Raw genomic sequence first — 72089 nt, 5'->3', positions numbered from 1 at the left:
CTGCGGGTGATCTTCTGTCCGAGCTGTCACATCTGCACGAACAAGTTCGGCAGGTGATGCAGGGTGTTGCCCAGGCTTGGTGGCCGTCCGTCTCCCTTCTAGAGGGTGTTGCGGAGCTTGCGGAGAAGCTCAAAGGAGCGCGGCGGCACTTCCGGTTATGGAAGATATCCGCCTGCTGACAAGGTGCCAGAGAAGCCTGGGCCATGGTGAAGACGCGGTATACCAAAGCAGACCCAAATCACATGGCCGAGGTCGGACCTGTGGGGCCCGACGGAAAAGAAATTCCCGTTAGCTTAGTTTGATGGGCAAGTAGAATTAGCCGCAAAGTATTCCCAACAGGATTGTAAGCTAGACCGCCTATTGGATGGTATAGAAGAAGAATTTAGTCAGTCTGCATGACTATGTAATTGAAGTGACATGTATAATCCTTCTAGCCGGATTGTAGATCATTGGTCGTTGCGGACCTTTTCGCTTCAGCCTCTGGGCCCAATAGTCCGGAGTGTATCCGAATACCCGCTCAGTTATATAAGAACCGGGGTATGCGTGGAGAATAAGCGTAGGGGTCATTAGTGCTTTATCATACAAGTGCCCAACTAGTTATGTTATATTACATGGGTAGTAAGAAACATCTTCCAGGGAGAATAGTTTCGTTAAGGGTTCTTTTCCCTGGGCAAGCATGCCCTAAAGTGCATGTCCGGACTGCGATAGGAAATGCAGGAAAAATATCTGGGGGCAGATATGAAAAATAAAAATCATCTTTTGTTCACCGACCGAATATTCCCTTAAGAACGCTAGCTTTCGGCTTCACCCAGTCTGAGGTACACATCCGGCTGACCCGACAATAACAATCGCAGAGGTGCTCCCCTTATGCCCTAGCCGAATTAACGGGAACGTAGGGCATAAATACAAGAGCCATGCAACCCAGCTTGGCCAATACTTAAGTCATATCGATGCATATAATGGTGAAAAAAGGTGCATGCGAAAGTATAACACATGTGTTGGGCATGAATCCCGGATAAATAATTTAAGCTTCTGTGAAAGAAGCCCCCAGGTATGAAGAGTGCGGCTAGCGCATCTGTAATGTGCAAACAAGGCACAAGGTGACCCTTGAAGGCCTAGGGAAATAAGAAAAGAAAGAAAGAAAGGAAAACAGGACAGATAATGTATTTGTGAAAAAATGGACAAAGGGAGGGGACTAACATAGAGTCCGGTGCTAGGCGTAGAATCTTCGGAGCCTGGCCGCGTTCCATGGGGTCGGCTCGAGTCGACTAGTCGATGCATCCCGCAGTCGGTACGCTCCACCGGTCAGAACTTGGTCGATAATGAAGGGACCTTCCCATTTGGGCTCGAGCTTGTTCTTTTTCTTATCCGGCAGCGTAGAACTAGTTCGCCAATGTTATAAGTTTGGGCCCGTACTTCTCTGCTTTGGTATCTGCGAGCCTGTTGCTGATAAAATGCGGAAGGGGCTTTGGCTATTTCGCGCTCCTCCTCCAAGGTGTCCAGACTGTCCTGCCGATCAAGATCGGCTTCTCTTTCTTCGTACATGCGCACTCTAGGTGAGTCATGAATTATGTCACAGGGCAATACTGCCTCTGCGCCGTACACCATAAAGAAGGGTGTATATCCGGTACTACGATTCGGCGTGGTCCGCAGCCCCCAGAGTATGGAGTTGAGCTCCTCTACCCAGTGCGTGTTAGACTCCGTTAAGGAACGCACTAATCTAGGTTTAATGCCGCTCATTATAAGACCGTTTGCACGCTCGACTTGACCGTTGGTTTGTGGGTGATAGACTGAGGCATAATCGAGCTTGGTGCCCATTTTGGTGCACCAGAGTTTTAACTCATCGGCCGTGAAGTTCGTGACATTATCAGTGATGATGTTGTGGGGGACGCCATAACGGTGTACAACCCCGGATATGAAATCTATCACCGGTCCGGATTCGGTTGTTTTAACTGGTTTGGCCTCTTTCCATTTGGTGAATTTATCCACCATGACCAATAAGTATTTTTTCTTGTGGGTTCCCCCTTTAAGGGGTCCAACCATGTCAAGCCCCCAGACCGCAAAGGGCCATGTAATGGGGATTGTTTGGAGGGCGGTGGGTGGCATGTGGCTTTGATTTGCAAAGAGCTGGCAACCGGCACAACGTTGGACCAAGTCCTGTGCGTCTGCTCGGGCCATTGGCCAATAGAATCCTATACGGAAGGCCTTGCTTACAAGAGCCCGGGCTGCAGCGTGATGACCGCCGAGTCGGGCGTGAATTTCTGCCAAAAGATTCCGCCCATCCTCTTCGGAGATGCACCTTTGAAGGACTCCGGTAGTGCTTTTCTTGTACAATTCTCCCTCATGGACCCTGTAGGCCTTGGATCGCCGCACTATGCAATGTGCCTCATTTTGGTCCTCCGGAAGTTCCTGTCTAGTTAGGTAGGCCAGGAATGGTTCTGTCCACGGGGCAATAATGGCCATTATTTCGTGGGCTGACTGTGTTATTTCGGTGGCGGAGCCTCCGATTGTGTCAGAGAGTTCGGTATCGGGTATTTTGGCCGGGTCCGGACTACCGTTACCGGTGTCCCCTTCCCATACTACGGATGGCTTGAAAAGCCTTTCCAAAAATATGTTGGGGGGGACCGCGTCGTGTTTTGCACTGATGTGGGCGAGGATATCCGCCTCCTGATTGTTTTCCCGAGCCACATGGTGAAATTCGAGTCCCTCGAACCGAGATGACATTTTTAGGATGGCGTTTCGATAGGCCGCCATTTCTGGATCCTTGGTGTCAAAATCTTCGTTTATTTGGGATATTGTGAGGTTTGAATCCCCACGCACCTCCAGGCATTGAATGCCCATGGAGACTGCCGTCCGAAGACCATGCAACAAAGCTTCGTATTCAGCTGCATTGTTGGAGTCTGTATACAATATTTGCATTATGTACTGAACGGTATCTCCGGTTGGGGACATCAGGACGACGCCAGCCCCTAGACCGGCCAGCATTTTAGAACCGTCGAAGTGCATGATCCAATTGGAGTATGTGCCGTACTCTTTAGGGAGTTCGGCCTCTGTCCATTTGGTGATGAAGTCGGCAAGTACTTGCAATTTAATGGCTCAGCGAGGTTTGTATGTTATATCGAATGGGAGGAGCTCAATGGCCCATTTGGAAATCCGGCCCGTAGCGTCGCAGTTTTTGATGATATCATTAAGTGGCACTTCCGAGGCTACTGTAATCGAACACTCTTGAAAGTAGTGTCGCAGTTTCCGTGATGCCATGAATACCGCATATGCTATCTTTTGGTAATGTGGGTACCGTGATTTGCATGGAGTGAGGATGGTGGATACATAGTATACCAGCTTTTGAAGAGGGAATTTGTGTCCGGCCGCTTCTCGTTCAACAACGAGCACCGCGCTTACAACTTGATGAGTTGCCGCAATGTACAACAACATTGGTTCACCGATGTTTGGCGCGGCTAGGATTGGGTTGGTTGCCAGAATGGCCTTTATTTCTTCCAATCCGGCTGTGGCCGCGTCCGTCCACTCGAAGTGTTCAGTGCACCGAAGGAGGCGATAAAGGGGTAAAGCCTTTTCTCCTAAGTGGGAGATAAAGCGGCTTAGAGCCGCCACGCATCCGGTTAACTTCTGGATTTGTTTGAGGTCTGTTGGGGTAGCCAACTATGACAAAGCTCGGATTTTGGCCGGATTAGCTTCAATACCTCTACTGGAGACGATGAATCCCAGGAGCTTTCCGGCTGGTACACCGAAAACGCATTTTTCCGGGTTGAGCTTGATGTCATATGTTCGGAGGTTGTCGAACGTGAGCCTCAAGTCATCTATCAAAGAGTCGATGTGTTTGGTTTTGACGACCACATCGTCTACGTATGCCTCTACTGTTTTGCCAATTTGTTTCTCCAGACATGTCTGAATCATGCGCTGATATGTTGCGCCGGCGTTTTTGAGTCCAAAAGGCATTGTGTTAAAGCAGAAGGGGCCGTATGGTGTGATGAATGCCGTTGCAGCTTGGTTGGACTCCGCCATCTTGATTTGGTGGTAACCGGAGTAAGCGTCGAGGAAACACAATGACTCATCGGTAGCGTCAATAATTTGATCGATGCGTGGGACGGGGAAGGGATCCTTTGGGCAAGCTTTATTGAGGTCTTTGAAATCGACGCAAAGGCGCCAGGATTTGTCCTTCTTTGGTACCATCACCAGGTTTGCTAGCCAGTCCGGATGTTTTATTTCTCTGATGAATCCGGCCTCCAATAACTTGGCTAGTTCTTCTCCCATGGCCTGTCTCTTAGGTTCAGAGAAACGCCGAAGATCTTGCTTGACCGGCTTGAATCCCTTTAGGATATTGAGGCTATGCTCGGCCAACCTGCGTGGGATTCCTGGCATGTCTGAGGGATGCCAGGCGAATATGTCCCAATTCTCACGCAGGAAGTCACGTAGTGCGGCATCCACACGGGGTTTAACTGTGCCCCAAGGGAGGCTGTTTTGGTAGGGTCCGTTGGGTGGACTTGGAATTTGACTATTTCATCCGCTGGTTTAAAAGAGGTGGACTTGGATCTCTTGTCGAGTATCACATCGTCCCTGTCCACTATGGAGCGTAGCGTGGTTAACTCCTCGGCCGAGAGGGCTTCGGATAATGCCTCGAGGGCCAATGCCGCTGTTTTGTTTTCGGCGCGGAGTGCTGTGTCCGGATCACTAGCGAGAGTGATGATTCCGTTGGGCCCGGGCATTTTAAGCTTCATGTACCCATAATGGGGTATGGCTTGGAAGATTGTGAACGCCTCCCATCCTAAAAGGGCGTGATAGCCACTGCTGAACGGGGCCACTTGGAATGTAATTTCTTCGGACCTGTAATTGTCCGACGTGCTGAATACCACATCTAGTGTGATTTTCCCAGCATAGCGTGCTTCGCGACTGGGGATCATTCCTCTAAAGGTTGTGCTACTTTGCTCGATGCGGTTCCAGTCTATCTCCATCTTTTGAAGGGTTTCCTCATAGATGAGGTTTAGTCCGTTGCTGCCATCCATGAGTACTTTGGTGAGTCGAAAGCCATCCACGATTGGACTGAGGACCAGTGCGGCTGGTGCTCGGGCTGTTCGGAATTTGGGTTCATCACAGGCATTGAAGGTAATAGCCGTGTCACTCCATGGATTTGTTGCTGCTACATGGCAGATTTCGGCCATGCCGCGGAGTGTTCGCTTGCGTCTATTATTTGACGCAAAGGTCTCGAACACTGTTAACACCGTATTGTTATCCACTGGATGGTGCTCTGTGGTATGTGGGATAAGAAGATCCTCTCCACTTTTGGCTTCCTGCCGGAGTATCCAACATGCTCTAAGGCTGTGCATTGGTATTATATCTGCCGTGCTATGAATTTTGCGGGGTCCGTTGAGCCATCCCTCCAGTACGGTTCCTTGCTCTGTAGAGGGTTTTTGCTTTTTGGTAGTTAACCCGGGTGTATTGTGATAATGCACCCTTTTATTCCGGACTGGGTTTGTGTTCAAGGCCAGATTATCCAAAAAGTTTCTTTCGATTTTCCAGGCACTTTCCATCGCACAGTACTTTCGTACTTTGGACGCCAAGTTAGCAAAGCGTGTTATGTCACGGCGATTTATGGCGTTAAGGATTCCCTTGTCCGTGCAATTATTGCAGAAAAATAAGATTGCGTCTTCCTCACGACAGTCCTTAACCTTGTTCATCGCAAGGAGGAATCTGGCCCAGTAATGATGTACTGTTTCCTGGGGCTCTTGCCTGATATGGGAAAGGTCACTTGTGTTTGGGTGGGTGGGTGGAATTGAATCCAAACCCCTACCCGATCTGGGATCCAGGGGCCAAGGAGTTTCCAATTTTTGAAGTTCCGGTTCCGGGATGTTACCCGCTAATCCTGGTCCGTTGTCTGACTCTAAGTTCAGGGATTGGATGTTGTCCTCCCGCGAACGGGCGTCCGGCTCGGGGAGCTCGGAAATCCGGACATAGTTGGTCCTTAGGATAGAGGAAAGGTCGCCGCATTGTTCCTCCACCACTGCAATATGATGGGTGACCGGTGGAGAGTTAATCTCCCTTTGATCGGGTTTAAGCCCAATCCGATCGTAGTCCGTAGCGACTCCCAAGGTGGCGATGTGATCCAAGAGCTCGTTTAAGGAGGAGAGCTCCATTGGATCCATTTGTTCGGTGAGTGCCGATTTGACGTGGAGGCTGCTTTCGATGACCCGAGAATTCATCATCGGCGCGGCGACCGTACAGGCGGTCATGATGAACCCGCATAGCCGGAGAGTTTGGCCGACAGCCAAAGCTCCCCCAATAGTAGTACCGTCTTTAAAGAAGATACGAGACATCCTTCCTTCTGGCGACGGCACAGAGGAACTCTCAATGAAAGCACCAATGTCAGTGTCAAAACCGGCGGATCTCGGGTAGGGGGTCCCGAACTGTGTGTCTAAGGCGGATGGTAACAGGAGGCAGGGACACAATGTTTTACGCAGGTTCGGGCCCTCTTGATGGAGGTAAAACCCTACGTCCTGCTTGATTAATATTGATGATATGGGTAGTACAAGAGTAGATCTACCACGAGATCGGAGAGGCTAAACCCTAGAAGCTAGCCTATGGTATGATTGTATGTTGTCCTACGGACTAAAACCCCCCGGTTTATATAGACACCAGAGTGGCTAGGGTTGCACAAGGTCAGTTACAAAGGAGGAGATATACATATCCGTATTGCCTAGCTTGCCTTCCACGCCAAGTAGAGTCCCATCCGGGCACGAGATGTAGTCTTCAATCCTGTATCTTCATAGTCTAATAGTCCGGCCAATGGATATAGTCCGGTTGTTCGGAGACCCCATAATCCAGGACTCCCTCAACCAATGTAAGAGTTCACACGACTTAGTCAACTATGGCAGAGCCCATAATAGCTTGTGGCTGCACACAAAAGTTTCTAGTATGAATAATCTCATGCTCCCTTTGAGCCTAGGTGGCGGACCAAAAGAAAATCAGGCAATCGCTGGAATACTTAGGTGCCTCAATCCACCCAGATGTGTATTTATGTTGCCACCTTAGATAAACCATTAATTTAACAAACTCACATCTGTCATGGATTCCACTCACCCAACCCACGTCTACTGGCATAGCATGGCATAATAAGCAAACGTAGAAGTAACTCCCAAAGGTTTGATAATAACAAGTAATAGGTACTACCTCATCTACTTCCCAAACCCATAATTTAATTAGATCCTAGTCAATGCAATGTGTGAGGATTGATCGAATGCAATAAAACTGGGTAGTAGGAAGGTATGATCAAAGTGTTACTTGACTTACTGATGATCTGCAAAACCTAGCGATTCGAAGTAGCAAGCGGCGCACTCTGGGTACTCTATCGCAAACAAACAAGCATACAATAAGTACTCATCTAATGCACAGGTAAAACTCGAATAAGAGATCTAACCAGAAAGTTCAACTTAAGAACTCTGGTTGGCAAAAAGAATCAAATCGAACGAAGCAACGGAAGAGAAACGGCAAAAGAAATAAGCTTCGTTTACTAATGTGAAACTAGGGAAAATTTTACTGAGGCAAAAACTTGTTTGGGTTGGTTAAACGGAAAGATGGTTTCGAGACGAAACTCCAGGTGCTTGAATCGCCTGATTCCGACAAACGAGCGAAAAGTTAAACTAAAACGAACATCGGATCAGAAATCGCGATCAGAATAATCACGGATTTAATCCGAGAAAAAGAAAAACGACGAACGATTAACGAACGAACGTTCGTTAACAGGAACTAAACGAAAAACGCGTTCATTAAAACGAATGGACGAGCGAACGCTCGCTAAATAAATAAACCGGAGAAAACCGATCTATTTAACGAAAACTAGGGATTTAAAAAAATTAAATGGCTTTTTCTCAAAAACCGGGCGGCGGCGCTCCTGCGAGACTCCGGTAGGGCGGCGGGTGGCGCGAGGCGGCGGGGCGGCGGCTCCAGGCGGCGTGCGGCGGCGGCAAGCGGCGTGCGGCGGCGGCAAGCGGCGTGGGGCGACGGCAGGTGGCGCGAGCGGTGTGCGGCGGCGGCGCTGGGGGCGTGCGGTAGTGGCGGTGTGGGCTGCAGGGGGCGGTGGCGGTTATAAAGGGGCGGGGAGAGGCGACTTGGGGGAGGGGTCGGCCTCGGGAGGTGGAGTCCTCCCCAGACTCGGGCTGTGGCGGCGCTGGTCGGGACTCTGTCCCGACCCGGCGAGAGGCGACGGCGGCTTGCTGGGCCGGCCCGCTCGGCTGGGCCCTTGGCCCAGTCGGGCGCGGGGTCTCTTTTTTTAAACAATTTCGCTACGACTAAAAAAATTCTAGAAAAATAAATAAAATTCTAAAAATGCCCAAACAAATTTTCTCCATCTAAATAAAATATTTAGAACAGGATGAACATTTTTTTGGCTCTAAAGGCATTTTTGAAAACATGCAATTTTTCCTAAATTCAAATAAAATAGCAAATAAAACCAAAATTAAATCTTATTTGATTTTTTTATTAAACCCTCAATATTTCTTTATTTTGGGAAAGTCATTTTATTCCCTCTCTCGGTCTCCGACTTCATAAACTGTCTCCTTGCATTTAATATCTGAGTAGCTCTTCTGCCTGGACTGGGCTACCTTGAGCCTATCGCGAATCAATTTTACTTTCTGTTCAGACTCCTTAATCAGATCCGGTCCAAACAACCGACGGTCTCCAACTTCATCCCACGACAATGGGGTTCTGCACCTCCTTCCGTACAAGGCTTTGAAAGGGGCCATCTTCAAACTGGATTGATAACTATTGTTGTAATAGAACTCTGCATACGGCAAATTCTCGTCCCAACTAGATCCGTAATCTAGCGCACAAGCTCTCAACATATCCTCCAAAATCTGATTGACTCTCTCGGTCTGTCCATCTGTCTATGGATGAAAAGCTGTACTAAACTCCAGCCTGGTACCCAAAGTTTCGTGCAACTGATTCCAGAACTTTGAGGTAAACTGGGTTCCTCTATCTGGCACAATGCTCCTTGGAACTCCATGCAGACATACGATCCTGGTCATGTATATCTTTGCCAACTTTGCACTGGTATATGTAGTCTTTACTGGAATGAAATGTGCTACCTTTGTCAAACGATCGACTACAACCCAAATAGAGTCATAGCCTGAACGAGTTCTGGGTAAACCCGTAATAAAATCCATGCCTAACTTATCCACTTCCATTCGGGTATCGACAATGGCTGTAGCAGTCCTGTTGGCTTCTGATGCTCTGCCTTTACTCTCTGACATACATCACAAACTGCTACATACTCCGCAATATCCTTCTTCATTCTGGTCCACCAGAAAATATCCTTCAAATCCATATACATCTTGGTATTTCCTGGGTGAATCAAATAGGATGAATCATGGGCCTCTTGCAGAATTAACGTCCTGATCTCCGAATCATTAGGCACATAAATGCGGTCTTCAAACCATAAGGTATCGTGCTCATCCTCACGAAATCCTTTAGCTTTTCCTTTGCTCATTTTCTCCTTAATAGAGGCAATCTCCTTGTCAGTCTTCTGAGCTTCTATGATCTTATCCATCAAAGTAGACTGAATCTCCATTGCGGCTACATAGCCTCTCGAAACTATTTCCAAGCATAGCTCACGAAGATTTTCGGCTAACTCCCTTGGTAAATCTCTCGTCATTAACGTGCTGACATGACTTTTACGGCTCAACGCGTCAGCTACTACGTTAGCCTTTCCGGGGTGATAATGCAATCTCACGTCATAATCCTTGATGAGCTCCAACCATCTCCTTTGTCTCAGATTCAACTACTTCTGCGTGAAAATATACTTCAAACTCGTGTGATCTGTGTACACCTCACAATGATTTCCAATGAGAAAATGTCTCCAAGTCTTCAATGCATGCACTACTGCTGCTAACTCCAAATCATGCGTAGCATAATTCAACTCATGAGGTTTGAGCTGTCGTGATGCATATGAAACAACTCTTCCTTCCTGCATAAGCACTGCTCCAAGTCCTCGACGTGAAGCGTCGCAATACACCTCATAATCCTTGGTCTGATCTGGCAAAATCAACACTGGTGATGTAACCAAACGTTTCTTCAACTCCTAGAAACTGGCCTCACATTTCTCGGTCCATATGAACTTTGTATCCATCTTCAACAACTTCGTCATAGGTTTTGCAATTTTCGAGCAATTTTCAATAAATCTCTGGTAGTATCCTGCAAGTCCAAGAAAACTCTGGATGTCTCCAACTGTTGTTGGCGCTTCCCAATTTGTCACAGTGTCAACCTTGGTGGGATCTACTGCTATACCTTCTCCAGATATAACATGTACGAGAAATCCAACTTCCTTCAACCAAAACTCACATTTGCTAAACTTGGCATATAACTGATGTTCTCTGAGCTTACCAAGTACCAAACGCAAATGCTCCTTATGCTCCTCTTCATTCTTCGAGTAAACCAGGATATCATCAATGAACACTACGACGAACTTATCCAAAAACTCCATAAACACTTTGTTCATCATGTTCATAAAATAAGCGGGTGCGTTAGTCAGACCAAATGACATAACGGTATACTCATACAGCCCATACCTGGTGGTAAAAGCTGTCTTGGGTATATCCTGCTCTCGAATCTTCAACTGGTGGTACCCTGATCGCAGATCGATCTTGGAAAATACCTTAGCTCCTTGCAATCGATCAAACAGATCATTGATCATCGGTAGTGGGTACTTGTTCTTGATGGTTACTTCTTCAATCCTCGATAATAAACAACCATCCTTAATGATCCATCCTTATTCTCCACTAGGAGTACTGGCGATCCCCAAGGTGAAGAACTTGGGCGAATATAACCTTTATCCAATAACTCCTTGATCTGCTTCTTAATCTCTTCCAAATCCTTTGCGGGCATCCTATATGGTCTCTTAGATATTGGCCCTGTGCCTGGCAAAAGCTCAATCAAAACCTCAATATCTCTATCCGGTGGCATGCCTGGCAATTCTTCTGGAAATACATCAGGGAAATCTTTCACCACTGGTACTTCCTCCTGCACAACTCATGTTAAGCAATTTACTTGAGTCCTTTTCGGCACATGCCGGGATACATACTTAATCCTTATCCCTTCTGGCGTGGTAAGAAAAATTGACTTACTGGCACATTCAATGTTCCCTTCATAGTTCGACAAACAATCCATGCCTAATATCACATCCAATCCTTGAGATTCCAATACTATTAGGTCCGAGGGAAATACATAGTTACCAATCCTTAATGGTAACCGATCACACCATAGACTAGCCATATACTCTGCTCCAGGCGAGGTTACTGACATGGGTGACCTAAGGGCTTGGGTTGGCAGTTTATACTTATCCACAAATCCCCTTGATATGTATGAAAGCGATGCACCAGTATTAAAAACAACGAGTACAGTAAATGACTTAACCAAAAACTTACCTATTACTGCATCGGGCTAGGCTTCAACTTCCTCCATATTTACGTGGTTCACCTGTCCCCTGTTGAAAGGGTTCGGCTTCTTCCCAGAGCTTCCATTGCCATTTCCATTCTGGGATTTAGGACATTCATTGGCATAATGTCCGGTCTTCTGACACTTAAAGAAAGTGACTTGGCTCAGGTCTCTCTTGGCTAGGATTGATGGGTTGGTGCGGTTCTGGCCGTTCCTTCCTCCATTCCCATTACCAGTCTTGGTGCCATTATGATTGTGCGAGCTACCTCCTCCATGGGTATGCTGAAAATGTCCTCCCGATCTAGGGGTAAAACGTGGCTTCTGCTGAGCTCCAGAATTGTACTTCGCTTGTCCATACTTCCTCTTGTGGTTCTCAATCTGTTGATGCTTCCCTTCAATCATAAGAGCACGATCTACCAACTCTTGGTAGTTGTTGAAGGTTGCTACCATCAACTGCATGCTCAAATCATCATTCAGTCCTTCCAAAAACTTCTCCTTCTTAGCTGCATCTGTAGCAACGTCATTTGGGGCATAACGTGCTAGCATACTAAAATCCTCCACATACTGGCCAACTGTCCTTCCTCCTTGGCGCAAATTGTGAAACTCTTGCTTCTTCATGGTCATAGCTCCTGCTGAAACATGGCCAGTACGGAAAGCCTGCTGGAACTGGTCCCATGTGATAGTGTCGATAGGGAATGTGCCTGTGAAATTCTCCCACCATGATGCTGCGGGTCCTTTAAGCTGATGTGCGGCAAATTTCACCTTTTCCGCATCTGTGCATCCTACCGTGGTCAACTCCCTTGCTGTCTTGTGGAGCCAATCATCTGCTACTATCGGCTCGGTGCTACTGGAAAACACCGGCGGATTCAGCCTAAGGAAACGGGCTAAGTGATCAACAGGTGGTGGTGGTGGTGGTGGTGGTGGGTTGTTGTTGTTGTTCCCCTGATTCTGATTCTGCACTAGCAACTGCATCAATGTGTTCTGCTGCTGGATCAACTGGGTGAGCTCCGGTGGGAAGGTAAAACCAGGGTCACGTCTTGGAGGCATCTGAGGGTTTTAGAAAAGATGAGATTTAAGAATAGAGAGGGGTCTAAAGAGAAAACACTACCCATATGCACATGAGGCAAAAGCAAACAATTCACTTCATTCAATCAAACATGGGCATACAATCGATCTAACTATCGCAAAGGTACTCGGACTACTATATTTACATGGTGGACTACTACTAGTGTTGGGGTGGTCTACTAGAAATATTCTTCAGTTGCAGACTCCATGATATCTGCTCCAGCTTCATCAACATAGTCATCATCGCTATCATCTGGATCCGAGCCGGTGTCGTCGATGATGATGTAGTCTTCCGGGCGAATCTCCTTGGGTTCTTCGTCTTCTTCTACTGGTGTAGGGTCTCCCATAAATATTCTGATCTTCATTGTTAGGTCAGCATTCTTATCCACTAGTACTTCGATTTCTTCTTCATAATCTTCACGTGTAGCCTTGAGTTCTTCCTCCAATTCCTTGATCCTTGTCCTTGCCTTCTTCAGATCTATCATGTCGGCGCACATCTGGTTCTCCTGACGTCGAATGTGCTGGTTTAACTCCTGGATAAAAGCTGCAATTGATCTATCCTTCTTGGTGTTGATTATCTCCCAGTGTTCATCTCGGCACCCACAAATCTGGTAGATTGTATCCTTGAGATCATTGTGGTAAACTTCTCCAATGCGTCCCATGGCGATATGAGCTGCCATGCTCTTTCCAAGACTCCAGGTTGGTGCATCAAAGGAAAACTCTATGGGCTCAGTGACTGGCATGAACGTTCTTCCTGGAAATTGAACTTGAATCATCCAGCGCTCTTCTTCAGGTAATGTGGCGTTGTACGTTCTGGTGAAGCTTGGTACTCCTATGTTCAGGTATCTTGTGACTTCCTTCAAATGACGTCCAAAGGGTGTATCTTCATCTGGTTGCATGAACTTGTTCCTTGCATCCGCCATCCTAAAAGAGTAGAAAAGATGAGAGGTCAGAAAGAGAAGAGTGAGTAGTGATCTAAGGCTTTATCTTAGAGGTCGTGTCCTACAGTCAGCGTGTGCTCTGATACCATCTTGTAGCGACCAGACCTCAAACGGTCCAATCTCTGTGCTCAGGTGTCATCCCTGGATCAGTAATGATGAGACCACACAGTACTTGAAGGATTTATAATAGAGTAGCAATCACACACTTATTACATCGAAAGTCTCAAAAGAGAACTTATTACAATAAATATGGCTTAAGGCCATCTAATAACGATAACAGCGGAAGGCTTGGAAGATAAGTGAGTCCATCAACTCCAACGGCATCACTGAGTATAGAACCACGACCTAAAAGCACCTTAGTTGTCGTCTGAAAAGTCTGCAACATTAACGTTGCAGCCCGAAACGGGTCAGCACATGGAATATGCTGGCAATGTAACACATAGAGAGTAATGAACAAATAAGGCTATAATACATGCATATTTGGCTGGTGGAAAGTTCTATGGTTACAGTTTTTGCGTAAAGCCAATTTTTCCCTGCTGCAAAGGAATAAAATATATTTAACTATCATGGTAGTTGTTAAACATTCAGAATGGTTGACAACATTCTCAATCCCAATTAAGCATCAGCATTAAGACAAAACCCCACAATATTAATTTAGAGTAACATGATGAGATTCACATGATAATCCAAGTACTAGATACTCAAGATGTCCATAACGGGGGACACAGCTAACCGTGATTAGTTTATACACTCTGCAGAGGTCTGCGCACTTTTACCCACAAGACTCGATCTCCTCCGTTGGATTTCTCGCACTACATGGTGTTTGAGAAATAGATGACGGAGACATAGTCTTTGAGATGTGCTAGCACCTTACGAACGGGTAGACCATACCAACCTACATCCCCTACATCTGCTAGTCTACCACGCTAAGAGTTCGCATGACTTAGTCAACTATGCTAGAGCCCATAATAGCTTGTGGCTGCACACGGAAGTTTCTAGTATGAATAATCTCATGATCCCTTTGAGCCTGGGTGGCAGACCAAAAGAAAATCAGGCAATCGCTGGAATACCCAGGTGCCTCAATCCACCCAGATGTGTATTTATGTTGCCACCTTAGATAAACCATTAATTTAACAAACTCACATCTTTCATGGATTTCACTCACCCAATCCACCTCTACTGGCATAGCATGGCATAATAAGAAAACGTAGAAGTAACTCCCAAAGGTTTGATAGTACCAGGTAGTAGGTACTACCTCATCTACTTCCCAAACCCACAATTTAATTAGATCCTAGTCAATGCAACGTGTGAGGATTGATCTAATGCAATAAACTAGGTAGTAGGAAGGTATGATCAAAGTGTTACTTGCCTTGCTGATGATCCGCAAAACCTAGCGATTCGAAGTAGCAAGCGGCGCACTTCGGGTACTCTATCGCAAATAAACAAGCATACAATAAATACTCATCTAATGCACAGGTAAAACTCGAATAAGAGATCTAACCAGAAAGTTCAACTTAAGAACTCTGGTTGGCAAAAAGAATCAAATCGAACGAAGCAACAAAAGACAAACGGCAAAAGAAATAAGCCTCGTTTACTAATCTGAAACTAGGGCAAATTTTACTGAGGAAAAAACTTGTTTGGGTTGGTTAAGAGGAAAGAGGGTTTCGAGACGAAACTCCAGGCACTTGAATCGCCTGATTTCGACAAACGAGTGAAAAGTTAAACTAAAACGAACATCGGATCAGAAATCGCGATCAGAATAATCGCGGATTTAATCCGAGAAAAAGAAAAATGACGAACGATTAACGAACGAACGTTCGTTAACAGGAACTAAACGAAAAACGCGTTCGTTAAAACGAACGGATGAGTGAACGCTCGCTAAATAAATAAACCGGAGAAAACCGATCTATTTAACGAAAACTAGAGATTTTTTTTAAAAAAACCGAAACAGCTTTTTCTCAAAAACTGGGCGGCGGCTACCTCGGCGGCGGCGCTCCGGCGAGACTCCGGTAGGGCGGTGGGGCGGCGGCTTCGGGCGGCGGGCGGCGGCGGCAAGCAGCGCGGGGCGGCGGTAGGCAGCGCGGGCGGCGTGCGGCGGCGGCGCTGGGGGCGGGCGGCGGCGGCGGCGGTGTGGGCTGCAGGGGGGCGGTGGCGGTTATAAAGGGGCGGGGAGAGGCGACTTGGGGGAGGGGTCGGCCTCGGGAGGCGGAGTCCTCCCCGGACTCGGGCGGCGGAGGCACTGGTCGGGACTCTGTCCCGACCCGGCGAGAGGCGGCGGCGGCTGGCTGGGCCGGCCCACACGGCTGGGCCCTTGGCCCAGTCGGGCGCGGGGTCTCTTTTTTTAAAACAACTTCGCTGCGACTAAAAAAATTCGAGAAAAATAAATAAAATTCTAAAAATGCCAAAACAAATTTTCTCCGTCTAAATAAAATATTTAGAACAGGATGAACATTTTTTGGCTCTAAATGTAATTTTGAAAACGTGCAATTTTACCTAAATTCAAATAAAATAGCAAATAAAACCAAAATAAAATCTTATTTGATTTTTTATTAAACCCTCAATATTTCTTTATTTTGGGAAAGTCATTTTATTCCCTCTCTCATAATTTTCATAATAGAAATAATTGAAGATGAAATAAATAAAATCAAATGATCCTATGTTCAAAATTTGAGAAAACTCAAATATGAAAATAATGAAATCCCCAACTCTCTCTGAGGGTCCTTGAGTTGCATAGAATTTCTAGTATCAACCAAAATGCAATGAAATATGATATGCCCGAAAGCTTTCACTACTTCCAGGAGTGCTCGATCACGGTGGCCTCCGAAGTACCACTCAATGGCATTATAAACAACCGCGATGCCATGGGCCGGATTGCCAAATGGGCCATCGAGCTCCTCCCATTTGACATTACATATAAGCCACGTTGATCTATCAAATCCCAAGTATTGGCCGACTTTGTCGCCGAATGGAAAGAGGCCGAACTCCCTAAAGAGTACGACACGTACTCCAATTGGGTCATGTATTTCGACGGCTCCAAAATGCTGGCAGGGTTAGGAGCGGGCGTCGTTTTAACATCCCCTACTGGAGACGTCGTCTAGTACGTTCTCCAAATACTATACACAGACTCCAATAACGCAGCCGAATACGAGGCCTTATTGCATGGTCTCCGGATGGCTGTCTCCATGGGCATACAATGCCTAGAAGTACGCGGGGACTCAACCCTTGCAATATCTCAGATAAATGGAGATTTCGACGCCAAAGATCCGAAGATGGCAGCATACCGTAACGCAGTCATAAAAATGTCGGCCCGATTCGAAGGGCTCGAGTTCCATCATGTGGCTCGAGAAAGTAATCAAGCGGCGGATGTTCTTGCTTGTATCGGCGCTAAGAGCGACCCCGTCCCACCTAATATTTTCCTGGAAAGGCTCTTTTAGCCATCCGTGGTGTGGCAGGGGGAAAACGGCAATACTAGTCCGGATCCAAACATAACCCCAGATCCCAGAAACACCAACGTCATCGGGGGCTCAGCCACTAAAATAACACCGTCGGCGCATCTCATCATGGCAGTCATTTCCCCATGGGCTGAACCCTTTCTGGCCTACCTTAACAGGAAAGAGCTTCCTGAGGACCAGAATGAGGCCCACTGCATTGTCCGGCATTCAAAGGCATACACGGTTCATGATGGAGAGCTCTATAAGAAAAGCGCCACCGGAGTCCTTCAACGATGTATACCCGAGGAAGAGGGGCAGCAGCTCTTGACTGAAATTCATGCCGGACTCGGCGGTCATCACGCCGCAGCTCGGGCCCTTGTTCGCAAGGCCTTCCGTACATGGTTTTATTTGCCGACGGCCCGAGCAGATGCACAAGACCTTGTCCAACGTTGCGTCGGATGCCAACTCTTTGCCAATCAAAGCCATATGCCCCCCACTGCCTTACAGACAATCCCCATCACTTGGCCTTTTGCGGTCTCGGGACTCGATATGGTTGGACCCCTTAAAGGAGGAAGCCATAAGAGAACGTATCTGCTGGTCATGGTCGATAAATTCACTAAGTGGATAGAGGCCAAACCAGTTAAAACGGCCGAAGCGAGGCCAGTAATAGATTTCATATCTGGCGTGGTACACTGTTACAGTGTCCCACACGGTATAATCATCGATAATGGCTCTAATTTTATAGCCGATGAGGTGAAAACCTGGTGCGCTAATCTAGGCATTAAGCTCGATTACGCCTCTGTCTATCACCCGTAGACAAACAGTCAAGTCGAATGAGCTGATGGTCTTATTATGAGCGGCATCAAACCCAGACTAGTGAGGTCTTTGAAGGAATCAGATAAGCACTGGGTGGAGGAACTTGACTCCGTACTCTAGGGGCTGCGGACCACGCCCAACCGCTCTACTGGATATACACCCTTCTTCATGGTGTATGGTGCGGAAGCAGTGTTACCCTGCGATATTATTCATGAATCACCTCAAGTGCATATGTACGAAGAGAGAGAAGCCGAGCTTGATCGTTAGGACAGCTTAGATGCCTTGGAGGAGGAGCGCGACGTCGCCAATGCCCGTTCTGCATTTTATCAACAGCAGGCTCACAGGTATCAAAGCAGAGAAGTGCGGGCCAAGACGTATAACGTTGGCGAACTCGTTCTACGCTTGCCGGAGAAGAAAAAGGACAAACTCAAGCCCAAGTGGGAGGGTCCCTTCATCATTGACGAAGTTCTCACCAGAGGAGCGTACCGCCTACGTGATGCGTCTGATAATCACCTAGAGTCGAACCCCTGGAGTGCGGCCAGACTACAACGATTTTATGCCTAACGCTGAACTCTGTGTTCGTTTCCTTCCTCCTGTTATTACCATTATTTATTTTTTTCTCTCTTTTCGTCTTTTACCTTTTTTCATTTTCTCTTTAGCCTTACGGCTTTAGTGTGGCTAGACCATCCCTACCTAACGCGTACATCTCTAAATATGTACGTTCATTATACCTGGGGGCTTGTCATACAGAAGCTTGCGACTATTCTTCGAGCATCAAGCTCAGCACATATGCGTTCCTTTTTTCCATACGTACCTTTTCTTCGCCACCATATGCATCGATATGACTTAAGTTTTGGACAAGATGGGTTGCCTGGCTCCTATGCTTATTCCCTACGTTCCCGTTAGTTCGGCTAGGGCATAAAGGGAGCACCTCTGCGATTGTTACTGCCGCGTCATCCGGATGTGTACCTCAGACTGGGTGAAGCCAAAAGCTAGCGTTCTTAAGGGAATATTCGGTCGGCGAATTAAAGGTGTTTCCGCATTCACTCCATTGTGAACCCCAGATGTTACTTACTCTACGATTTTATCAATCACAGTTCGGACATGCACATTAACATGCATGCACTCCCAAGGAAAGGAACCCTTAATGGAACTATTCTCTCTGGAAGATGTTTCTTACATAATGTAATATAACATAACTAGCCGGATACACATTGTCTGTTTGAGCAATTATGACCCCTACGCCTGGTTTCCACGCATACCCCGGTATATTCTACTGCTACGGTATTCAGAAACACTCTGAATCTTCGGGTCAAGAGGTTGAAGCGAAAAGGTCGGCGATGACAATTGTCTTTATTATCCAGCTAGAAGGAAAGTACATAGTCGCTTACGACTCAAACACTTCCTCCTCTATACCGTCCAAAAGGCGGTCTAATTTACAATCCTGTTGGGAATATTTGGCGGACACCTCTACTTGGTCATATACTAAACTAACGGGAATTTCTTCCCCATTCGGCCCTAGCGGTCTGACACGAGCCATGTGATCAGGATCCAGCTTGGTATATCGTGTCTTCACCATGGCCTAGGCCTCTCGCGCACCCTCTCGGCAAGCCGATATCTTCCACAGCCGGACACACCGTCATGCTCCCTTGAATAGCTCTACCAGCTTCTCCATACTTGTTGGAGGGGAGTCGGATGGCCATAAGGCCTTGGCTACACTCCGCATCGCCTGTTGAGCTTGCTCGTGCAACTGCGACAGCCCTTGTAGAAGATCACTTAATGATCCGGACACCTCCTCTGCGGGGCGGTTCGTCAATACACCTGCAATTACAACTATATCAGCTACCGTAACCTCCAAACTGTTATAAGATAAAAGCGGCCACGCATTGAATATGTCGCCTCGGAGCTTCTTGTTCTCCTTCACAGAATCCGTTAGCTGAGCTCGCACATCTTTCAGTTCTTCGCCCAGTTTGGCGTTCGAATCCTGGAGTTTCTTTTTCTCCTCAACAACTTTTGTCAATACATGCTCGCCCCTTGCTAGTAGCTTTTTGGCTCCATGTTCTTTGCTTCGAGCAGCGTCCAGCTGCTCCCATACTTGGTCTAATGACCCAACACACAGATAAGTACCCAGATTCACACTATCGGTGTATCATTATGAATTTTCGATAGAGGGAGATATTACCGGGAGATGCCTTGTATTTCTCCAGTTCGGCATTGGCAGCAAGCAGCTGGCGCTGACACTTTTCTAGTTCCTGAGATAGCTAGGTGTTCTTCTCCGTAAGCACCTAGTTGTACATTGATCCTTAAATCAGTTGTTTCAACTCCTTTACGTCTCGGGGGCTACTGGCATATGGTTATGATAGTCAAACAAAACAAATTTACCTGCACATCTTTAAAATGTTGCTTTGTGGCCTTGTTAATTCCATCTCGAGCAGCTCGGATGTATGCATCGGCCGAGTTGAATGCGTTAAACGACTCTTCTGAAAAGCCAGGGTCTTGTAAAATGGCCCGGCGGCGCCGATGATTCATGGCACTCTCCACTTCTGAGTTGGTGACGGATACATCGTCCGAGTCCTCGGTTGAAGGACAGTCCGGCGTCGCCCCCGCATCAGCCCCCGTCTTCACGGCAGGATTTTAATCCTGGCTGCGGGAAGTACGACCGCTCGAACCTTCGGATATAGTCCGGCGCACCTTTCTCCTAACACATGGAAAACGGGAAGGTCACGGTTGGACGTGACTGCTCAGGTGCATGTTGGAGAATTCATACCTCTTCGATGAAGGTACGGCCGTGTCTTTGTTTTCTTTCCTCTTCGAAGACTCGCCCGGAGTAGGGGACGCCCTCTTCGGAGGTACCCTTGGAGCAGTACGTCGCACCGAACCCTTCCCCTTTTGAGCATAGGATAGTGTGGTGGGTAAGAAGGAAGGAGAGATTTCTTTTGAATAAGGTGTCTTCTGATCACTTATGTGTTTAAGATGGAAGGAGGCCAGGGTAATCATCGATAATAGGTACATATGTACCGTCATAGCTCATCTGATAGAACGTTCCCTCCTCAAGGTCCACGAATATGTCCGGGTCTTCTTCATATCCGGGGGCAAGATCCCGGTTGCGATTCTCCGGCTGAGGGGCAGGGTCATGGATCCCCTCGATAGCCTTTCGCCATTCTTATTATGAGCAAATAAGATGCTGCTTGTCAACGAATGATCCATGGACAAGATAAATTAAGTAAAGCCGAACCTTACCCAGCTGGGAGGTTTGTACATGGAAAGTATGTCTCGATGTTGGAGACGGCTGAACTCCTCCTTCTCCCCTTTATACAGCTTGACCAGGATCTTGGCTAGAGTGGCGGGGGTCTTCGGGCCTTTTTGGCCATAACGTGAGGCGTCGTCTTCTCCGTTATAGTGCCACATGGGCAGTCCTCGGTATTGGAGTGGCTGGACCCCCTGCGTTAGGGAAATTGCCATCACTTCGACTAGTGACAATCCGTACAGGGCAAGCATTTTAATCTTGCCCAGTAGCAAGCTGATTTCCGCGCTATCCTCTTCCTTGAGGCTGCGAGGATGCCAGCTGTGGCGCTTCTTCAGCGGAGCATTTGAAAACTCGGGGAGGCCTATGCGGACGGGGTTGGGTAGAGCGACGTCGTCAATGTAGAACCATTTGGAAGACCACTCTTCGGGAGTTTCTTCGGCGTGCTAAACAGATATCCGGTCCCAGCAATGCGCCACACTTCGGCTCCTCCCACTTCAAAGATTGATCCACCTTGATTGCGAGGGACGAGGCAGAATAGTCTTCTCCATAAATCAAAATGGGCCTCGCAACCCAGGAATAGTTCGCATAGGGCGACATAACCCGCAATGTGGTGGATGGAGCCAGGGGTAAAATTGTGCAGCTGGAGGCCGTAGTACTCCAGCAGCCCTCGGAGGAATGGGTGAATTGGAAACCCCACCCCCCTCAGCAGATAGGAGACGAAGCATACCTGTTCTCCCGCAGATGGATTGGGAGAATCCTCTGCCTAGGTTTTCCTGTTGAAGGAGGCCAACCCTGCTCGAACAGGAACCAGATCTGCTTGAGGGAGAAATCCCTGTGTTTGCAGCTTTGCCAATTGACTATGGGGCACAGAGCACCTCTCCCACTCGCTTCTCTCTAGGTTGGAACGGGAAGAGGAGCTTGGGTTGTTGGCCATGTTGGAATGGTCCTGCCTGGCGGTCTCTGAGGATTTTCTCTGCTTGGTGCCAAAGGGATCTGAGATCAGTCTCTTTAAATAGATACTCTTCCTTACAGGGCTGGGGTGTTATTTGCAAAAAATACCCTGACTGTCCGCATTCGCTCGACACATGGAAAACGAGGACATTAAGCGCGCAGAAGCCGAGGGGGACATCGAATCTACGGACGAATACACTACTTAAGGGGGGAACCCGCCTTGCAATACCGAAGATAATCCGTGTGCCGAACACCTCGCTATTGAAGACTGGTTCGGGGGCTACTGAGCGAGTCCTGGACTAAGGGGTCCTCGGGCGTCCGGCCTGTTATCTATGGGCCGGACTGATGGGCTGTGAAGATATGAAGACCGAAGACGGTGCCCGTGTCCGGATGGGACTCTTCTTGGCGTGGAAGGCAGGCTTGGCAAACAACTATGAAGATTCCATATTATGTAACTGATTCTATGTAACCCTAGATCTCCCCGGCGTCTATATAAACTAGAAGACTTAGTCCGGATAGGGGATACTCAATACCTTAGTCATACAGGCTAGGCTTCTAGGGTTTAGCCATTACGATCTCGTGGTAGATCAACTCTTGTAATACTCGTATTCATCAATATCAATCAAGCAGGACGTAGGGTATTACCTCCATCAAGAGGGCTCGAACCTGGGTAAAGCTTTGTGTCCCCTATTTCCTGTTACCATCAACCTTAGACGCACAGTTCGGGACCCCCTACCCGAGATCCGCCGGTTTTGAAACCGACAATGGGCACTCCCCTTGGCTTCCGCCAAGATTGGGGGAGGTTCCCCGGTATCATATCATCCCACTATCTTTTTGCCTTTACTTATTTTAGTTCGATCTTTCGCTCTTGATGAATAAAAGTTTAATTCGATCCTTTTTTTCGAGAGTTTGCTTAGTGGTCTATCCTTATAATCGTGTGCGAGATATATAATAAAGTTTAGTTTGAGTTTTGCTACCTTTACTTTCATGTTGCAAATAAAAGTAAAAGAGAAAGGAAACAAATGAAAGAAAGGAAATAAATCAAAAATATCATATACTAATCTTATGGTAGGTCATGACACCACATAAGGAAAAGTATAAGTAGAAAATTTTATTAGAGATTGACAAACATAGCATTAGTCAATGGTGCAACTCATGAAAGAATTAATAAGGGAAGAGAAGATTAACATATAAATATAATAGATGGACGTTGGACAAAAATATTATATGCCAAAATTGTGATCCACATATAAATGAAAGAAATATTTTGTAATTGTGAGCCCTCATCAAAATATTATATGCCAAAATTGTTGACGTTGGACAAGGAAGACAACTTAATGGTTTATGTTTGTTTATATTCACATAGAAGTCATATTTGAAGGAAATATGCCCTAGAGGCAATAATAAAGTTGTTATTTATATTTCCTTATATTATGATAAATGTTTATTATTCATCCTAGAATTGTATTAACTAGAAACTTAGTACATGTGTGAATACATAGACAAATAGAGTGTCACCAGTTTGCCTCTACTTGACTAGCTCGTTGAATCAATGATGGTTATGTCTCCTAACCATAGACATGAGTTGTCATTTGATTAATGGGATCACATCATTAGAGAATGATGTGATTGACTTGACCCATCCGTTAGCTTAGCACGATGATCGTTTAGTTTGTTGCTATTGCTTTCTCCATAACTTATACATGTTCCTATGACTATGAGATCATGCAACTCCTGAATACCGGAGGAACACTTTGTGTGCTACCAAACGTCACAACGTAACTGGGTGGTTATAAAGGTGCTCTACAGGTGTCTCCGATGGTGTTTGTTGAGTTGACATAGATCGAGATTAGGATTTGTCACTCCGATTATCGGAGAGGTATCTCTGGGCCCTCTCAGTAATGCACATCACTATAAGCCTTGCAAGCAATGTGCCTAATGAGTTAGTTGTAGCTAATGAGTTAGTTACGAGATGTAGCATTACGGAACAAGTAAAGAGACTTGCCGGTAACGAGATTGAACTAGGTATTGAGATACCGACGATCAAACCTCGGGAAAGTAACATACCGATGACAAAAAGAACAACGTGTATCATTATGCGGTTTGACCGATAAAGATCTTCATAGAATATGTAGAAACCAATATGAGCATCCAGGTTCCGCTATTGGTTATTGACCGGAGACGTGTCTCGATCATGTCTACATAGTTCTCGAACCCGTAGGGTTCGCACGCTTAACGTTCGGTGACGATCGGTATTATGAGTTTATGTGTTTGATGTACCGAAGGTAGTTCGGAGTCCCGGATGAGATTGGGGACATGACGAGGAGTCTCGAAATGGTCGAGACATAAAGATCGATATATTGGACGACTGTATTCGGACATCAGAAAGGTTCTGAGTGATTCAGGTATTTTTCAGAGTACCGGGGAGTTACGGGAATACAGGGGAAGAATTATTTATTGGGCCTCATGGGCGAAGTGGTGGAAGAGAGGAGGCAGGACAAGGCAGGGCGCGCGGCCCCCCTAGCCCAAACCGAATTGGACTAGGGGGCCGCCCCCCCTTTCCTCCTTTCCTCCCTCTCCTTCCTTCTCCCTCTCCTCCTTCCTTTCCCCCTCCTAGTAGGAGTAGGAAGGGGGAGCCCTACTCCTACTAGGAGGAGGACACATCTTCCTGGCGTGCCCTGCAAGGGACGGCCGGCCTCCCCCTTGCTCCTTTATATACGGCGGCAGGGGGCACCCTAGGACACACAAGTTGATTGTTCCAAGCCATGTGCGGTGCCCCCCTCCACCATAATCCACCTCGATCATATCGTAGCGGTGCTTAGGTGAAGCCCTGCGTCGGTACCAACATCATCACCGTCATCACGCCGTCATGCTGATGGAACTCTCTCGTGAAGCTCTGCTGGATCGGAGTTCGTGAGACGTCATCGAGCTGAACGTTTGCTGAACTCGGAGGTGCCGTATGTTCGATACTTGGATCGGTCGGATCATGAAGACGTACGACTACATCAACCGCGTTCTCATAATGCTTCCGCTTACGGTGTACAAGGGTGCGTGGACGATACTCTTCCCTCTCGTTGCTATGCATCACCATGATCTTGCGTGTGCGTAGGAATTTTTTTGAAATTACGGCATTCCCCAACAGTGGCATCCGAACCAGCTTTATGCGTAGATGTCATATGCACGAGTAGAACACAAAGGAGTTGTGGGCGTAGGTATATACATATTTCTTTCCATCACTAGTTGATTCTTGATTCAGCGACATTGTTGGATGAAGCGGCCCAGACCGACATTACGCGTACGCTTATGCGAGACTGGTTCTACCGACGTGCTTTGCACATAGGTGGCTACTGGGTGTCTGTTTCTCCAGCTTTAGTTGAATCGAATTCAATGAACATGGTTCTTTCTGAAGATAAAAAAGCAATCACTATACCGCGTTGTGGTTTTTGATGTGTAGGTAAGAACGGTTCTTGCTCAGCCCATAGCAGCCACGTAAAACTTACAACAACAAAGTAGAGGACGTCTAACATGTTTTTGCAGGGCATGTTGTGATGTGATATGGTCAAGATGTGATGAGATATAAATTTTTGTATGAGATGATCATGTTTTGTTAAAGTTATCGGCAATTGGCAGAAGCCTTCTGGTTGTGTCTTTATTGCATAAGATGCAAGTGCCATGTAATTTCTTTACTTTATCGCTATGCGATAGCAATAGTTGCAAAAGCAATAGTTGGCGAGATGACCATGTGACGACACATTGATAGAGATCAAAATGATGGAGATCATGGTGTCATGCCGGTGACGATAGAGATCATGACGGTACTTTGGAGATGGAGATCAAAGGCGCAAGATGATCATGGCCATATCATGTCACATATTTTGATTGCATGTGATGTTTATCTTTTATGCATCTTATTTTGCTTAGACCGACAGTAGCATTATAAGATGATCTCTCACTAAATTTCATGGTACAAGTGTTCTCCCTGAGTATGCACCGTTGCCAAAGTTCGTCGTGCCGAGACACCACGTGATGATCGGGTGGGATAAACTCTACGTTCACATACAACGGGTGCAAGCCAGTTTTGCATACGCAGAAATACTCGGGTTAAACTTGATGAGCCTAGCATATGCAGATATGGCCTCGGAACACTGGAGACCGAATGGTCGAGCGTGAATCATATAGTAGATATGATCAACATATTGATGTTCACCATTGAAAACTACTCCATCTCACGTGATGATCAGACATGGTTTAGTTGATTTGGATCACGTGATCATTTAGATGACTAGAGGGATGTTTATCTAAGTGGGAGTTCTTAAGTAATATGATTAATCGAACTTTAATTTATCACGAACTTAGTCCTGGTAGTATTTGCATAACTATGTTGTAGATTAATAGCTCGCGATATAGCTCCCCGTTTATTTTGATATCTTCCTAGAGAAAAACTAAGTTGAAAGATGTTAGTAGTAATGATGCAGATTGGATCCGTGATCTGAGGATTATCCTCATTGCTGCACAGAAGAATTATGTCCTTGATGCACCGCTAGGTGATAGACCGATTGCAGGAGCAGATGCAGACGTTATGAACGTTTGGCGAGCTCGCTATGATGACTACTTGATAGTTTAGTGCACCATTCTTTACTGCTTAGAACCGGGACTTCAAAAACCTTTTGAATGTCACGGAGCATATAAGATGTTCCAGGAGCTAAAATTTGTATTTCATACTCATGCCCGAGTCGAGAGGTATGAGACCTCTAACAAAGTGTTTTTCCTACAAGATGGAGGAGAATACCTCAACCAGTGAGCATGTGCTCAGAATGTCTAAGTACTACAATCACTTGAATCAAGTGGGAGTTAATCTTCTAGATAAGATAGTGATTAACAGAGTTCTCTAGTCACTATCACCAAGTTACTAGAACTTCATGATGAACTATAATATGCAAGGGATAACGGAAATGATTCCCAAGCTCTTCGTGATGCTGAAATCGACGAAGGTAGAAATCAAGAAAAGCATCAAGTGTTGATGGTTGACAAGACCACTAGTTTCAAGAAAAGGGCAAAGGGAAGAAGGGGAACTTTAAGAAGAACGGCAAGAAAGTTGCTGCTCAACTGAAGAAGCCCAAGTCTAGACCTAAGCATGAGACTAAGTGCTTCTACTGCAAAGGGACTGGTCACTGGAAGCAAAACTGCCCCATGTATTTGGCGGATAACAAGGATGGCAAAGTGAACAAAGGTATATTTGATATACATGCTATTAATGTGTACTTTACTAGTGTTTATAGCAACCCCTCAGTATTTGATACTAGTTCAGTTGCTAAGATTAGTAGATGGTGCTGCCCACTATTTACCTAGACTATAACGGTATGGTAGCACATGATTTTATTTGCTATAATAAGGAAAAGAGACTCATTTATAACCTGGTATTTAGTGAAAAGACTTGTTAGATTATTACCTTGCCTACACCTTCTTTGTTTAATATTCATTCAGGCACGTACCTCATCATGCCCGAGGACATTTATGCATACTGGGAGAGGATGATCCCCGGTTCACGAGCCAGAGCCATCACCTGATCCATATCAAGAGCCCGTTTATCAGTGGGAGTCGCAGTAGCTCGCTAACTAGTGGAACCCCCAGGTGTTGGGGATCGAAGTAGAAATTTAAAATTTTCTACGCATCACCAAGATCAATCTATGGAGTAATCTATCAACGAGGGGAAGGGGAGTGTATCTACATACCCTTGTAGATCGCTAAGCGGAAGCGTTGCAAGAACGCGGATGAAGGAGTCGTACTCGCAGCGATTCAGATCGCGGTTGATTCCGATCTAAGCGCCGAACAACGGCGCCTCCGCGTTCAACACACGTGCAGCCCGGTGACGTCTCCCACGCCTTGATCCAGCAAGGGGAGAAGGAGAGGTTGGGGAAGACTCCGTCCAGCAGCAGCACGACGGCGTGGTGGTGAAGGAGGAGCGTGGCAATCCTGCAGGGCTTCGCCAAGCACCGCAGGAGAGGAGGAGGACTTGGGAGAGGGGAAGGGCTGCGCCAGAACTTGGTTGCGGCTGCCCTCCCACCCCCCACATATATAGGGGCAAGGGAGAGGGGGGCCGGCCCCCTCAGATCCAATCTGAGGAGGGGGCGGCGGGCAGGGTGGTTGCCTTGCCCCCCCCCCCCAAGGCAAGGGGGCGCCCCCCTTTAGGGTTCCCCCCAAACCCTAGGCGCATGGGCCCTAGGGGGGAGGCGCCCAGACCACTAAGGGGCTGGTACCTCTCCACACATAGCCCATAGGGCCCTCCGGGGCAGGTGGACCCTCCCGGTGGACCCCCGGAACCCCTTTGGTGGTCCCGGTACAATACCGGTAACCCCCCGAATTATTCCGGTGACCGTATGATGACTTCCCATATATAAATCTTTACCTCCGGACCATTCCGGAACTCCTCGTCATGTCCGAGATCTCATCCGGGAGTCCGAACAACATTCGGTAACCACGTACATCTATTCCCTATAACCCTAGCGTCATCGAACCTTAAGTGTGTAGACCCTACGGGCTCGGGAGTCATGTAGACATGGCCGAGACAACTCTCCGGTCAATAACCAACAGCGGGATCTGGATACCCATGTTGGCTCCCACATGCTCCACGATGATCTCATCGGATGAACCACGATGTCAAGGATTCAATCAATCCCGTATACAATTCCCTTTGTCTATCAATACGATACTTGCCCGAGATTCGATCGTCGGTATCCCGATACCTTGTTCAATCTTGTTACTGGCAAATCTCATTACTCGTTTCGTAACACATCATCCCGTGATCAACTCCTTGTTCACATTGTGCACATTATGATGATGTCCTACCGAGTGGACCCAGAGATACCTCTCCGTTACACGGAGTGACAAATCCCAGTCTCGATTCGTGCCAACACAACAGACACTTTGAGAGATACCCGTTGTCGGTGTCAAAACCGGCGGATCTTGGGTAGGGGGTCCTGAACTGTGCGTCTAGGCCGGATGGTAACAAGAGGCAAGGGACCCAGGTTCGGGCCCTCTTGATGGAGGTAAACCCCTATGTCCTGCTTGATTGATATTGATGATATGGGTGTTACAAGAGTAGATCTACCACGAGATCGGAGAGGCTAGACCCTAGAAGCTAGCCTATGGTATGATTGTATGTTGTGATCGTTGTCCTACGGACTAAAACCCTTCGGTTTATATAGACACTGGAGAGGGTTAGGGTTACACAAGGTTGGTTACAAAGGAGGAGATATCCATATACGTATTGCCTAGCTTGCCTTCCACGCCAAGTAGAGTCCCATCCGGACACTAGACGAAGTCTTCAATCTTGTATCTTCATAGTCTAACAGTCCGGCCAATGGAGATAGTCCGACTGTCCGGCGACCCCCTAATCCAGGACTCCCACAGTAGCCCCTGAACTAGGCTTCAATGACGATGAGTCCGGCGCGCAGTTGTCTTCGGCATTGCAAGGCGGGTTCCTTCTCCGAATACACCACAGAAGAATTTGAATACGAGGATAGTGTCCGACCCTGAAAAATAAGTTCCACATTTCACCGTAGAGAGAATAATGTTTTCGCAGATCTAATCCGCTAGTTTGTTTTGGCAACATGACGTTACGTCATGGCCCGATGCTCATTCGAACCGTTTCTTTTAACCAGCCCCACACATAACGCGAGGCAGTTTTTCGACACGTCTTGTCAAAGCAGAGATTGTGTCCCCTTATTACGGGATTCTCATCAATACGGGCGTGGGTAACCCAACCGCGCCATCAATTGCGGCACTTGGGGGATAAGCGAGTTTTACCAGGAAAGTGGGGACGCTTAGTTTTGTCCGCCCATAAAGGGACAAGGATTCACCTTTCTATCCACGCCTTCTTCCTCCTCTGCTCATCCACTCCCGCACACTCAAGCTCTAGTGCCCAAGCTCTTACTTCCATCTCAACCTTCTCCAATCATGTCCGGAGCAGGAGGCAAGTGGATGGTCTCCTCCGTCACGGAGGGAGACGTCAAGAAACTAAGGAGAGCCAGATACCTCCACGACGACATCGCGCACCGGCTCCCAGATGAGGGACAGCTTATCCCCACCCCGAGCCCCATGAGAGGGTGGTATTGCTCACCCATTTCCTCCGCGGACTAGGATTCCCTCTCCATCCCTTCGTCTGGGGGCTCATGTTTTATTACGGCCTGGATTTCCATGATCTGGCCCCGAATTTCATCCTCAACATCTCGGCATTTATCATCGTGTGCGAGGCCTTCCTCCGCATCAAGCCCCACTTCGGCTTATGGATGAAGACCTTTAATGTCAAGCCGAAGGTAGTGAGCGGCCGCCAGGTGGAGTGCGGAGGCACCATGGTGGGCAAGATGCCCAACATCACATGGCTCAAGGGCACCTTCGTGGATACCATAAAGGGGTGGCAATCGGGGTGGTTCTATATCACCGAGCCGCGCGACCCCGCATGGGTGGCGGCCCCCGAGTTCCGATCTGGCATCCCCATGCGACTCACCTCCTAGAAAGAGAAGGACCTGTCCTGGGGTAATTCAAAAGAGCTGACCGGACTCCAGTCATGTATTCAGAACATGGTGGACAAGAAGCTCAAGCTTGTCAACATAGTCCAGGTTATGCTCGTCCGCCGGATACTCCCATGCCAACAACGGGAGTTTACCTTGTGGGAGTTCAATCCGGCATGGCACCGAACTCCGAACAGGCTCTTCGATACGACTCATGAAGATGCCTGGAGGGTGCTGTTCAAGAGCGCTGAGGTCCCTCCTCCTACTACTGAGGATCGCGGATTTAGCGCAAAGCGCCACGCCAGTGCGGTAAGTTGTTTTACCTTTCACAGGATACTTATTTTTATATAGATTGACTCTATGCGGGATCTAAATTCCCGTAATTTCGACAGGACTGGCAGAAGATGGCCGGACAAATCGACTGTCTGGCTCCCTTGCCCGAAGGCCCCGCAGACGCTCTTCTGACGAAGATGCTGACTCCGGCCCCTTATAAGGTGCCGGAGAAGACCAAGAAGGCCAAGGGAGCTCGAAAGAGTTCTCGACACCAGGCGTCGTCGGACTCACCGTCCGATGACTCTGCAGCACACTCTTCCCCCGAAGACGAGGAAGAGGAAGAAGAGGCTCCCCCACCGACTGGGGGAGACAAGAAAAGGAAGGCCGCCCCAACTGGGGAGGCTAGAGGGTCCAAGAAGGGAAGGACTCTCCTTCCGGACAGCTCCACCACCGCTGACGAAAGTGAAGTCGAGTGGTTGCCCAGGGCCAAGCCCCAGGGGAGATCATAAGTATTTGGATATCAAAGTAACCCACAGGATTCCTTTGTCGCAATGCTTTCCCTAACGCCGAACTCAATTTTGCAGGCCGCCTCGGACCAATATCGAGGTATCCTCGGACAGCTCCCTGGGCTCGTCGGACATGGATAGCGATCCAGTACCGACCGCCACCTCCCCTCAACCAGCTGACGATGCCAAGGTGCTGTCTCAAGAGGCAGCGGATCGAGGGGGGACAATCCCAGAGGCGCCTCGAGGCGACCTTCCGGACTCCGGGAGCCGAGGGGACGGGGTCCCCGAGAGCTCCGAGTTCGGCCCTCAGCCGAACACCGCGTCGGACCCTCCAACGGACCCGAGCTCAGGCAGGCGGTCCCCTTCTAAGGAGGGTGAGACGCCTGTGTCGGTGACCCATGTCCACCCAGAGGTGCCAGACACTATGTTGGAAGTGCTTCACAGCGCTTCCATCGAGGAGGAGCACCGCACTATCATGAGTGCGGTGATCCAGAAGGTTCAGTCCGCCAAGAGCGGATTGACTGAAGCCTATACTAGCCTTCTAACAGGCTTCGAGGTAAGTGTTTTAAAATGTAGTAGAAGTGTTACCGCATAGACAGTAGCCCCTGATGCTTTGTTCGGTGTTCACAAAGAAAAGCCGAATAGAGGATCAAATAATATCGCAGGAGTCTAATATAAGTATGTCAATATGCATATGCAGGCTTCGCTGCTGGCGTCCGCCGCACTAACTGCGGAGGTCGCCGTACTGAAGGAGGCCCTCAAGGGGTCCCAGAAGGAGCTCGGCCTTGCTAAGAGGCAGCTCGAGGAGAACAAGGGTAAGTAATACCCCGTCTGTAGATGAGAAAAAGGACGCGATTGCTAAATGACAGGATCATTGTATGTTTGCCAGGGGCCACGACCGAGGTGGCGACCCTGAAGCAAGCACTGTCCCAGGCCGAAGAAAGGTGGCCCAGGAGCGCACCGAGCGAGAGAGGCACGAGGCTCGGGTGGGCGTGGTGCAGCAGGAGCTCCAGGCTCTCGTGACAAAGCACGAGGCGTTGGAGCTTGACTTGAAGACGAGAGAGTCTGAGCTTGCTGCGGCCTGTGAGAGCGCGAAGAGTGCCAAGGCCGAGGCCCAGAAGGCCCTTCAGGAGATCGACGCAATGAAGAAGATAGCGGCGGGTAAGGCTTTCTATATGCAAAGCAAGCATGTAAAGGTGCATTAACGATTACTTACCCGAATCCGGAGCTGTTCAGGAGCATTCGCAGATTTGCCCCGCAGTGTGTCCGATGCCACATTATTCTACCAGGCCGAGGACGGAAGCTCGATGGAGAAGCTGTTCTGGTCTCAGTATGCTGAGGCCGAACATCCGGTGCCAATGAGAGACCAGCTGAAGCAGATGGCCGAGCTACGTAAGGCGGCCCATCAGGCCATGAAGGGCCTCATAGTCCGGTTTGGCCTGGCGACGCCCTTCCGAACAGCTTCTTCGGCCTGGTGAGGCGGCTTGTGGATGCCTGCCCACGGCTAGAGGTCGTCAAGCGATCCGTCTGCATTGAAGGAGCACGCCGGGCTTTCGCCCATGTCAAAACGCAGTGGGTCAAGCTAGACGCCGTGAAGCTGATCAAGAAAGGGCCGCCGGAGGGCAAGGAGCACCGCCACCCCGAGATGTACTACGAGGGTGTTCTGCCGGGCGCCTGTCTTATCGCGGATGAGTGTTCGCAAAATGTAATATTTGAATGAGACTTGCTCGTTTTGTCCTGTATGTATGAAAACTTGTATCGTATTCGCTATGCAACGCTTGTGTGAATTTAAAGTATTACCTTCTGTTTGGCTGTTTATCCAATCTGAGAGATGGCTAGTCCTCGGCTTCTCCCCACATGCCACGAGTGCTGGGGTGTTCGGGATAAACCTGAGCACTCTTGTTCCCATGCTTGGGTCCTTCGAGGGAGGTGCTCAGCACAACGAACAAGGCAACCGGACTAATAATGCTTTATCACTCTCACGTAGCCATAGAATTCTATAATTTTAAATTTCGGCAAAGCCCCTGGTATTCGGAAGGCCGAATTCGGGGCGCGATACACGCCTGTAAGCCGGACGGAGCCGGCCCCTCGCCCTAAGCGGCATAAGTCTTTAGGGACTCGAAAAACCTCGCCGAACAGCAACCAGTCTCTGGCCTTATCATGACAGTCAGTTTTAGCTTTCTCTACTGAGGTGCTCAGCCCGGCAGAACCGGGGCACAATCGCAGTAGTTCTCCTAGCGCTACCTTAGTCGATAGAGCGGAACGTAAGGTACCAAAACATAGGAGCCGGGCAAACCCAACATTTGACCAAAGACATGATTTGGAGCTGATGCATATAATGCTATAAGTTCGGGGTGCCGCACTTGTGAAAGTGTTCGGACTTTTCACACCATATTGTGGGTATGTAAGCCCCTGGTGCATTGGCCGTACCAGAGTGTACAGTTGCTAGGCATTATTAATGAACACATAGATATGTATATATATAACAAAAATGCGATAATAGTCGTAGTGTCATGTATTGTGTATTGAAAAATTGAATTAAAGCAGAGTAATACAGATAGTGTAATAAGCAAAAGAGTAGGACTATGTCCCTTCCAAGGGCGAGCTGAGGAATTATATGAAATCTGTAATCCACCTGGGAATTCCGTAGTTGTCGGCCTCCTTGGTTGCTGTATCATGTGTTCGGCAATAGACCTGCCGGACAGTGTTTCCAGAGATTGAAGTCCTGAAAGAAAAAGAAAAATAACCAAATGGGAAGCCCCTGGTGCGGTTTAGGCCGCGTATTGGGGCGTGCCGTAGTTGTGCCCCCCCTCCCCATCTGTGCCCATGGTATTTTTGATGCGTAATTATGTACGCGCGGCACGAACAACGCCGTTGGGCTGGGATTGGGGTGGCCGCCGTATAGCTACGCGAGCTCAGATCGTGCCAGGCGGTCTGTTTGCCGATTGCCCCGAGCGCGCTTGAAGATGTCCTGGCTTTGAAACGCCGAACTGGTAGATTGCCTTGAGAGGCTGCTTTGCGCTTCTGCTGCGAGGGCCGCGGTGTGCTCCTCTGTTCGGAGAGAGCGCTCTGTGTTTCCATTGACTGTAATAACTCCGCGGGGTCCTGGCATCTTGAGCTTGAGGTATGCATAATGTGGTACCGCATTGAATCTAGCAAATGCGGTTCGTCCGAGCAGCGCGTGATAACCACTGCGGAACGGGACTATATCGAAGATTAACTCTTCGCTTCGAAAGTTATCCGGGGATCCGAAAACCACTTCCAGTGTTATTGAGCCTGTGCAGTGGGCCTCTACGCCTAGAATGACGCCTTTAAAGGTTGTTTTTGTGGGTTTTATCCTTGAGGGGTCTATACCCATTTTGCGCACTGTGTCCTGATAAAGCAGGTTCAGGCTGCTACCACCGCCCATAAGGACTCGAGTGAGGTGAAATCCATCAATGATTGGGTCTAGGACCAGTGTGGCGAATCCGCCATGACGGATACTTGTGGGGTGGTCCCTGTGATCGAAGGTGATCGGACAAGAGGACCAAGGGTTGAACTTTGGGGCGACTGGCTCCAATGCATATACGTCCCTGAGCGCACGCTTCCGCTCCCTCTTGGGGATGTGGGTTGCGTATATCATGTTCATCGTCCGCACTTGCGGGGGAAACCTCTTCTGTCCTATAGTGTGCGGCTGCCGGGGTTCTTCCTCGTTATCGCTATGCGGCCCCTTGTCCTTGTTTTCGGCAATTAACTTGCCGGCCTACTTGAACACCCAACAATCCCTGTTGGTGTGATTGGCTGGCTTGTCTGGGGTGCCGTGTATTTGACACGAGCCATGGAGTATACGGTCCAAGATGGATGGACCCGGCGTACTTTGTTTGAATGGCTTTTTCCGCTGACTGGGTTTAGAGCCTTTGAATCTGGCATTGACTGCCGTATCCTCAGTACTTTCGTCGTTAATGCGGCGCTTATGCTTGTTGCAACGTGACCTGCTGTTGCCGTCCTTGGTATCTGAGGTACCATGGTTCTTTGATAAGTTGTTGCTGCGAGCTAACCAGTTGTCTTCTCCTGCACAAAAGCGGGTCATGAGCGTCGTGAGGTCTGCCATAGATTTCGGCTTTTCCTGACCAAGGTGCCGGGCTATCCACTCGTCTCGGATGTTGTGCTTGAAAGCCGCTATGGCCTCCGCATCCGGTCAGTCGACGATTTGATTTTTCTTTGTAAGGAACCGAGTCCAGAATTGCCTAGCCGACTCTTCTGGCTGCTGAATTATGTGGCTCAAGACATCGGCGTCTTGTGGTCGCACATAAGTGCCCTGAAAGTTGTCGAGGAATGCGGCTTCCAGATCTTCCCAACAGCTAATGAAGTCCGCTGGCAAGCTATTAAGCCAATGCCGCGCTGGTCCTTTGAGTTTTAGTGGGAGGTACTTGGTGGCATGTAAGTCATCACCGCGGGCCATGTGGATGTGGAGGAGGAAGTCCTCAATCCATACCGCAGGGTCTGTAGTGCCGTCGTATGATTCAATGTTTATTGGTTTGAAACCTTCTGTGAATTGATGTTCCATTACTTCGTCTGTGAAGCATAAGGGGTGTGCGGCGCCTCTGTATTGGGCTATATCGCGACGCAGCTCGAATGGGTCCTGCCCGCTGTGTTCAGCCCGGCCGGATTTGCTTTTACTGTATCTGGCGTGACGTTTATCGTCTGGTAGAGTGGTGCGCCCTCGTGATCTGTAGATCGATCTTGAATGCTTTGCTTTGTTCTCCAATATGTCTCGCAGGTCTGGCGTATCTCCCCATGCATTTTTATTTGAATGGCGTTGGGGTGGAGGCTGAGCTTTTGGCCAGAATGCCTCTCTATCGTGGCCACGAGGTGGCCGATTAGCCGTTTCATACACTTCTTCCTCCAGTCGGGGAAGTAACCTGCGCCTTGGATAACTCTTGGAGGGACGCTCGAGTTTATATTGCTCGGCCACGAGGACTTCAGTCCATTTGTCAGCTAGCAGATCTTGATCAGCTTGAAGCTGCTGCTGCTTTTTCTTCAGGCTATTTGCTGTGGCCATAAGCCTGCGCTTGAAGCGCTCTTGTTCGACGGGATCCTCTGGTACGACAAATTCATCGTCGCCGAGGCTTGCCTCGTCTTCGGAGGGGGGCATGTAATTGTCATCCTCCTCCTCTCCGCCAGCCGCTCTCTCAGGAGAGCTGGCTCCTTCATCCTCTTGCTCTAAATCTTGCTGGAGGGTGTTGTTGTTGTCTTCGGTGCTATCAGGAGTGTTATTATCTCCTACGCCGGTATCACCACTTTTGCTTTGGCGGGACTTAGAGCGGCGCCGCTGACGTCGGCGCTTGGGTTGCTTCTTGGAGGGGTCATCCTCTGCTATCTCGTCGCCGTTGCCTTCATTGCGTGTATCCACCATGTATATGTCGTACGATGAGGTGGCTTTCCAGTGCCCTATAGGTGCTGGTTCATGTTCGTCTCCTACATCATCGTCCATACCGTCAATGTCTTCGGAGTCGAAATCGATCATGTCGGTTAAATCGTCGACAGTGGCTACAAAGTGGGTGGTGGGTGGGCGTCGAATTTCTTCGTCGTCCGCATCCCAATCCTGTTGGCCATAATCCGGCCAGGGCTCTCCTGTCAGAGAGAGAGACCTTAGTGAATTCAGAATGTCGCCGAAGGGCGAGTGCTGAAAGATATTCATGGCGGTGAATTCCATGATCGGCGCCCAATCGGATTCGATTGGCAGGGGCGCGGATTGTTCGGGGTCCAGAAGAGAGTCCGGCACCTTGGAGTCACAGGCTGCGCAGAGGATTATGCTGGTGTTCGGCTCGATCGTCGTTGAAACTGCAGCCCCTGAGGCGGTGTCTAGCCACCCGTCCTCGATTGGCGCAGTTGGCTCCGGGCTAAGGGTCGGAGCTGATGCGGGTGCTGCCTCTGGGGTACCGTCCGGTGGCAGAGCTAGGTCATACCCATCGCGAAAGTGCGGCGCGCCTGGCTGTGGCTCGAATCCGTCAAAGATCAAGTCCCCACGGATATTGGCCGTGTAATTCAAACTTCCAAATCTGACCTGATGGCCAGGGGCGTAGCTTTCAATCTGCTCCAGATGGCCAAGCGAGTTAGCCCGCAGTGCAAAGCCGCCAAATACGAAGATCTGTCCGGGGAGAAAAGTCTCACCCTAGACCGCATCGCTATCGATGATAGTAGGAGCCATCAAGCCTAATGGCGACGACACAGAGGAACTGTCAGGACCCCGATTCCAAGTCACATCGATCTGGCCGGTAACACCTCATATCACTTTGCGGCCTCACGCAAGGTATCCCATGGGTGTCGCCTTACCATGGCCCGGGACCGTTTGCGCCTTTTGTCTCACGTATATGATAGTGTCGCTAGCATCCATATGACAGAGAACCCAAGCCGACATGGCTAGTCATGAACCCAAAGCGGCACAGACCTATGGAGACAGGCATACATGAATCACATCGAACATGTTGGTCATCAACGAGTGATTCCAGGCTGTAACACTGGGCTAACAGGACTCTGGGGAACCCCGGGCTATAGCAGGCTAGGCAGGACTCCAGAAGTCACTGTGTGACATTTCCCCGAAGGGACAGACATAGGGACGAAGTGAAACACATGCCGGCCAGTCAAGTGTCCTGAACAGTAGTGCTGGGCTAGCAGGACTCCGGTGAACCGGGCTGTAGCGGACTACTATGGCTCGAGGAACACTAGACTACATTTCCCCATAAGAAAGGCTGCCAAGGATAAACAACTAGATTGTCGGATCCCACTCATACCAAGCATTTCAATAATACACACAATATGCCCGATATGAGTACATACAACATGGCATCACAACAAAACCCTACAACTCAAGTACTTTATTTAAAGGCTCCAGAGAGCCATACATAACATGTTCATACAGATAGGGGTCACATGACCCGACACTCAAGTCAGACAAACATACAAGCACATGCGGAAGCAACTAGTCTGAGTACAGACTCTAGAAAGAAAGAAGGCTTCTCGAAGCCTGTCTATCTACATAGGGCCCTCCATGGCCAGGATCACCACCTGGGTGGCCAGTCACTCGTCGACGTCAAGGTCTACATAAAACCCATCGGAGGGGGCAGTGTTGTTGTCTGAAAACAATAAATAAGCAAACATGAGTACAAAGGTTTCGGGCCCAATGTACGGTAGTAACTGCATCTTAAATCACACATACAGATCTGAGTTCTTATGGACGGCCTCAATGAAACAACCCACCATGTACTCCTACATGGCCTCTCATCGATACCTTTACCAAAACATGTTCAATACATCCCTCATATTACCGACATAAGCATTTCACTCTAGCTCATCACCCAGATGAACCAGACCTGACTCAACTCTAAGCATAGCAGGCATAGCAAGGTAGGAATCACATACATGGCTCAATCAACTCCTACACATGCTAGTGAGTTTCATCTAGTTACTATGGCAATGACAGGTCATGCAGAGGATAAGGGTTCAACTACTGTAGCACACAGCAGTTTGAATCAACAATTCAAATATTAGCTCATTAAACATGGCATTTATAGTTCAACAATATGATGATATGCAACAATATGATGCATGCTATGACATTGCAATATGATTGTGTCTTGGCCTAATGCAAGCTAAAATAGGAAGGGATGAACCCATTTGAATCAAAGATTCAAATATTAGCTCATTAAACATGGCATTTATAGTGCATTTCCTTATTCTGCTTAAACAGCAAGGTAAACTTGTTTTGTCATGCATGAACCCATTACAGATGGATAGATTGAATTTTTCTGATAATTTTTCATATATAATTTATCTCATTTGGAGCTATGGTTGAATTTCTATGAATTTTTGAAGTTTGAACTATTTTCTGGAATTTCCTGAATAAGAATAAATCTAGAAAATCAATTACTGCGTCAGCAACGCGTCAGGGTGACGTCAGCAGGTCAAAGGCGCCCGTCCAGGTCAAACCTGACTGGTGGGGTCCACTGGTCAGTGTCTTTGTGCACTAACTACGTTTAGTTAGCCTAATTGACTGGCAGGGCCCACTAGTCAGTGACTATACTAATTAACTAACCTATTTAGTTAGCACTAACAGAGTAATTAGTCGGGCGGGGCCCGCATGTCGGTGAGAGAGAGGGGGGAGGTCAACCCACGTCAGTAGGTTAACCTCGCCTTTCAGCGCGTCAAAACCTGCCGGCGTTTAGCCGCCGGCGAGGCCAGACGCGGTGGCGCGCTGCGGAAATCACCCACAGGGCACCAATTAATGCGCGGAGAGCAGCTACGGGTAGCTGGGAACGAACCGCGGTGTTTGGTGGTGTTGGTTGGGCTCGGGGTGGCCGGAAACGTCGCCGGCGACGAGCCTTGCGGTCGCCGGAGTCGGGCGAAAGTGAGCCCGAGGCTACGGGGCACGGCGAGGCGTGTGGTGAGGTGCGTTGTGCCCCTAGGGATGCAGTGAAGTAGTTAGACTAGGTGGCGTGGCCGGTGTTTGGCCGGAGACACGTCGGCGACGAGCTCCACGGCGGCGCGTGCGGGTGAGCTTCGTGTGCTCATTGTGGTGCACGAGAAGAAGAACGGGGAGGATGGGGAGGTGCAGCAGCTCACGGCGATCACGTAGAGGCAGACGGCGCGGTCGGGGACGAGTCGATGCGGCGGCGACGTCGAAAGGGATCTCCGGCGATGCTTGGTGAAGATGAGGTCGAAGAAGACGTTGCAGAGCGTGTGAGCGCTCGGGGCTCAGCTGCTCGACGGAGTCGACGATGGCGGAGAGGATGGACACGGTGGTGCAACACGGGTTCGACGGTGGACACGGTTTCACGGTGGCGCGAGCACCGCAGCGTCGGCCATGGCGGAGGAAGAGCGATGGAGAGGGACTAGGGGGAAAGTGCGGTGTCTGCGAGGTCAGAGGATGCAAGGGAGTTCGTCCCACGTCGACAGGTCGACGAGGGGAGCGGTGAGGCGGCGGCAGCTGCGTGGCGCGCATGCGGTGCTCGCCGTCGAGCACCTGCCTGCTTGGCCAAGCCAAGCTGCTCGCTGGCGGGGTGGCTGGGCTGGGCCGGCAGGTGGGCCTGGTAGGTGGCGCCAGGTAAGTTTTTCTGTTTTTTTGTTTTCTTTTGTTTTTTTCTGTAGCTTTAGGGCTTTATTTAAAATACCTAGGCACTTTCTAAAATCCTGAAAATAATTGTGGGCTCTGTTGGGATTATTCCTAACAGCCCTGACTTAATTCCAGAATTATTTGAACATTTAAAATATTTATTAGCATTTAAATGTCCAAAGGCAACATACATATGATTTAATCCAGTGACCTTTTGTTGACCTAGAAAATTGTGCACCTATTTTGCCAGAGGTTCTAACCCAAGGCAAAGAGGGTGAACATTTTAGAAGGGCATTTTAGGTTCATTGAAATTATTTTTAGTAAACCCTAGTTGATTTCAAGAGGGGTGCTGGGGGTTCTGCCTTCCCCATTTCAAGTTTCTGATGAAAAATAAACATGATGCACACTCTAATGCATGGACTAGCTAGGGTGTGACAACTCACCCCCACTCAAAAGAATCTCATCCCGAGATTTAGGATCCTCTGGGAAGAAGGTGGGGTACTCGAGTCGAAGACGATCCTCCCTTTCCCAAGTGGCTTCTTCCTCGGAATGATGTGACCATTGAACCTTGAGAAACTTGATATTATGATGTCGAGTGGTACGCTCGTCTTGATCAAGGATACGAACGGGATATTCCCGATAAGAGAGGTTATCTTGTAGATCAAGCGTTTCATGGTCCACTCCACGGATAGGATCCGCGAAGCAACGCCTGAGTTGTGAAACGTGGAAGACATCGTGAACTCTGGAAAGATGCGGAGGTAGTTCCAATTGGTAGGCAACTTCTCCTCGTTTAGCAAGAATGCGAAAGGGTCCAATGTAATGAGGAGCCAATTTGCCTTTGATACCGAAATGATGGGTTCCCTTTAACGGGGTAACCCGAAGGTAAGCCTTCTCGTTGATTTCATAAGTCATAGGCTTATGTTTACGATCATATTGACTCTTTTGACGAGATTGGGCTGTTTTCAATTTCTCACGAATAATGCGAACCTGCTCTTCTGGTTCCTGAATCATATCTGGGCCAAAGAGTTGTCTTTCCCCGGTTTCTGACCAGTTAAGAGGCGTTCGGCATTTTTGTCCATAAAGAACTTCGAAAGGAGCTTTGCCCAAGCTAGCTTGTTAACTATTGTTATAAGCAAACTCCGCCAATGGAAGGCATTTCTCCCAACTCATTCCGAATGAGATAACAGAAGCTCGGAGCATATCTTCCAGAATTTGATTGACTCGCTCTACTTGACCACTTGATTGGGGATGGAAGGCGGTACTAAAGGAGGGACGAGTTCCCATAGCATTTTGGAAACTTTCCCAAAATCGAGAGGTGAAGAGACTCCCACGGTCTGAGTTAATTTCCAATGGAACACCATGAAGAGACACTATTCGGGAGATGTATAACTCAGCTAGCTGGCTAGCGGTGATACTCTCACGAACAGGTAGAAAGTGGGCTACTTTGGAAAGTCGGTCGATCACAACGAAGATGGTATTATTCCCTCTCTTGGTCCTGGGAAACCCAGTGATGAAATCCATACTGATTTTATCCCATTTCCATTCAGGAATAGCCAAAGGTTGAAGGGTGCCAGCAGGCCGTTGATGCTCTGCTTTAACACAATGACAAACGTCGCAATTAGCAATGTATTGAGCGATTTCTCTCTTCATCCTAGTTCACCAAAACCTCTGGCGTAGGTCTTGATACATTTTGGTACTACCGGGATGAATGGTGAGAGGGGATTCATGAGCTTCCTTAAGGATCAGTCGCCTCAGGTTTCGCACCTTTGGAACCACTAGGCGATTCCCAAAGTATACGACACCTTGATCATCAATGGAGAAACAATTCACGACTCCTTTCTTAATGTTTCTCTTAATACGGGAGATTCCCGGATCTACCTTCTGTGCCTTGATGATCTGATCCGTAAGTGTAGGTTCCGCCACCAGGGTCGATAGGAATCCTCGACGAACAATGTGAAGGTTTAGCTTACGAAATTCCTCATGGAGAAGTGGTTGACTTTGTTGTAACATCAGGTTGTTACAATAGGACTTACGGCTTAGCGCATCAGTCGTGACATTGGCTTTGCCCGGGGTGTAAGTTATTCCTAAGTCGTAGTCCAAGATCAACTCGACCCAACGTCGTTGCCTGAGATTCAAATCTGGTTGGGTGAAGATATATTTCAAACTTTGGTGATCAGCGAAGATCTCGCAACGATTACCGAGAAGGTAATGTCGCCAGGTTTTAAGTGCATGGACTACAGCTGCAAGCTCTAGATCATGTGTAGGATAATTTTCCTCATGTGGGTGTAATTGCCGTGAAGCATAGGCAATTACCTGACGATCTTGCATGAGTATGCAACCTAGTCCTTGTCGCGAGGCGTCGCAATAGATAATAAAGTCCTTGGAGAAGTCTGGTGGTACCAGTACGGGGGCAGATGTCAGGCGTCTTTTCAGTTCTTGAAAACTGATCTCGCACTGTGGAGTCCACTCGAACTTTTTATCTTTCTTGAGGAGTTCAGTTAGAGGTTTAGCAACCTTGGAGAAATTTTCGACGAAGCGGCGGCAATAGCTCGCTAAGCCAAGGAAGCTCCGAACTTGCTTGACCGTCTCAGGTGGAGTCCAATCAAGGACGGCTTGAACTCGCTCGGGATTGACAGAAATACCCTTACCAGAGATTACATGGCCTAGATAGGTCACTTCTGGCAACCAAAATTCACACTTGGAGAATTTGGCATAAAGGCGATGCTCTTGAAGTTTCATCAATACCAGCCTTAGATGTACGACATGTTGCTATTCATTCTTGGAGTAGATGAGTATGTCATCGAGGTATACTACGATGAATTTATCCAAGTACTCCATGAAGACCGAGTTCATTAACCGAGAGAAGGTAGCCGGGGCATTGGTTAAACTGAAGGACATGACGGTGTACTCGTATTGGCCATAACGAGTAACAAAGGCCGTTTTGGGAATGTCCCCGTTTCTGATTTTGATTTGATGGTAACCCAACCTCAAATCCATCTTGGAGAAGATAGAGGATCCAGCGAGCTGATCATACAGATCGTTGATCCTGGGAAGCGGATATTTGTTCTTGATGGTGACCAAGTTGACATGTCGGTAATCCACAACCATTCGATCCGTTCCATCCTTCTTCTTAACGAAGAGGACGGGGCAAGCCCAAGGAGAGGAATTAGGACGGATGAAACCCTTGTTCAAGGACTCATCGAGTTGGTTCTTAAGCTCGGCTAGTTCTAGGGGTGCCATCTTGTAAGGTCTTCTAGAAATTGGAACGGTTCCTGGAACAAGGTCTATCACAAACTCGACATCCCTGTCAGGTGGAACACCTGGCAGTTCTTCTGGAAAGACATCCAGAAAGTCTCGGACTACCGGAACATCTTCAAGGTCTGGAAGGGGGTTGGCATTTAGGGAGTAAAGTTGGCGCTTGGCCACTCGAGTTAAGACATTAACTGTCTTGCCCGAGGGGTGGGTAAGTTGAACGGTTCTAGTGGCACAATCGATCTTAGCATAATGAGCTGACATCCAGTCCATACCCAAGATGATATTTATGTCGGAGGACTTGAGAGCTATTAAGGATGCAAGGAAGACAAGTCTATCGACAAGAATTTCGTTCCCATGGCTTACTCTAGAAGTTTGCCATTTGGAACCCGGAGTTTGAATTACCATGGAAGTGGGCATGTCGCAGAATGTCGTGTTATGCAATCGAGCATAGTTCTCGGATATGAATGAATGAGATGCTCCAGTATCGAAAAGAACAGATGCCGGATGGCAGTTAACAAGGAGCGTACCAAGGACGACGTTAGGATCCTCATGAGCCTCCTCGGCTGAAACATAATTGACATGGCCACGTGCAGTGGTGGCCGGCTTGGCGTAGAAAGTCTTCCCCGCTGGCTTACCACGGCCAACGGACTTTCCAGTTTGATTGGGGTTGTTGTTCTGGGGACACTCTCGGCTATAGTGACCCGGCTCTCCACACTTGAAGCATGACACCACATTGGGGTGTGGAGCAGCATTAGCAGCGGGGCCACCATAGGGCTTGGGCGGTGCAAATTGTTGGTTGGGACGAGGCGCCTCAAAGGATGGCCTCGGAATGAACCTGGGTGGCAGTGCCGTGCTTGGAATCCACACCCGGCGCTTCTGAGCCCCAGAGCCAGATGAAGAGCCAAAATCACGGGAGTGCTTGCGTGAAGCGTCATAATCAGTCTGGCCTGTCTCAGCACTGATGGCTTTATTGACCAACTTCTCAAAGGATGTGCACTCGTGCAGACAGAGATCGCGGCGAAGCTCAAGGCTGAGTCCCTTGCGGAACCTTGCCTGCTTCTTAGCGTCAGTAGATACCTCTTCAGGAGCATAACGTGCCAGATTCCCAAATTCACGACTGTAAGCATCCACAGTCAGTCTTCCTTGGGTGAAGTTGCAGAACTCCTCCCTCTTGCGATCCATGAGACCTTTCGGAATGTGATGCTCACGGAAAGCCTCACTGAATTCAGCCCAAGTAGTGATTTGACCGACCGGGTGCATAGCTTCGAAGTTTTCCCACCAAAGGCTAGCAAGGCCTTCGAGGTGATAGGCAGCATAAGTAACCTTGTTGGCTTCGGCTACGTTGGCAGAACGTAGCTTGTGGGTGATGCTGCGAAGCCAGTCATCCGCGTCGAGGGGCTCGACGGAATGGTTGAACTTTGGTGGGTACAGCTTGATAAAGTCATTGATTGACACCAAGTCATTTCGCGGGTGGCATGCAGTGTTCTGCTCAATCCGCTCCAGCAGGTGGTTAGTCTCACACTTGTTTCTTTCCGCCTCTAGCATCACTTCGGCCAGAGAAGGCGGGTGAGGCAGATTTTCACCTCTAGCTACACTGGCTTCCCCCTGCTCCAGGACAGCAGGGTTGCCGCAGGTGTTGACCATCCTAGGAGAAAACAAGACAACGATTTAGACAAGGATGGCTCAAACTTAGCAAGGAAGTGCAGAATGTAATGGATAACACGGAATGCAGAGATGTTCATCCGTGTGTCATGGTAATATAAAACTGCCATGTATATACCAACGGTCATACACATCATACATAGTTTAGTACAAGCCCAGGCTACAGTACAACTATGATGAAAGACGTTACATCTCATCGGAGGCATTCCAAGCTCCTATACATTATTTGTCTACACCTCCGGAATCGATTACACGCCAAGTCATATTCCACAAGTCACGCAGGACAGTGGAGATACAACTACTACAATACTAGTGGTATTACTACTAACTCAGACAGCTCCGTAGTAGTGCTCATAGAAGTCACCTCCATAGCCTGGAAGTTCAACATGACCATCCGGAAACAGACGGTCCTGAGGAGCCTGTGGACCATAGGGGCTAGGATGAGCTCTTGGACCAACAAACGGTGGCCTGCGGGGACCACGGGGTGGGGTGATGCCTCCCACATCACGCCAATCCACCATGTCTGGCAGAGCAGATCTCACAGGATACAGATCCCTTGTATCCATACATCCAGCTTGCACCACAGGAGCAAACCGAGTCAATGTGGCCCAATGATCAGCACGGGTATTGAAAAGCTCCAACCTCAAGGCCCGATTCTCTCGGTCCTTATCTTCGAGCATCTCGGCAGTGGTACGAGTTAATGAGTCCTCCTGAGTGGAGTCAGCATAGATGGCCTGAAGATACCCTTGCGCTCCCGAAAGTGAAGCTGGCATGTAACGGAAGTCGGTGTTCCGAAGCAGGCCAGTCCGGACTCGCATGATGGTCATCATGGAATAGGCAGCATCCTGCACAGCCATCTCAACGGTAACCCCGAGTCCATAGGAACAGTGAAGGGGCTCGGTGGATCCAGGATAAGAAGGAAATATCCTGGCGGTGCAGAAATACTGGCTTTGGTTAAAGTCGCGGAACTGCTCTTCGACAGTGTATTCGGGATACCAACGGTAACCTATCTCGATCATGACCCGGACTAACATAGCAGTATGACCGGGCACGTCGAGGCACCTGGTCAGGCGAACCACTTGGTTTTGAGGACGGTTGGCCATCTGAAAGCACAACCACAATGCAAAGACATTAGAATTTCTAGGGAAAATTGGACAGCATAACAGTTGTAAATGCTTAGAAAAAGATTTGAGACATCCACAACAGTTCACAATACCACTCAACAACATCATATCAAGGTTCTGATTCAATTAGCAACATACTAAGAATAGTAGAAACTGAACTGGGACTTGTAACAACAATCCTATAAGCTACTACGGATTAGTAACACGTGAACCTGATAGAGGAAGAGAGCCTAGTCCTTAACCCACGTTGAATGAGGAGAGAATGACTCAGATCAGAGGCATAGGTAAAGGAGTAAAAGAACCTTACGTTCCCTCCCACAATCAATTCCCCTACATATAACTACAGCATTTCTAGACTCGACATCGACCAGTTTGGCTCAACGAACCTACAGGCAGTCCGGCTCTGATGCCAACGCTGTCAGGACCCCGATTCCAAGTCACATCGATCTAGCCGGTAACACCTCATATCACTTTGCGGCCTCATACACGGTATCCCACGGGTGTCGCCTTACCAAGGCCCGTGACCGTTTGCGCCTTTTGGCTCACGTATATGATAGTGTCGCTAGCATCCATATGACAGAGAACCCGGGCCGACATGGCTAGTCGTGAACCCAAAGCGGCACAGACCTATGGAGACAGGCATACATGAATCACACCGAACATGTCGGTCATCAACGAGTGATTCCGGGCTGTAGCACTGGGCTAACAGGACTCCGGGGAACCCCGGGCTGTAGCAGGATAGGCAGGACTCCGGAAGTCACCGTGTGACATTTCCCCGAAGGGACAGACATAGGGACGAAGTGAAACACATGCCGGCCAGTCAAGTGTCCTGAACAGTAGTGCTGGGCTAGCAGGACTCCGGTGAACCGGGCTGTAGCGGACTACTATGGCTCGAGGAACACTAGACTACATTTCCCCATAAGAAAGGCTGCCAAGGATAAACAACTAGATTGTCGGATCCCACTCATACCAAGCATTTCAATCATACACACAATATGCCCGATATGAGTACATACAACATGGCATCACAACAAAACTCTACAACTCAAGTACTTTATTTAAAGGCTCCAGAGAGCCATACATAACATGTTCATACAGATAGGGGTCACATGACCCGACACTCAAGTCATACAAACATACAAGCACATGCGGAAGCAACTAGTCTGAGTACAGACTCTAGAAAGAAAGAAGGCTTCTCGAAGCCTGTCTATCTACATAGGGCCCTCCATGGCCAGGATCACCACCTGGGTGGCTAGTCACTCGTCGACGTCAAGGTCTACATAAAACCCATCGGAGGGGGCAGTGTTGTCGTCTGAAAACAATAAATAAGCAAACATGAGTACAAAGGTACTCAACAAGTCTTACATCAGAACCTACTATACATGCTTATTCTCAAGAAGGCGGTGGGGTTGATGCAGCAAGCCAGCTTTGACTCTTGGCTAAGCTATCCTACGGAACTCCACCAGTAAAATAGTTTTCGCACACGAGTCCACTACTCACCAACACAATACTCCACCGGGGATCCTCCCTCGTCATCCTACGAGAGGGCCATCCTCGGTACTCACACTTATCTTGAGTCTTTTAGTAGTATCCATTAACTTGTCTATGAACTGTATAGGCAACCAAGTAGTCCTTTACCGCGGACGCGGCTATTCGAATAGTTTATTCCCTGCAAGGGTGTACTTCGTCATACACGCTTTCACCACTTACTGCCGTTTACACGACATGTACTCGGAAACCTTCAAGCGAAAGCCCAGCCAGGGTGTCGGCCATGGCCTACCTAAACACTTAAGTCTCTAGTCCAGGTTTATCGCCTATCCAGATTCCATCCGCAGGGAGTCCGGCCGAGGTTTCCACATACGGCCCCGAACAATGTGAACAGGGTTCCCGAGACACCAAACGGGTGACTCGGTACACCGTGCCACGGTGTATCTACCGCAACATAGCCCACCCCTAGGGTCAGCGCTACGCACGGCCGCCAACACATAACCTACAAACACCAGAAACTAATTGCAACTCCTGGACAGAGTACTAGGGTGATTAAGAAGCCGAGAGGGTCCATTGGTTTCGGGCCCAATGTACGGTAGTAACTGCATCTTAAATCACACATACAGATCTCAGTTCTTATGGACGGCCTCAATGAAACAACCCACCATGTACTCCTACATGGCCTCTCATCGATACCTTTACCAAAACATGTTCAATACATCCCTCATATTACCGACATAAGCATTTCACTCTAGCTCATCACCCAGATGAACCAGACCTGACTCAACTCTAAGCATAGCAGGCATAGCAAGGTAGGAATCACATACATGGCTCAATCAACTCCTACACATGCTAGTGGGTTTCATCTAGTTACTGTGGCAATGACAGGTCATGCAGAGGATAAGGGTTCAACTACCGTAGCACACAGTAGTTTGAATCAAAGATTCAAATATTAGCTCATTAAACATGGCATTTATAGTGCAACAATATGATGGTATGCAATAATATGATGCATGCTATGACATTGCAATATGATTGTGTCTTGGCCTAATGCAAGCTAAAATAGGAAGGGATGAACCCATTTGAATCAAAGATTCAAATATTAGCTCATTAAACATGGCATTTATAGTGCATTTCCTTATTCTGCTTAAACAGCAAGGTAAACTTGTTTTGTCATGCATGAACCCATTACAGATGGATAGATTGAATTTTTCTGATAATTTTTCATATATAATTTATCTCATTTGGAGCTATGGTTGAATTTCTATGAATTTTTGAAGTTTGAACTATTTTCTGGAATTTCCTGAATAAGAATAAATCTAGAAAATCAATTACTGCGTTAGCAACGCGTCAGGGTGACGTCAGCAGGTCAAAGGCGCTAGTCCAGGTCAAACCTGACTGGTGGGGTCCACTGGTCAGTGTCTCTGTGCACTAACTACGTTTAGTTAGCCTAATTGACTGGCAGGGCCCACTAGTCAGTGACTATACTAATTAACTAACCTATTTAGTTAGCACTAACAGAGTAATTAGTCGGGCGGGGCTCGCATGTCGGTGAGAGAGAGGGGGGAGATCAACCCACGTCAGTAGGTCAACCTCGCCAGTCAGCGGGTCAAAACCTGCCGGCGTTTAGCCGCCGGCGAGGCCAGACGCGGTGGCGCGCTGCGGAAATCACCCGCAGGGCACCAATTGATGCGCGGAGAGCAGCTACGGGTAGCTGGGAACGAACCGCGGCATTTGGTGGTGGTGGTTGGGCTCAGGGTGGCCGGAAATGTCGCTGGCGACGAGCCTTGCGGTCGCTGGAGTCGGGCGAAAGTGAGCCGGGGCTACGGGGCACTGCGTGGCGTGTGGTGAGGTGCGTTGTGCCCCTAGGGATGCAGTGAAGTAGTTAGACTAGGTGGCGTGGCCGGTGTTTGGCCGGAGACACGTCGGCGACAATATCCACGGCGGCGCGTGCGGGTGAGCTTCGTGTGCTCGTTGTGGTGCACGAGAAGAAGAACGGGGAGGATGGGGAGGTGCAGCAGCTCACGGCGATCACGTAGAGGCAGACGGCGCGGTCGGGGACGAGTCGATGCGGCGGCGACGTTGAAAGGGATCTCCGGCGATGCTCGGTGAAGATGAGGTCGAAGAAGACGTTGTAGAGCGTGTGAGCGCTCGGGGCTCAGCTGCTCGACGGAGTCGATGATGGCGGAGAGGATGGACACGGTGGTGCAACACGGGGACGACGGTGGACGCGGTTTCATGGTGGCGCGAGCACAGCAGCGTCGGCCATGGCGGAGGAAGAGCGATGGAGAGGGACCAGGGGGAAAGTGCGGTGTCTGCGAGGTCGGGGGATGCAAGGGAGTTCGTCCCACGTCGACAGGTCGACGAGGGGAGCGGCGAGGCGGCAGCAGCTGCGTGGCGTGCATGCGGTGCTCGCCGTCGAGCACCTGCCTGCTTGGCCAAGCCAAGCTGCTCGCTGGCGGGGTGGCTGGGCTGGGCCGGCAGGTGGGCCTGGTAGGTGGCGCCAGGTAAGTTTTTCTGTTTTTTTGTTTTCTTTTCTATTTTTTTCTGTAGCTTTAGGGCTTTATTTAAAATACCTAGGCACTTTCTAAAATCCTGAAAATAATTGTGGGCTCTGTTGGGATTATTTCTAACAGCCCTGACTTAGAATTATTTGAACATTTAAAATATTTATTAGCATTTAAATGTCCAAAGGCAACATACATATGATTTAATCCAGTGACCTTTTGTTGACCTAGAAAATTGTGCACCTATTTTGCCAGAGGTTCTAACCCAAGGCAAAGAGGGTGAACATTTTAGAAGGGCATTTCAGGTTCATTGAAATTATTTTTAGTAAACCCTAGTTGATTTCAAGAGGGGTGCTGGGGGTTCTGCCTTCCCCATTTCAAGTTTCTAATGAAAAATAAACATGATGCACACTCTAATGCATGGACTAGCTAGGGTGTGACAGGAACTCTCAATGAAAGCACCAATGTCGGTGTCAAAACCAGCGGATCTTGGGTAGGGGGTCCCGAACTGTGCGTCTAGGCCGGATGGTAACAGAAGGCAAGGGACACAAAGTTTTACCCAGGTTCGGGCCCTCTTGATGGAGGTAAAACCCTACGTCCTGCTTGATTGATATTGATGATATGGGTGTTACAAGAGTAGATCTACCACGAGATCGGAGAGGCTAAACCCTAGAAGCTAGCCTACGGTATGATTGTATGTTGTGATTGTTGTCCTATGGACTAAAACCCTTCGGTTTATATAGACACTGGAGAGGGTTAGGATTACACAAGGTCGGTTACAAAGGAGGAGATATCCATATACGTATTGCCTAGCTTGCCTTCCACGCCAAGTAGAGTCCCATCCGGACACGAGACGAAGTCTTCAATCTTGTATCTTCATAGTCTAACAGTCCGGCCAGTGGAGATAGTCCGGCTGTCCGGAGACCCCCTAATCCAGGACTCCCACACCCGTAGTGCACCTTTATAGCCACCCAGTTACGTTGTGACGTTTGGCACACCCAAAGCACTCCTACGATATCTGGGAGTTGCACAATCTCATGGTCTAAGGAAATGATACTTGACATTAGAAAAGCTTTAGCATACGAACTACACGATCTTGTGCTAGGCTTAGGATTGGGTCTTGTCCATCACATCATTCTCCTAATGATGTGATCCCGTTATCAACGACATCCAATGTCCATGGTCAGGAAACCGTAACCATCTATTGATCAACGAGCTAGTCAACTAGAGGCTTACTAGGGACATCGTGTTGTCTATGTATCCACACCTGTATCTGAGTTTCCTATCAATACAATTCTAGCATGGATAATAAACGATTATCATGAACAATGAAATATAATATAATAATAACTAATTTATTATTGCCTCTAGGGCATATTTCCAACAGTCTCCCACTTGCACTAGAGTCAATAATCTAGTTCACATCGCCATGTGATTAACACTCACATGTCACATCGCCATGTGACCAACATCCAAAGAGTTTACTAGAGTCAATAATCTAGTTCACATCACTATGTGATTAACACTCAATGAGTTCTGGGTTTGATCATGTTATGCTTGTGAGAGAGGTTGTAGTCAACGGGTCTGCAATATTCAGATCCCTATGTATTTCGCAAAACTTCATGTCATATCATAGATGTTGCTACCACGTTCCACTTGGAGCTATTCCAAATAGTTGCTCCATTATACGTATCTGATATCTCTACTCAGAGCTATCCAGATAGGTGTTAAGCCTGCATCAATGTAACTCTTTACGTCGAACTCTTTATCACCTCCATAACTGAGAAACATTTCCTTATTCCTCTAAGGATAATTTTGACTGCTATCTGGTGATCCACTCCTAGATCACCTTTGCACCCTCTTGCCAGACATGTGGCAAGGCACACATCAGGTGCCGTACTCAGCATGGCATACCGTATAGAGCCTATGACAAAAGCATAGGGGACGACCTTCATCCTTCCTCTTTCTTCTGCCATCGTCAAGCTTTGAGTCTTACTCACCTTCACACCTTACAACTCAGGCAAGAATCCCTTCTTTGACTGATCTATTTTGAACTCCTTCAAAATCATGTCAAGGTGTGCATTCTTTGAAAGTATCATCAGGCGTCTTGATCTATCTCTATAGATCTTGATGCCCAATATGTAAGCAGCTTTATCCAGGTCTTCCTTTGAAAAACACTCTTCAAACAACCATTTATGCTTTCCATAAATTCTACATTATTTCAGATCAACAATATGTCATCCACATATACTTATCAGAAATGTTGTAGTGCTCCCACTCACTTTCTTGTAAATACAAGTTCCTAGCAAACATTGTATAAACCTAAAAGCTTTGATCACTCCATCAAAGCATATATTCTGACTCCGAGATGCTTGCTCTAGTCCATAGAAGGATCGCTGGAGCCAGCATACCTTTTAGCATCCTTAGGATCAACAAAACTTTGATTGTATCACATACAACTCTTTCTTACGAAAACTGGTAAGAAAACTTGTTTTTGACATCCATCTGTCAGATTTCATAATCGAAAAATACAGCTAATGCTAACATGGTTCCGACGGACTTAAGCATCGCTACGGGTGAGAAATTCTCATCGTAGTCAACTCCTTGAACTTGTGAAAAGACTCTTTCCCACAAGTCGAGCTTCATAGACGGTAACATTACCGCCCACGTCCGTCTTCTTCTTAAAGATCCATTTATTCTCAATGGCTTGCCGATCATCGGGCAAGTCCACCAAAGTCCATACTTTGTTCTGATACATGGATCCTATCTCGAATTTCATGGCTTCTAACCATTTGTCGGAATACGGGCCCACCATCGCTTCTCCATAGCTCGTAGGTTCATTGTTGTCTAACAACATGATATCTAAGATAGGATTACCGTACCACTCAGGAGTAGTACATATCCTTGTCGACCTATGAGGTTCGATAGCAACTTGATCTGAAGCTTCATGATCACTATCATTAACTTCCTCTTCAACAGACGTGGGCACCACAGAAAACATCTTTCTGTGTTGCATCACTCTCTGGTTGAAATAAAGGTTCGACAACCTCATCAAGTTCTATCTTCCTCCCACTCAATTCTTTCGGGAGAAACTCCTTCTCGAGAAAGGACCCGTTCTTAGCGACAAACAATTTGCCCTCGGATCTGAGATAGAAGGTGTACCCAACTGTCACCTTTGGGTATCCTATGAAGATGTGTTTGTTCGCTTTGGGTTCGAGCTTCTCCAGCTGAAGCCTTAAGCATCGCAGCCCCAAACATCAAGAAATGATAACTTTGGTTTCTTGCAAAAACCAATGTTCACACGACATCGTCTAAACGGACTTAGATGGTGTGCTATCTAAAGTGAATGCAGCTGTCTCTAACGCATAACCTCAAAATGAAAACGGTAGATCGGTAAGAGACATCATAGATCGCACCATATCTCATAAGGTTCGATTAGGACGTCCGGACACACCATTACCCTGTGGTGTTCCAGGTGCCTTCAACTGTGAAACAATTCCACAATGTCTTAAGTGATTGCCAAACTCATAACTCAGAAATTCTCATCGATCAAATCATAGGAATTTGATCTTCTTGTTATGATGGTTCTTAACTTCACTCCGAAATCGCTTGAACTTTTCAAACGTTTCAGACTTGTACTTCATAAATATACCTATATCTACTCAAATCGTCAGTGAAGATGAGAAAATAGCGATATCCACCGCACGCTTCAATTCTCATTGGATCACATGCATCAGCATGTATGATTTCCAACAAGTCACTTGCCCATTTTATTTTACCTGAAAACGGGTTCTTAGTCATCCTGCCCATGAGGCATGGCTCGCATGTGTCAAGCGATTCAAAATCAAGTGACTCCAAACATCCATCGACATGGAGTTTCTTCATGCATCTTACGCCAATATGACCTAAGCGGCAGTGCCACAAGAAAGTGGTACTATCTACATCTTTTGGCATGAACATGTGTATTACCACGACCGAGATTCACTGAACCATTCACATAGGGTGCATGACCATGAAAGGTATTATTCATGTAAACAGAATAACCATTATTCTCTAACTTAAATGAATAACTGTATTGCAATGAACATGATCTAATCATATTCATGCTCAACGTAGACACCTGAAAACATTTATCTAGGTTCAATACTAATCCCGAAGGCAGATGGAGCGTGCGATGGTGATCTCATCAACTTTGGAAACACTTCCAACACACATCGTCACCTCGCCCTTAGCCAGTCTCTGTTTAGTCCGTAGCTTTTGCTTCAAGTCACCAATAATAGCAACTGAACCGGTATCCAATACCCAGGTGCTACGAGGAGTACTAGTGAGGTACACATTAATAACACGTATATACTTTCTTGAAGTTGCCAGCCTTCTTATCTACCATGCATTTGGGGTAATTCCGCTACCAGTGACCGTTCCCCTTACAATAGAAGCACTTAGTCTCGGGTTTGGGTTCAACCTTGGGTTCCTTCACTGGAGCGTCAACTGGTTTGCCATCCATGAAGTTTCCCTTCTAGACCTTGCCCTTCTTAAAACCAGTGGTCTTGTTAAACCATCAACACTTGATGCTCCTTCTTGATTTCTACCGTTTGCGGTCTTAAGCACCGCGAACATCTCCGGGATCAACTCCATCCCTTGCATGCCATAGTTCATCATGAAGATCTAGTAGCTTAGTGATAGTGGCTAGAGAACTCTATCAATCACTATCTTATCTGGAAGTTTAACTCCCACCTGATTTAAGTGATTGTAGCACCCAGACATTCTGAGCACATGCTCACTAGCTGACCTATTCTCCTCCATCTTGTTGGCAAAAGAACTTGTCAGAGGTCTCATACCTCTCAACACGGACATGAGCCTGAAATCCCAATTTCAGCTCTTGGAACATCGCATATGTCTTATGGCATTCAAAACGTCATTGGAATCCCGATTCTAAGCCGTAAAGTATGGTGCACTAAACTATCAAGTAGTCATCAGGATGTGTCTGTCAGGTGTTCACAACATCCACAGACGACGTTGTAGGGGTTTGCACATCGAGCGGTGCATCGAAGACGTAAGCCTTCTGTGTACCAGTGAGGACACTCCTCGGACTACGGACCCAGTCCGCATCATTGCTTACAATATCTTTCTACTTAGTCTCTAGGAACGTATTGAAACAGGGAGCTACAACGTGAGCTATTTATCTACAACATATTTGCAAAGACAATTTAGACTATGTTCATGATAATTAAGTTCATCTAATCAAATTATTTAATGAACTCCCACTCAAATAGACATGCCTCTAGTCATCTAAGTGATACATGATCCGAGTCAACTAGGCCGTGTCCGATCATCACGTGAGACGGACTAGTCATCATCGGTGAACATCTTCATGTTGGTCATATCTTCTATACGACTCATGTTCGACCTTTCGGTCTTCCGTGTTCTGAGGCCATGTCTGTACATGCTAGGCTCGTCAAGTCAACCTAAGTGTATTGCGTGTGTAAATCTGGCTTACACCCGTTGTATTCGAACGTTAGAATCTTTCACACCCGATCATCACGTGGTGCTTTGAAACAACGAACCTTCACAACGGTGCACAGTTAGGGGGAACACTTTCTTGAAATTATTGCGAGGGATCATCTTATTTAAGCTACCATCGTTCTAACCAAATAAGATGTAAAACATGATAAACATCACATGCAATCAAATAGTGACATGATATGGCCAATATCATTTTGCTCCTTTTGATCTCCATCTTCGGGGCGCCATGATCATCATCGTCACCGGCATGACACCATGATCTCCATCATCATGATCTCCATCATCATGATCTCCATCATCGTGTCTTCATGAAGTCGTCTCGTCAACTATTACTTCTACTACTATGGCTAATGGTTTAGCAATAAAGTAAAGTAATTACATGACGTTTAAGTTGACACGCAGGTCATAAAGAAATTAAGACAACTCCTATGGCTCCTGCCGGTTGTCATACTCATCGACATGCAAGTCGTGATTCCTATTACAAGAACGTGATCAATCTCATACATCACATATATCATTCATCACATCCTTTTGGCCATATCACATCACAAGGCATATGCTGCAAAAACAAGTTAGACGTCCTCTAATTGTTGTTGCAAATTTTTACGTTGCTGCTATAGGTTTCTAGCAAGAACGTTTCTTACCTACGCCAAAACCACAACGTGATATGCAAATTTCTATTTACCCTTCATAAGGACCCTTTTCATCGAATCTGATCCGACTAAAGTGGGAGAGACAGACACCCGCTAGCCACCTTATGCAACTAGTGCATGTCAGTCGGTGGAACCAGTCTCATGTAAGCGTACGTGAAAGGTTGGTCCGGGCCGCTTGATCCCACGATGCCGCCGAATCAAGATAAGACTATTAACGTCAAGTAAATTGAAAAAATCGACGCCCACAACAACTTGTGTTCTACTCGTGCATAGAAACGAAGCATAGACCTGGCTCATGATGCCACTGTTGGGGATCGAAGCAGAAATTTAAAATTTTCTACGCATCACCAAGATCAATCTATGGAGTAACCTAGGAACGAGGGGAAGGGGAGTGTATCTACATACCCTTGTAGAACGCTAAGCGGAAGCGTTGCAAGAACGCGGATGAAGGAGTCGTACTCGCAGCGATTCAGATCGCGGTTGATTCCGATCTAAGCGCCGAACAACGGCGCCTCCGTGTTCAACACACGTGTAGCCCAGTGATGTCTCCCACGCCTTGATCCAACAAGGGGAGAAGGAGAGGTTGGGGAAGACTCCGTCCTGCAGCAGCACGACGGTGTGGTGGTGAAGGAGGAGCATGGCAATCCTGCAGGGCTTCGCCAAGCACCAGAGGAGAGGAGGAGGACTTGGGAGAGGGGAAGGGCTGCGCCAGAACTTGGTTGTGGCTGCCCTCCCAGCCCCCACATATATATAGGGGCAAGGGAGAGGGGGGCCGCCCCCCTCAGATCCAATCTAAGGAGGGGGTGGCGGCCAGGGGGTTGCCTTGCCCCCCCAAGGCAAGGGGGCGCCCCCCTTTAGGGTTCCCCCCAAACCCTAGGCTTATGGGCCCTAGGGGGGGAGGTGCCCAGCCCACTAAGGGGCTGGTCCCTCTCCACACATAGCCCATAGGGCCCTCCGGGGCAGGTGGACCCTCCCGGTGGACCCCCGGAACCCCTTTGGTGGTCCCGGTACAATACCGGTAACCCCCCGAATTATTCCGGTGACCGTATGATGACTTCCCATATATAAATCTTTACCTCCGGACCATTCCGGAACTCCTCGTGACGTTCGGGATCTCATCCAGGACTCCGAACAACATTCGGTAACCACTTACATCTATTCCCTATAACCCTAGCGTCATCGAACCTTAAGTGTGTAGACCCTACGGGCTCAGGAGTCATGCAGACATGGCCGAGACAACTCTCCGGTCGATAACCAATAGCGGGATTTGGATACCCATGTTGGCTCCCACATGCTCCACGATGATCTCATCGGATGAACCATGATGTCAAGGATTCAATCAATCCCGTATACAATTCCCTTTGTCTATCGGTACGATAGTTGCTCGAGATTCGATCGTCGGTATCCCGATACCTTGTTCAATCTCATTACCGGCAAGTCTCTTTACTCGTTCCGTAACACATCATCCTATGATCAACTCTTTGGTCACATTGTGCACATTATGATGATGTCCTACCGAGTGGGCCCAGAGATACCTCTCCGTTACACGGAGTGACAAATCCCAGTCTCGATTCGTGCAACCAAACAGACACTTTCGGAGATACCCGTAGTGCACCTTTATAGCCACCCATTTACATTGTGACGTTTGGCACACCCAAAGCACTCCTACGGTATCCGGGAGTTGCACAATCTCATGGTCTAAGGAAATGATACTTGACATTAGAAAAGCTTTAGCATACGAACTACACGATCTTGTGCTAGGCTTAGGATTGGGTCTTGTCCATCACATCATTCTCCTAATGATGTGATCCCGTTATCAATGACATCCAATGTCCATGGTAAGGAAACTGTAACCATCTATTGATCAACGAGCTAGTCAACTAGAGGCTTACTAGGGACATGGTGTTGTCTATGTATCCACACATGTATCTGAGTTTCCTATCAATACAATTCTAGCATGGATAATAAACAATTATCATGAACAATGAAATATAATATAATAATGACTAATTTATTATTGCCTCTAGGGCATATTTCCAACACCAGGATCCTCCTCAGTACAACAGAGAGGGCTACTTTGATCCATGGGCTTAGACCAACTTAGGCCAAAAGCCAAATCTTGGAGGAGTATGTATCTCTCACCGACGTTACATTCATGTTCACACACTCATTTCAGTTGTCGGTGTTCATACTTTTTCATTGTATTATCCATGTTAGTTTATTTGTTTTTCTCGCTTTCTTCTTGTGTGTTTGAAAAACCTTAAGAAAAGCCAAAAAAATATTTGTAGTTAGTTTACTTTCCATGTTTACTTAGTAGTTGTATTAAAAAACCAAAAACATTGCTTGTTCTTCTTTTGCATGTTGGGAGCTTTCATGTGTAAATAGTTTTTCTCGTTCTTGTTTTATTTTCTTCAGAAAAACAAAAACTCCAAAAACATTTCAATGTGTTTCTTTGAAATTCTTTTCTTTTCTTTGGGGGCTGAGTGAGGAAGACCACGATGAAAGTGCTGAGTGGCTCTCATATGCATTATTGTTGATCTAACAAAGAGCCCATATTACCTTGTCTTCTCCCTTGAATAAATGTTTGCAGATTCAAGCTTAGTCCATTGCACGTGCACTATTATCCACACCGTTCGGTTGTGCAAGTGAAAGGAAATAATGATATATATATATATATATATATATGATGAAATGATTGAGATGAGGAAAAGCTGGTATGAACTCGACCTATCTTATTTTTGTAAATATGATTAGTTCATCGTTCCGGATTCAGCTCATTATGAATGAAACATGTTTGCAATGACAATTGGAGATTATAGTTACTCATGACATGGTTAATTATCTAGGAGTTTATAATGGTTTACCTTGCGTTCCAACATGCTTTTAAAATGGTTGTGATGTAGTATGATAGGATGGTATCCTCCTTTGAATGATTCAAGTGGCTTGACTTGGCACATGTTCACGCATATAGTTGAAACAAAATCAACATAGCCTCCACGATATTTATGTTCATGGTGACTTATATCCTACTCATGCTTGCACTCAATGTTGGTTAATCTTAATGCATGTTTATGACTGTTGTCACTCTCTAGTTGGTCGCTTCCCAGTCTTTTTTCTAGCCTTCACTTGTACTAAGTGGGAATACTTCTTGTGCATCCACTTCCATAAACCCAAATTTGTTCCATATGAGTCCATATACCTTCCTATATGCAGTATTTACCTGCCGTTCCAAGTAAATTTGCATGTGCCAAACTCTAAACCTTCAAATGATAATCTGTTTTGTATGCCCGAATCACTCATGTGGCGACTGGGGGTGGTCAGTTTCTTCCATGCTAGGTGGGTTATTCTCACGATGAGTGGACTCTGCTCATCATTCATGAGAAAATGGCTGGTAACCGGGATGCCCAATCCCATGCTCAAATCAAACCAAAATATAATTGCAAACAAAACTCCCAAAGAGCTGTTGTTAGTTGGACGGTACCCGCTGTTTCGACCAGCGGTGGAGCGTGCTTATTGGTGGTGGGGGAGTATAAACTTTACCATTCTGTTTCGGAACCGCCTATAATGTATCTAGTATTAAAGATACCGAGATCTCTTGGTTGTTATGTTGACAACTAAAGCATGCTGCTCAAAATATGATTTATCTCTGTTTCAAAAACTCGAGTTCTGGCACCTCTGCAAATCCCTGCTTCCCTCTGCGAAGGGCCTATCTATTTACTTTTATTGCCGAGTCATCATCCTCTTATAAAAAGCACCAGTTAGAGGGCACCACTATCATTTGTATGCGTTGTTATTAATTGATATTGAGTATGACTGTGATTGGATCTCTTTTACCATGAATTACAATGTCTAGTCAGTCCTTGATCTTCAGGGGTGCTTTGCATTTATGTTTTGCGGTCTGAGAAAGGGATAGCGAGATACCATCTTTGTTATATCATATCATGATTGTTTTGAAAAAGTGTTGTCATCCAAGATTTATTATTATTGCTCGCTAGTTGATTATGCTATTGATAGGAGTAAATGTGAGACCTAAATGTTATCGTGAATATGGTTAGTTCATAATCTTTGCTGAAAACTTGAATGCTGGCTTTACATATTTACAACAACAAGATCAAACAGAGTTTGTAAAAGTTTTTCTTTATCACTTTCAGTTTGTCAACTGTATTGCTTGAGGACAAGCAATGGTTAATCTTGGGGGAGTTGAGATGTCTCCATCATATCTACTTTTCCAAACACTTTTGCCCTTGTTTTGGACTCTAATTTGCATGATTTGAATGGAACTAACCCACACTAACGCTGTTTTTAGCAGAATTGCCATGGTGTTATTTTTGTACAGAAAAAAAAGTTCTCGGAATGACCTGAAACTTCATGGAGATTATTTTTGGAATAAATAAAAAATATTGGCGAAAGAATCAACCAAAGGGGACCCACCACCTGTCCACAAGGGTGGCGGGCGCGCCACCCCCCTGGGGCGCGCCCTCCTATCTTGTGGGTCCCACGAGCCTCCACCGACCTCAACTCCAACTCCATATATTCATGTTCGGGGAGAAAAAATAGAGAGAAGGATTCATCGCATTTTATGATATAGAGCCGCCGCCACCTCCTGTTCTTCCTCGGGAGGGCGGATTTGGAGTCCGTTTTGGGCTCTGGAGTGGGGAAATCGTCACCAGCGTCATCATCAACCATCCTCCATCACCAATTTCATGATGCTCACCACCGTGTGTGAGTAATCCCATCATAGGCTTGCTAGACGGTGATGGGTTGGATGAGATTTACCATGTAATCGAGTTAGTTTAGTTAGGGTTTGATCCCTAGTATCCACTATGTTCTAAGATTGATGTTGCTATGACTTTGCTATGCTTAATGCTTGTCACTAGGACCCGAGTACCATGATTTTAGATCTGAACCTGTTATGTTTTATTGAATATATTTGTGTTCTTGATCCTATCTTGCAAGTTATAGTCACCTACTACATGTTATGATCCGGCAACCCCCGAGTGACAATAGTCGGGACACTTCCCGGTGATGACTGTAGTTTGAGGATTTCATGTATTCACTAAGTGCTAATGCTTTGGTCCGGTACTCTATTAAAGGAGGCCTTCATATCCCTTAGTTCCATTAGGACCCTGCTGCGACGGGAGGGCAGGACAGAAGATGTCATGCAAGTTCTTTTTCATAAGCATGTATGACTATATACGGAATACATGCCTACATTATATTGATGAATTGGAGCTAGTTCTGTGTCACCCTATGTTATAACTGTTGCATGATGAATGCCATCCGACAAAATTATCCATCATTAATCCATTGCCTACGAGCTCGTTTCATATTGATCTTTGCCAAGTTAATTCTCCGTTGCCACTGTTACGATTGCTACAAAAGTTCTACTGTCATTTCTGCCATCGTTGTCGTTACTTCCATATTACTTTGCTACTAAATACTTTGATGCAGATATTAAGTCTTTCAGTTGTGGTTGAATTGCCAACTCAGCTGCTAATACTTGAGAATATTCTTTGGCTCCCCTTGTGTCGAATCAATAAATTTGGGTTGAATACTCTACCCTCGAAAACTGTTGCGATCCCCTATTGTCGGTGTCAAAACCAGCGGATCTCGGGTAGGGGGTCCCGAACTGTGCGTCTAGGATCAGTGGTAACAGGAGGCAGGGGACACGATGTTTACCCAGGTTCGGGCCCTCTTGATGGAGGTAATACCCTACGTCCTGCTTGATTGATATTGCTGATATGAGTGTTACAAGAGTTGATCTACCATGAGATCGTAGAGGCTAAAACCCTAGAAGCTAGCCTATGGTATGATTGTTGTATATCTCTATCGACTAGCCTGGCCTCGGTTTATATAATGCACTAGAGGCCTAGGATAACAAGAGTCCTAGCCAAATACGCCGGTGGGGTGGAGTCCTTGTCTTGATCGCCAAGTCTTCTGGAATCTTCCTTGTATGCGGCAGCTGTCCGAACTGGCCCATGAGTATGCAGCCATGGGGGTCCTCGGCCCAATCCAACTGATCGGGAGACGATGTGATGAGTACCCCCTAGTCCAGGACATCGTCAGTAGCCCCGTGAACCAGTCTTCAAGTTAGGGACGCTCCTCGATTCTTCCCAACTGTTCTTCATCTTCGGTTGACGGTCTTGAAAACTGGTTCAACAAATCTTCTCATCTTCGATCTTGAGGATCGCCGAAATGCATTCGGCGAGTTTACACGTCGGGTATCCGAGGAGCCCCTTTAAGTTTCCGGCCTTTATCAATGCCTTGTTATTTTTATGCCACACCTCGGGTTTGAAGTTGTTCTCGGGAGGCAGTGTCCTCTTGCGTCCGAGCTCTAACGCCAGACTACATTCGAGGTATCTTTTGCGGCCGAGCACCAATGTCGGACCGCTTCCGAGCTCCAACACCGGAATGTATCCGAGCTCCAACGCCGGACTATGTCCAAGCTCCAACGCCGGACTGTATCCGAGCTCCAACACCAGACTATATCCGAGGTGTCATATCACCTTGGTTCAAAAAAGTTGAAGGAGTTTAGCCGAGCTTAATGCCGGAAATGCCCTCTATGGAGCTAGCCACTAGCGCCCGAGCTTTATGCCGGACTGCTTCCGAGGTGGTGCACCACCCCGATTGTGGGCCGATTTTTTGTCAATATTTTTTATTATTGCAATTTATTCTCTGCCGAGATATATGGCCAGTAGCCCTCAAGGTGTGTATCGGTCTAAAACCCGAGATGCACCTGAAGGATGACATAAGACCGCTGATCCCAGTAGCTGCTGAGCCTTAGGTTGATTTGCAAAATCGGCCTGAGGATCAAGTCCTAGCTCGGCAGAATACTTCGGGACACAAAAAGCGGCATGCTTAGTCCTCGAGACTCAGGTTGGGTGCGGCCGACCAACCTGAGGATCAAAATCTCCTCGGCAACTATATTGCACTTAAAATTTTCTGCATTAAACAGGCAATGCAGTAGCCCCCGAGACACTGGTCGGGTGGCAACACCAGATCAGGGGATCGATGTGCCCCTTTAATATTTGTAAATAATAAGGCCGAAGCCCAGTAGCCCCCGAGCCTTAATGCGGGCACAGGTGGCCGAATTAAGGATCGATATCCATAGTAAAATCACAAATTATGTGTAATGACTCTATGTATCCAAGTACTTTACGTCATTAATGCTTGGATCCGCATTGTACAAAACTTTGTTGACCGACCATCGGCTTCCACCTCCTCGGCTAGTAGCCGAGGAGTGTTTGTCCTACTTTATAAAGCCTTTATGAGGGCAAAGATTTACGACAAACAAGGCAATCTGGCCATACGGTTTTATGAACAAAGTTACGCAGAGAGATAGGTTATATTACTGTTTAACATAAGGAATGTCTTCCAAAGAAAATAGTCCCGCTATTGGTTCCTTTCTTTGGGTTGTCATGCTAAGCATGATCATGCAGCCTCAGCTCTAATGTAAGAGCATAATATCGATGATTTAGTTTGGGAGGCCAGTTAATAGCCCCCGGTAGTGTTCAGTGACAGTCGAGGTCAAGCTGTAAACACTTCGGCCATTGTTATGAATGGCCCATCATTTAACACTATCATCGGATTGCTAACCAGTTTACGCTTATTGTGACAGTCAGTTTTCGGCTTTCTCCACTGAGGTGCTTAACCATGTGATCTGGAAGCACAATCGCAGTGGTTCTCCCTTTGCACACCTAGCTGAACAAAGCGGAACATAGGAGGCAAGCACAGGAGCCGGGCAACCCAACTATTGACAGAAGACACAATTCGAAACCAATGCATATATAGTGAGATCCGAGAATGTTTTTGCCGAATCTATAAAGGTGTCTGGCATTGTACTGCGAGACTTGTGCTAAAAACACACAAATAGTTTAAAAGTTCCATAAGCTTGGAAAACCAAAAAAACCGTCACCTATACTTGTGGGTTATCAGTGAGGACACCGCAAGATCGAATCCATCACAAAGCACCTCTTCTCGTTGCAAGAAAAAATAATCTAGTTGGCCAAACCAAACCAAAGTTTCGGAGAAGAAATATGAGGCTATAAATAATCATGCATATAAGAGATCAAAGAAGACTCAAATAATATTCATGGATATAGATCTGATCATAAACTTAAAGTTCATCGGATCCCAACAAACACACCACAAAAAGTCATTGCATCAAATAGATCTCCAAGAACAACGAGGAGAACATTGTATTGAGAATCAAAAAGAGAGAAGAAGCCATCTAGCTAGTGCCTACAGACCCGTAGGTCTATGGTGAACTACTCACGCATCATCGGAGGAGCACTAATGAGGAAGATGAACCCCTCCGTGATTGTGTTCCCTCCCGACAGAGTGTCGAAATAGGGCTCTAGATTGGATCTCATGGTTCTGGAACTTGCGGGGGCTGGAATTGTGTTTCATCGACTCCCCTAGGGTTTCTAGAATATTGGGGTACTTATAGAGATGAGAGGCGGTACAACGGAGCTCCATGGGCCCCACTGATACGTCTCCATCATATCTATAATTTTTGATTGTTTCATGCCAATATTATACAACTTTCATATACTTTTGGTCACTTTTTTTACTATTTTTGGGACTAACATATTCATCCAGTGCCCAGTGCCAGTTCCTGTTTGTTGCATGTTTTTTGTTTCGTAGAGAATCCATATCAAACAGAGTCCAAACTGGATAAAAACTGACGGAGATTTTTTTTGGAATATATGTGATTTTTGGGAAGAAGAATCAACGCGAGACGATGCCCGAGGGGGCCACGAGGCTGGGGGCGCGCCCCAGGGGGTCAGGAGCGCCTTGGGCCCTCGTGGCCACCCCGTAAGGTGGTTGGTGCCCTTCTTTCGCCACAAGAAAGCTAATATCCGGATACAAATTGTGATAAAATTTCATCCCAATCGGAGTTACGGATCTCTGGGAATATAAGAAACGGTGAAAGGCTAGAATCTGGAACGCAGAAACAGAGAGAGACAGATCCAATCTTGGAGGGGCTCTCGCCCCTCCCATGCCATGGAGGCCATGGACCAGAGGGGAAACCCTTCTCCCGTCTAGGGAGAAGGTCAAGGAAGAAGAAGAAGAAGAAGAAGAAGAAGGGGGGCTCTCTCCCCCTCTCTCCCGGTGGCACCGGAACACCGCCGGGGCCATCATCATGACAATGATCTACACCAACACCTCCGTCATCTTCACCAACATCTTCATCACCTTCCCCCATCTATCTACAATGGTCCACTCTCCCGCAACACGTTGTATGCTCTACTTGAACATGGTGCTTTATGCTTCATATTATTACCCAATGATGTGTTGCCATCCTATGATGTCTGAGTAGGTTTTCGTTGTCCTATTGGTAATTGGTGAATTGCTATGATTGGTTTAATTTTCTTGTGGTTATGTTACTGTCCTTTGGTGCCCATCATATGAGCACGTGTGTGGATCATACCATAGGGTTAGTTGTATGTTGATAGGAATATGTATTGGAGGGCAATAGTGATAGAAGCTTCAACCTAGCTTAGAAATTGATGCATACGGACCAATATATCTTAATGCTATGGTTGGGTTTTACCTTAATGAACGTTAGTAGTTGTGGATGCTTGCTAATAGTTCCAACATAAGTGCATTGAATTCCATGTCAGGGATGACATGGTAGCAGTGGCCTCTCCCACATAAAACTTGCTATCGGTCTAGTAAAGTAGTCAATTGCTTAGGGACAATTTCGCAACTCCTACCACCACTTTTCCACACTCTCTATACTAACTTTATTGCTTGTTTACCTAAAACAGCCCCTAGTTTTTATTTACATGCTCTTTGTATTCTTGCAAACCTATCCCATTACACCTATAAAGTACTTCTAGTTTTATACTTGTTCTAGGTAAAGCGAACGTTAAGCGTGCATAGAGTTGTATCGATAAAAATTGAGGGAATATTTGTTCTACCTTTAGCTCCTCGTTGGGTTCAACACTCTTACTTATCGAAAGAGGCTACAATTGATCCCCTATACTTGTGGGTTATCACCCACCACCCATCAGTGCGCGCCCGGGCCCCCTAGAACGCCCTAGTGGGGTGTGGGCCCCATGAGCCTTCCCTCGTCCACTTCCTTGGCTCCCAAGTTGTCTTCCGGTCCAAAAAAATCTCCAAAAAGTTTTGCTGCGTTTGGACTCTGTTTGGTACTGATATTCTGCAAAGTAGAAAACAAGCAAAAATAGAAACTAGCATTGGGTACTATGTCAATAGGTTAGTCCCAAAAAATGATATAAAGTTGATATAAAATGATTTTAAAACATCCAATAATGATAATATAACAACATGGAACAATAAAAAATTATAGATACGTTGGAGATGTATCAGCATCCCCACGCTTAATTCCTGCCCATCCTCGAGTAGGTAAATGATAAAAACAGAATTTTGATGTGGAATGCTGCCTAACATGTTCATCACATATTCTTTCTTTTGTAGCATGGACATTTGGACTTTTAGATGGTTCAAAGCAATAGTCTATATTTGATATGAAGACTTCAATACTCAAGCATATCAACAAGCAACCATCACTACTGCAGGATGCTGCTAACAGGACACTATGATCAGAGACCCTTGAAGAAACTGTGTGCGATGCAATAATCACAAACGGTGTTGTATGAAAACCGTCATAAATGTATAAAATGTTTGCGATGACGGATGCATCAAACACGGTTCAGGTTTTTTTTGTGTGTGCGATGAAGGGCATACAGTTTAGTTCAATGAACTATTTGCGATGAGGAGGAACAAAAGAAATGGGCAGCCAGATGAAGGTGTGTGCGATACATAACATACGGTTCACTCGGATGAACTATTTGTGATTAGGCAATACAAAAGAAATGGTGAGTGTAACATCCCAAAATTCTAAATTTTGGAATGTTATAATAAATAGATAGATTTGATTGATTGTTTGATTGATTGTGTGAAATTGAGTAAAATTCGAAACCTTTTTGAAAAGTTAAATGAGAGGGAATAAAAGGACTTTCCCAAACTTTCATTTTGCATTCGTGATATCCGTGAATTCAAATTCTTTTCACCACGGAACCCTGGAGAGAAGATAACATGACTTCTTCCATTTATTTAAATGACAAGGGGTGTTGAAAATATTTGAATTTCATTTGGAAAATATTTCCAGTTCAGAAACTTCATGCAGCTCAATGATTTTCATGAGAGAAGATAAAATGACTTCTTCAAAATTATATGAAATATGAGTTGGGAGTTTCAAAGAATTAAATCCAAAGTTCTTTTGAATTTATTTTCAATTTGGAGTTATTTGAGTTTTATTCAAATTATTTTTCTCCAAAAATAAATTATATGGAAAATAGGGTAACATGATTCCCTACAATAGAAAATTGGAGAAAAATTATTTTGAAATCATTTTGGTATTTTAAAAATGATTTTTGTTGGGTTTTATTAGGCCAGTAGCACTCTTTAAATTAACCGATTCTGTGTGTATTTTATTTAAAGTTATAAAAATGTTCAAGTTGTAGGAATTCTTTTTCTGAAAATTTTGATATATTATATGCCTATATAATATATATATATATTATCTGTTGCTTGGAAAATCTTAAAAAATAATAATAATAAAACAAATCTTCGCCGACTGGGCCGGCCCAGCACCCAGCCAGGCCGCGGCCCAGCCAGCCCAGCCCCGCGCGTCCCCGACCTCCGCTCGGTCTCCCGAGCCAGCACGGGAGCGCCGCCGCAGCCATGGACGCCGTGGTCGCCCCGGCCTCCTCCTTTGTAACATCCCAAAATTCTAAATTTTGGAATGTTATAATAAATAGATAGATTTGATTGATTGTTTGATTGATTGTCTGAAAGTGAGTGAATTCGAAACTTTTGAAAGTTAAATGAGAGGGAATAAAAGGACTTTCCCAAACTTTCATATTTGCTTTTATGATCTCCATGAATTCAAATTCTTTTCGACACAAAACCCTAGAGAGAAGATGACATGACTTCTTCCATTTAAAATGAAAAGGGTGTTTGAAAAGTATTTGAATTCCATTGGGAAATATTTTCCACTTCAGAAACTTTATGCAACTCAATGATTTTCACGAGAGAAGATAAAATGACTTCCTCAAATTATGAAATATGAGTTGGGAGTTTCAAAGGATCAATTTCAAGTCCTTTTGGAATTAATTTTAAATTTGGATTTATTTGAGTTTTATTCAAATTATTTTTCTCCAAAAATAAAATATATGGAAATTAGGGTAACACAATTCCCTACATTAGAAAATTGGAGAAAAATTAATTTGAAATCATTTTGGTATTTTTAAAATGATTTTTGTTGGATTTTAATAGACCAGTAGCACTCTTTGAATTATTAGAATTTGTGTGTATTTTATTTAATGCTAGAAAAATGTTCATGTCGTAGAAAATCTTTTTCTGAAAATTGTGATATATTATATGCCTATATAAATTTTTTTATTTATTTTGTTTTTATCCATTTTGTTTGTCTGGAAAAATCTTTGTTTAAAAAAAAACTTCCCGTCGAAACTGGGCCGGCCCAGCCCCCAGCCGAGGCCCAGCCCAGCTCGCCCGACCGCCCCGTCTCCGCCTCCCTCACGGCGACCGCCGCCGCCGCGCCCCGTGTCCGACCGGGACACGCCCCGCCGCCGCCTTGCGCTGCCCCCTCCTCCAAGCTTCGCGCCGCCCCCTCCCCTCCTTAAATAGTGCAGCACCCGGGCCCCGTTTCCCCACTCTGCCGCGCCGCGCCGCCCCTCCCGCCGGATCTGCGCCGCCGCCTCGCCGCTGCACGCCGCCGCCCAGCGCCGCTCGCTGCTGCCGCGCCTCGCCTCCGCCCGGAGCCCTCCACCAGCGCCGCCGCCTTGCCCGCACCGCCGCCGCCCGCTGCTGCCTGCTGCCGCGCCACCGCTCACTGCCACCGGAGAACGCCGCTGCTGCCGGATCGGCCGTCGCCGCCGGCGAACCTCCGAGAACCGCAAATAAAACCGCCGGTAAACCGCCGACCCGCCGGTTCATCTAGGTTTTTTGTTTTGGTCCGGTTTTCTTTTAGATGGAATCTATTTAGAGAACGTTCTCTGTTTAAGAACTAGGTAGCGAACGTTCACTTTTTAGTTTTTTTTCTTCTTTTCTGTAATTTTGGCCAGGGACCTAGATGTGAATACTTTATTTATAGAATAGTCCCTGTTCTTCAAACGGTCATAACTTCTTACCCGTTTATCCAAATCCAACGAAACCAACGCTCACGTCTTCGTTATGATCCCCTCTAACCTTTAATCCAACTCAAACATGTTTTTGAAAAGTTTAAAATTTGAATTAGATCTGATTTGAATTCAAACTTCGTTTGATCATAACTTGATTTTCGTAGCTCCGTTTGAGTTGATTCTTTTTGCAAATCGAAGCTCTTGACCTAAACCTTCTGATAAGGCCAAATTCACATAATTTTGGTACTGTTAGAAATAGTTTTATGTTGCAAGAGCTATTTGCTTGGTTTTGATGTTTTCCGAATTGTCTTCTTCGATCTTTTTGATCTTTTGAGTGATTGCTTATGTGTGGTTACTATTGCTTGCTTACGATAGATTGACTGGAGTGTGACGAGTAGATCTATCAAGAGTTTGAGTGCGAATCATCTTCATCAACATTGCAGGCAAGTTCACACTTTGATCATACCTTTTCTATAACCCAGTTTTATTGCATTAGATCAATCCTCACACATTGCATGATTAGGATCTAATTAAATTGTGGGATGGGAAGTAGATGAGGTAGTACCTATTACCTCTTTATTATCAAACCTTTGGGAGTTACTTCTACGTTTGCTTATTATGCCATGCTATGCTAGTAGACGTGGATTGGGTGAGTGATATCCATGACAGATGTGAGATTGATAATTAAGGGTTTATCTAAGGTGGCAACCTAACACACATCTGGGTGGATTGAGGCACCTGGGGTTACCAGGACTTGCCTGTTTTCTTTTGGACCGCCACCCAGGCTCAAAGGGATCATGAGATTATTCATACTAGAAACTCCCGTGTGCAGCCACAAGCCATTATGGGCTCTGGCATAGTTGAATAAGTTGTGCGAACTCTTACAGTGGTAGACTAGCAGATGTAGGGGAAAGTAGGTGTACCGGTCTACCCGTCGTAAGGTGCTAGCGCTTCTGAAAGACTGTGTCTCGGTCATCCGTCTTCTCAAACACCATGTAGTGCGAGAAACCAAACGGAGGCGATCGAGTCTTGTGGGGAAAAGTGCGCAAACCTCTGCAGAGTGTAACAAACTAATCATGGTTAGCCGTGTCCCCGGTTATGGACATCTTGAGTATCTAGTACCTGGATTATCATGTGAATCTCAACATGTTACTCTAAAATTAATATTGTTGGGTTTTTAATGATGTTATTTTAAATGGGATTGAGGATGCTGTCAACCATTCTCAATGTTACACAACCACCATGATAGTAATTAATTTTATTCCTTTGAAGTAGGGAAAAATTGGCTTTTCGCAAAAACCTTATAACCATAGAGCTTTTCCACCAGCCAAATATGCATGTAGTGATAGCCTTTATTCATCATTATCTATGGTGTGAATTTGCCAGTACATTCAATGTACTGACCCTCTGTGGCTGCAACGTCTCATGTTGCAGGATTATCTTACGACGAGTAAGTGATACGTTAGGGTTACGATTTCTACACTCAACTTTGCCATTGGTGTTGATGGGAAACCATAACCTTGTTGCTTCCGCTATTTTGGATTTGAGGTAATAGTATTTACGTTACTTTTACATGTGATTGACCTCTGTTATAAATCCTCGAGTACTGTGTGTGTCAGCATACCGATCGAGGGATGACACTTAAGCACAGAGACTTGACCCATTTGGGTCGGGTCGCTACAAGATGGTATCAGAGCACATGTTGACTGTAGGACGTGACCCTAGAAACTGGCAAGCCCGTAGCGAAGATTTTCTCTACAACTTTCCCTTTCAAAAAGATCTTTTACCTCTCTTCTCTTCTGAGCTTATTCAAAAATTCCCTTTAGTGAGACTATACCCCTTTCCCCTTTTGACCACACGAAGATTCGACTGATGAGACCACTCCAAGAAGTACAAGATATCGGGCAGCTAAGACCACTTCGGAATGAAGAGTATTTTTCCATGCCTCTGAATAATGGAAACTACAACGGTTGAAGACCGAAGACAAGTAGAATTTGAAGGCTCTATAGAATTTCCAGATTTGTATGACCTAGGAAGGCTACCCTGATGGAACTTAACAGATTATGGAAGTTGTCAATACCCGAGATCAAGGTGTATTGGAGAAAGACTGAAACAAGGAGCATGAGAACTCAAAGTTTTGTCAAAAAAAACCCTAAGGCAGGGGATATCAATTATGGAAGATAGCTCATGGCAATGACAAGAGAAGAAACATGGTTATCCGTGATGTCATCGCCCGCTGATGCTATTGTCACCTGCTGAGTTAAGGATGCATTTTATCAGAATGGATTTGATGGAAGAAGGCTGATGGAGCACCTATCATAAGATGAAGTTTTAGCCCTAGCCGGTGTATCACCAGGATCTGTAGTACATCAAGAAGTTTAAAATGGAGCTCCAGGAAGTCGTATTAGACAAGGAAGTATTTCATGAGGAACTCA

The sequence above is a fragment of the Triticum urartu genome, chromosome 7A (genome assembly GCF_056163025.1).
Source record: "Triticum urartu cultivar PI428250 chromosome 7A, HENAU_Tu73, whole genome shotgun sequence".
NCBI classification, from domain to species: Eukaryota; Viridiplantae; Streptophyta; class Magnoliopsida; order Poales; family Poaceae; genus Triticum; species Triticum urartu.
Note: the sequence above shows the minus strand (reverse complement) of the source record.